At 40.2% G+C, this 72,089-nt stretch overlaps 1 protein-coding gene across 1 annotated transcript; it reads right to left on the bottom strand.

The window, feature by feature from the left end:
- Positions 1-41,382: 41,382 nt before the first annotated feature.
- LOC111869381 (odorant receptor coreceptor) lies at positions 41,383-68,911 on the bottom strand. Its single transcript, XM_023860875.2, has 8 exons — positions 68,769-68,911; positions 65,392-66,000; positions 63,327-63,537; positions 60,836-61,022; positions 44,626-44,725; positions 43,854-43,958; positions 43,133-43,288; positions 41,383-42,117 (listed from the first exon to the last, which is right to left on the bottom strand). The coding sequence occupies exons 2-8, from the start codon at positions 65,998-66,000 to the stop codon at positions 42,067-42,069; spliced, it is 1,419 nt and encodes a 472-aa protein (XP_023716643.1). The 5' UTR covers positions 68,769-68,911; the 3' UTR covers positions 41,383-42,066.
- Between the last annotated feature and the right edge of the window lie 3,178 nt (positions 68,912-72,089).

Here is a 72,089-nt window from a genome sequence, read left to right as displayed (position 1 = left end):
AGCCAAGCTTTAATTCCAAATTTTCATAGTTCAGAATCACCTTACGTTAAACGTCTCCGGCTTTCGGCTACAGGTGCTGAATATATGATCTTCCAGCAATTCCTGCAGTTCCCCGAATTTGTGGTATTCACTAAACAATCTTCGGAGAGTTTCGTGGAAGCTGCACATTCAGTGCTTAATGTAACTGCAGCAGGTCCTAAAGAATATAAAACTAAAATCTTCATAATAGCTTTAAGGTGCAATTGTTATGACACCTGCTTCTTATTTTGAGAGCGTCTCGCTCGAACCTCGACCAGAAAGTTGTTCATATTATTTACTTATTGCACTCAGAGGAATTTAGACATAGCACTGCACTTCTCTTGGACTTCACGCAACTGACTGCAGTTCCCTTAGTCGCTGAGTTTGATATTCATGTGGGCTTTCGTATATATAAATTACAATTTCAGTCAGGGACATTCACTGCGTTTATCATTACAAAGACTTTTTGCGCCGGATTAAGAAACCTATGTAATTTAATTTAACCATAAATAATATTCTGCCCCACAGAATCGTGAATTCAAGGCCTGGAAGGGATGTAATTTTCAGCTCTGGAAAGCAAAACTAAAGTAAAGTTATCCATGTGCATCACGTCATGGTGATGTATGGGGAAGTAGAGGTATAGCTCCACCATTCTTAAGCTCAGTATCAGATCGAGGAAAATGATCAGTTTCACTCCCAGCCGCTTTACCCCATGAAGAAAGAATCCTCGGTACCCACTGGACCGGAGGCTGCGTGGGACCCAAAGACGGTATGGACCTTGTGGACAAGAGAAAAGGTCTTGCTCCTGCCAGAAATCCAAACCTGATTCCCTCAGCTGTCCAGCCTGTAGCTCTGTTCGCCGTGCTCGTACGGCATCTTCTCTGACGCCTGAGTAACACGTATAGTCTAATAATTCAGGCTTGCGTAAACCGGCTGAAAAGACCCGGAGATGCTAGACTGAGTTTTGCTGCATGTTTTAGCGCTTTCTGCCTCCTGAAACAGAGTCTACCACGTAAGTTTTCCATAGCTCATTACGTCACTGGCATATTTGCTTATTTGCCGCGGTACTGTATTTGTCGTCTTAGTATCATGATTTGCTTACACGTGTTCGTCAAGACTCGTGTGCCGGGAATGAAAGAAAAAAAACCTGATGCTTAATATGTAGAGCTAGGTATGATATCGTTGAAATAAATTTACTAATACATAAGGTGTGAGAAACTGTGATAGTTCAGTTTATGTAGCAACGAGCTACGGGCTGGACGGCCGAAGTTCGATTCCCGGCAGAGGCAAGACATTTCTGTAATCCACAGCATCCAGACAGCCTCTGGGGCCCACCCAGCCTCCTTTCCAACGGGTACGAGGGATTCTTTCCCCTGGGGTAAAATGGCCGACCACTTACCTCTGTCTAAAACCTTGCGTTTATGAAGTGTTGCATTTACTGACCATGCAAATTGGAATGGTGTTTTGAGCCTGCTACACTTCCGTTTCTGTGTGTGTGAGAGAGAAAGATACAGCGCTTACACACCCACACATTCACAAATAAAAGCACACAAACATATATATACATGGGGTGAACACAAATTATCTTTCAGAAATTTATTGTGAAGCAATCAGGCAAGATACAGCTTTAAAAAATTTAGACATCACACTACAACTATCAGAGTTTATTTTACCGACTACAGATTTCGATATTACGCTATTGGTAACTGTATACGTATCCCATTTGTATTCCAGTTCCATCCATAATTTTGCAGCAAGGGGATCTATACACAAACAATCTGTCCCTCTGAGCTGCTTGCAAGAGGCATAAATGGCTGGCATAGAGGGTGTCCCCTCCCCAGAACTGTCTCAAAGCGTAGATGCACTCATGTCATACATTTCGCTGTTCCAGAAGTGTCGCCATTTTCTTGACTGTAGCGCTCCTGACAGCAAATTATTGCAACTGAATGTTCACGCTTCGATTAAAAACTTGGTCTCTTGTAATCCGATGTCCGAAATTTCGGGTACATTATCTTTTCTGGTTGTTTCGTAATAAATTTCTGAAATTTAAATATCATTTGTCTTCAATCTGCATATATACATATGCACATACTTTTCTGTATATATATGTGCAAATGCATGCAAATATATTTGCGCATGTTTCGAACTAAAGCCATATCAAAATAACTGGATAGAAGCAAAGAAACCCGAATACAAATCCAATACATGAAAGAGATAGATGGCGCTGTAGGTATTTCTTACGTTCTGACAATTCTGGTGTAGATTTATTACATTCTTCTGACCTTTATTTTTCTAGAATTTCATATATTTTGCATACGTTTTTAATTTTTAATTTCACCAAGTATTCCACAATATTTACATTTTAAATAAAGTTGAATATACAGTACCTATGAATGATTCAGACTTGCAATGTTTCTGTCTCCGGTTCAGAGAGAAACTATGGCACGGTCAAATTATCATCTGCATCGCAAAATAGATGGTGGTGTATGTCACAGAAGTAAGTCTAAGTCGCGAAAGGCTTAGGAGAAGTAGTTCAAATTCAGAGGAATTTCATATTACATTAACATTTCGCGATAGACGAGTAGTGATGAAGAATTCCGTATTTTGGTGGCTGCAACCACCTGCTCAAGCTGGTTCTTCGCTCGCGGATTTTTCTACTCTGAAGATTGAGGCAAAAAGTTCCTCCGAAACGTCGGTTCATACAAGATCTACACGGCGCCACATCCCAGAAGACGGCATTCTTCATATTCACCGCGGTGAAAACCTCAAATCTTACACGAGTAATTATATTCGTCACACTATTATTATTTCTAGACATTTCGCGAAATGCGAGTAATTATAGAATAGAGTCAACAGAATAAAGGATTATATGAAAATATTTCTCCCTTTACCTGGGTTCGAGTGAAGACGCATAGAAACAAAAAAGAAGCGTTTGAACGAACTCAAAATGCCACCTTTGCTTCGAACGCTTCCATTATGTAAAGTGTATAATTGAAACAACGTTCATAAAAGAACTATAAATCTTACGGAATTTTAATTTCCAAGCAGTGCAATTTAACTGCTTCACGCTATGCTGCAATGTAGTTAAGTTTCTTCTGTATGGTGAATATGTCAGTACACAAGCATCCAGCCTGTCCTTGTCTATGTTACGCTTAGCACAAGCTGTAGGTCCCACTGTCCTTATTACCCCGTGTATGGTAGGACCGCACTGACATGACATGCTTATTGTTGATAGCTTCAAAGGCTACCTTTACTATGATTGTCAAAGGTTAGATTAAACCATGATGGGGATTCCCCGCCGGGTTGTTACAAGAGGCATTGTTGCTGGGAGAAGCTTTGATTTAGATAGTGGAATTTTAAAGCAAATGTACATACCGTCACTTTGTATCGAACTGAGCTTCTGTTTGCGTTTTCAAACGTTATGATGGGAGGATTACGGGCGAGTCTCGGGAACATAGCGACAGAGCTCTTCGGTTTCATAAGGTTCGGCATATCAGATGTTCGTGATCTTCACATGTTCAGTTTATACCAGATATTTTCGCTTCAGTTATGTAACTCTTCGATCAACTTTTCCATGTCAGTCTACTCTGCAGCCCTTGCAACATTAAATCGAAATGTCGCTCTAAATTGTTCATCCTTCTCCTTCAGTGAAAATAAGAAACCAATTATTGTTGTTGTAAGATTTGAGGTTTTCACGGCTCTCACGGTCTCTTCGTCTGCGGATTTCTTATATTTTTCCTTCTACCCTGAAGATGGAGGCGATATGTTGCTCCAAAACGTCGGTTAACATCACATATACACGGTGCCAAATCCCAGAAGACTGCTTTATTCAATTATTGTTGTTGTTTGCAAAGTAAGTTCTTGTTAGCATTCTTATTTTCACATAGCTTGTGCAGCAGATAAAATTATTATTTCATTAAATTATTATTCCTGGACACATCCACAATAATATCATCCGCTAGAATGACCCCCAAGGTAACAGCAAAGTAGTTGAGTCGAAATATACGTAAGGATATCCCAAATATTTTCCACGTAGCTGGTGAATAATAATAGGAACAAAAGCAAAACAAACTCCGTGGCCTGTAGTCCACAAGCGAACTATACCGACCGAGCGACCGCCGCTTGTGCCAACTTTTGCGGATAGAGGTGATACGTGGTCAGCGCAACGGTTCCCCACAGCCGTTAATCTCGGTTTTCTAGACCAGAGCCGCTAGTTCCTTGAAATAGCTCCTCAATTATCCTCACGAGGCTGAGTGGACCCAGTTCCATACCCACTACTTCTCAGAAAAAATGATAGCGCGGGGAATCGAACCCGGGACTTTTGAATCTGTAGCCAGGAACTCTGACCACTATACCATAGAGGCGGTCTAGTGAATAATAATAAAAAATCATAAATCATAACTCAGTACTGTAGTCTTTCTCTTCTGAAATCATTAGTCCCTCGGCTGGTCAAGAAATTGCTCACCTTACGTGAGACTCCTACTGTTTACGACCGAATTAACAAAAGCCCGCCACTGAATATGTCCCAACCCAGATATATCCTATCCACACTCTTATATCGTATTTCTTTATCAGCCATATTGGCATTGCTTTCCCATTTACTCTTATGTCTCCTGCAGTGTGGCTTTGATAACATGCATAATTAGTTGTAGTGGGGTGAGAGTGAGTCTCGAAGCAGCGTGCCTTCAGTTGGGCCTATTGTATTAGCCCTGGATGATGGTTGAATATAGACCATTGGTGGAATGGCTGAGGAAACCAATCACTCGTCCAAGGAGTCCTACCGTCCGTCAAAATGATCAATGAAACTAAGAAATCAGCCCTATGCTAATGGGAGGGAAGAGGAAAAAAAATGTAATTCCCAGTTAACAGAACATTAAACAGTAAAGCCAATAATATCAAGATTCGACAGTGGTTCTAATTCTGGGCCGGATCAGTCTGGTTCACATCCTCACAACCTGTATCTCTGAGAGACTTGAATTTTGAGTGTTTTGTCTGTAAATCTTGTTATTATAATCCGGTGCTTGGTCTGAATGAGAGAGTGGATCATGCCGGAATTCCTCAGCCGATAGGAATATGGCAATGGTGAAGTTTTGTAGAAATTAAACGGGATATAAAATATGATCTCAGGCTTCGATTGCTGTGAGACTACGCGTATCTAATTTTTCGCGTCCACTGTGGTCAGCTCCTATATTCATTAATCGTGATATTTCTGCTGCAGCACAGTAAGTCTACAGTAGATCGTCCATCCGTGTACAGTAGATACGTGAACGTGTAGAAATAAATATCACTGAAAATCCTTACTTAAAGATAACTTATAGATCCTTTGAAAACGTAGCACAATGAAGATATTTGGGAACCACAGTTACAAATCAAAATTTGATTCAGGAGGAAATTAAGAGGAGAAGTAATAGGGCTAACGCTTGCTAACTGGAAGACAAAAATTTTTTGTCTTCTCGTCTGCTGTCTAAAAAAGTAAAAATTAAAATATACAAAATCATAATTTTTCCTGTGGTTTTATATGGATGTGAAACTTGGTCTCTGATTTTAAGGGAGGAATATAAAATGAGAGTGTTTGAGAAAAGAGTGGTGAGGGGAATATTTAGACCAAAGAGAGAGGAAGTGATTGGAGGTAGGAGAAAACTACAAAATTAGGAGCTTCACAACTTGTACGGTACTTTCCGCCAAGTATAATTAGAATGATCAAGTCTAGGATGATGAGATGGGCATGGAGTGTAGCACGCATTGGACGAAGAGGAATAAATAAAGGAATTTGTTGGGAAATCTACCAGGAATAGGAAGACCTAGACGTATGTGGGAGGTTAATATTAGAATAGATCTTAGAAAGATAGGATGGGATTGTGTAGATTGGATTGATCTGGTTCAGGATAGCCACCAGTGGAGGGCTCTCGTGAACACGGTGAACCTTCAAATTCCGCAGAATGTTGTGACATTTTTGAGTAGCTGAGCGAGTGGAAGTTTCTCAAGAAGAACTCAGCTGCCTGGAGTTAAATTAGAGTTATGTCCTCGAACAGACCGTGCAGCGTTCGCATACAAATACTGGACCGCCTCGTGGCGGAGCTGCTATTGTATTACCTCGACCCGCGCGTCCAGTGCGAGCTTTCGGAAACAGCTCTCTCTCTCTCTCTCCCTCTCTCTCTCCCGCTATGTAGTTCGCTCTTGTAATTCATTTGAGCGTAATTTGTTAGATATTTTATTTTACGCGATTTTAGTTTCCGCTTCTCGCTATAAAAATTCAGTTAAATCGCTTTTGAAATAGATGTTTATTTAAAATTAGTTTAATTAAATTTCAACAAAAGAACAAAATTGAGTTAATTTAGTTTCTGAGATATACAGTATATGGAATGAATTAATTACACTTCCATGACTAGAGAAGCAATGAACCTGAGTAACTGCGTTATTTCAGCGACTGGCCAGAGGCTGGACTATCGTGGTTCGATTCTCAGGAGAGACAAGGGTCATTCGTAGTTTACTTAAGAAATCTGAATACGTAAATTCCTTATTTTTTATGCACTAATTTTATGCGATATATTTAATAGGTTCAGAAAGAATGTCTACTCTTTTATCGAGCTGTGCTTTCATTAATCTACGTTCATGTAGCGTCCCCTGATTACGCTACGGGAAACTCAACAAGTTTCTCAATAGTAAGGACAAAGAGCTATGCAAGTTGGCAACTAAATTTTTAACACCATACACAGTTTCAAAGAGCTTTTTCTAACGTACTAATGACTTTATCAAAAGAACAGTTAAGAGACATGGCGTGTACATGGTAAAGTTGTACGTGTGCTTAACTAATCAAGCACTATGCCATGAAGACGTATTGGGGACCGGATGCATAGATCCACATATTTTTTACCTCGACACTAGATGGAGATGAGTTGTCATTTTCACGCCCCGGGGAGCGATATTCGTTGGATATGAGGTTGGGTGGAGAGGAGAAAAATCTTGCCGCTACCGGGACTCGAAATGGGTATAATGTTTATGGTAAAATATAGCCACTTCATCAATAATGGTAACAGTTCCGCGATGCCATTGGTGTAATTCCGCGATAGGTGAATTAATATCACAATAAATATTTTATTACTACCTGAGCTAGGGTTAAGCATTATCTGTGCCTTGTCAGATGGAGCGAATTTGACCGAAATCTGTCCGGTCATGATGCTGTTTCGTGCCATTAAAACATCTAGATTTTATAGAGGACAGATATCGGGCGCCCAGTAATGAGACCATGCAGTCCTCCGGGAAACTTTTTACTGCAGCTCTTATGTTCTAAATGCACTCTCCAAATTGTTTTATAAACGTACAACATCTGGACCTGGCATATTAATGGGAATTATTTTTTATCGATATATGGAATTTGTTCTGGAAAGAGAGGAGACGGGGCCGAGCCGCGTTCCCTTAACAGTGGCTGTCTGAGGTGCGCCAAGAGGCATTTCCTGAGAGATCCGAGGTTCTCAAGGCGATGACTGTGAACACTGCCGTCTTTAGGGATGTGACATCGTGCAGCCTGGTAGATGTTTTAAAGGTAATTACTGCTTCTTATCTTTAGAGTAGAAGAGAGGGGAAATGGGAACAGTACGTTATTTCCAAACGTTAATATACATCTACCAGACTTCACGGTGTTATCTCAGAGTGTAGCAATTTTCCAACACACCTCCGTTTGCTATCGACTTTTCATGTTCAATTTTAATTCTTTAGAAGTGAAAGGCGCGTTATTAAGGATCACGTTGCGATAAGAGATACAGTGGAAAACAGCTGAAGATGGGAACTAAATTGATCATTACTCGTCTTCAAGTTACCTCTTGGAGTACAGTATCTCCAAAGAAGCTGACTGTACCTCAACTGGTCAATAAGTTCCTTGCCTTTTGTAGAATCCAAATTTCAGCTACTATGTTCATGAGAGTCCGCAATTAGAGTCAAGTCCACAATTCCACATTCTGTTTCCTTAAAATCCATTTTAATATTATCCTCCCGATGTACTAACATTTGGTATGTTTTTGTCAACTGCACCCTGGTAGCTACTACATCCCAGTGTCACTTACAGTAATTATTTTACTGCGTCCCATACTCCGAAAATCGACGATTCGATCTATCGACTCAGCCGCAATATGTCAAAATGCAGAAACGGGTGTCGTTCCACGGTCAATTTACGATTGCCGATGCGCGTGCGCATTGGCGATATTTACGAGCCAGTTACGTTGGCCAGCAATTCTGGTAGTGTGATAGCGCAATCCAATCAGTGTTCGCTGATTTTAATCACATTTTACAACCCTTTGAATAAAATTAGTGAAATTATGGGCCCTACCGTGAAGGCTAAGCAAGTGCTAAAATTGAGTTCGTTAACAGACGAATCGGTAATCGACGGCTTTTCATGGAACCAATTAATTTTGATATTAACGGACGTGGGGATTCGTAGCTCTTACCACGCGACACCATCTTTCCGCTAAAGCTGGCACTAACTTCGCCGACAAACGGCGGTCGCTCGGTCGGTATAGTTCGCTTGTGGACTAAAACCACGGAGTTTTACTAAAGGGGGATGGCTGCCTGTAGAGCTTAAGGTTAATGTTGAAAATGATAATCATGATTGCGATGTTGTTGATGAAGTCACTATACAAGAATTCGTGTCCCTCTAAAGATTAGTATATCTGTACACTGTCGATCATTTCTACGTTCGACGAAAAGTTGTTGAATATTTCGTGAAAATGAACCAAGTAACAATATATAAAATATACCAAGCAGAGTTACAACAGATTTTTAGAAATTACTCTCTCGTTTTGGCAGCGGCATAGCTCAGGCGGCTAGCTGCTAGCTTCCTACGGCGACGGCCAGGTTTCGAGCCCGGTTCTTGTCATCTATGATTTGTAGTAGACAAAGTGGCGCTGGAGCAGATTTTCTCCGAGTACTTCATTTTACCCTGCCAATCTTCATTCCACCAATTGCTTCACAATAACCCTCACCTATCATGTGGGGCTGATACAATAGGCCAGTAGTGGCCGCAGTATCTAGTGGATTCAGTCTGACCCCAATAAGAAAGAATATTCTTTCATTTGCATTTATTGTGTCGTTCCTCGTCCACTGTGCATACAAAATATAAGAACATTTCATAGATTCTCTTCTCAAAATCTCTATAAAAATTGTATTTTAAATATTTCGGTTACAATATAGATATTAAAATTTTATAAACGTGTTATTTTAATCCCTCGTTTACTTTAGAATCAGCCCTTTATCTCTTGTTGACATCCTATTTTAAGGTAAAATAACTTCTAATTTAGTTCCGTTGCTTGTGGTTATTTAGAGCAGAGCTACAACTGTTCAGATGTGATTAAATTCCTCAAGATTTCGAAAGCTGGGCTCATGTAAGAACTTAGTTTAGAATCTTCTAATTAGACCACTGTCGTTTTGGTTACCCTTTTACATGTAGATCGTCTTAGAAGTAATTAGTGAACAAATTATAACTATTCCAAAGTCATTTTCAAACCTGTCTTTATTAATTTCATCGCAGATTCTCCTTTACGCATATAACTAATTAAAATAATTCCCGTAAATACATTAACTTTCTTATATTAAATATCCACTTACTTACTTACTTACTCACTTACGTCTAGAAGACAATGCCATTCAAAACTGAGTGTATAACATTCAGGACTTCTACATAATTAGTAGTTATATGTTCAGGGTATTCCTCTTAAAGAAAACTTACTTACTTACTCATGGAGCTGAGCCCTTCTGGAGGAGCCGCAAATTCTGCAGCTACTCAAGAATTTCTCAGCATTTTGTGGAACCCGAAGGTTCATTACCGTGTTCACAAGAGCCCTCCACTGGTCCCTATCCTAAGCCAGATCAATCCAATCCATACCATCCCATCCTATCTCTCTAAGATCCATTTTAATATTGTTCACCCACCTATGGCTTGGTCTTCCTAGTGGTCTCTTTCCTTCTGACTTTCCCACCAATATCCTACATTCATTCCTATTCTTCCGCATTCGTGCTACATGCCCTGCCCACCTCACCCTCCTTCACTTGATCATTCTAATTATACTTGGAGAAGAGAACAATTTATGAAGCTCCTCTTTATGCAGTTTTCACCAACCTCCTGTCACTTCATCTCTCTTCGGTCCAAATATTCTCCTCAGCACCCTGTTCTCAAACACCCTCAGTATATGTTCCTCCCTTAATATCAGAGACCAAGTTTCACACCCATACAGAACCACAGGCAAAATTATAGTTTTGTGTGTATTAATTTTTATGTTTTTGGACAGCAGACGAGAAGGCAAAAGTTCTGGACTGAATGGTAGCAAGCATTAAATATCCACAGAAAACTAATAACATTTGCTCTCTCCTTCGGTTTGAATTACTTGCTTTATTAAACTTAAGGTATCATTATTAATATTCCTCTTTTCTATTCCCTCTGCATTATAATCATCAACAAAGGCTGAATAATGTCTGCGCGTTATGGTGAGGCTGAATTAAACAAAGAAACCCACTAATAAGTTACAAAGTGATGTTCAGAGGCCCTGAATATGAGGATTTCTTGTTGAGTTAATCCATGGAATATACCACTTCCTATGAAACTGAGTTGAAGCCATGGATACTCTGTACTTCATTCCCAGTTTCCGTTGGTATTGCCCTCCGTGTTTCTCGGAACAGACTGCAGTGCAACGTCCCTCTTGGTCATTACAGAGAAACCATTCGTTTCAAGGATTCAAATGGCTCCTACAAGAAAGTGGTACTTCTGTTTCTGGGACTGTGTCAGTATCTCATACATATGCAGATCGCCATTTTATCTTGCAGGCTGGGGCGATGTGGAATATAATATGTGGACTACAGTGAAAGAAGTTAGGGAGGTTGAATGAAGTTAGCAGGTCTCAGAAAGTAGGACCGCAGCTCGTGAGTTCAGAACTGTGAAAATGCTTGCGTTCTGCGCAGTGCTGGTTCTCTTATTCGGCTTCTCCGTATGCCCCACGCACATCAGAAATCACATCCACAAAATCAGAATAAAATAATCTAAGGTCTGTAAACACAAGATCCGGGTGTATGTATCGTAGCAATGTATTCAGAAACATTTAGTGAACTATTCTGTGACTATCATTGCCCTAAGTCTGTCCATCCATCCGTACAAACGAAAGAACTCCACTTTGGCAGATCTATTTTTTTGTGTGTGGAATTTAATATTAAAATTTGAAAACTCAGTTTTAATTTGTCAGATGTTGGACCAGTCGCTAATTATTCGTATTACCAAAAAAACTGTTAAGTGAAATTTGTAGGCCGTTGCAGGGATATACATCTGAGAATTTCAATTGAAGTGTTCATTATGAAGTCGATCAAATTTTGAATACATCTTGAATACTGAAGGCCTCCTTTGTGATCCAGTGGTTAGAGTTCCTGACTATAGACCCAGAGGTCCTGGGTTCGATTTCCGGTGCTACCAGATTTTCTGAGAAGTAGTGGGTATGGATCGGGGTTCACTCAGCTGTTGGGTGGGCCTCCTGGTTCCACAAAAGGCAGTAAATTCCTTCTCAAGTTGGTTTATTATAAGTTTCTGAAGGAACTGGCAGATAGAAGCTAGTTAATGGTCGCATTTTTAAAAATCTTAAATGAAAAGCAGAACACTGAATATATGTACTCTAATTTCTCCCGTATAATGTTTCAAACTGCGTTTAAGAGATGTGACTCGACATCCATAAAGTGACGCCATATTTCGAGGAGAATTATTCGATACAAACGTGGATTCGACCTACCTATATATCTCATAATTTATTTGTAGCATAAATTGTTATTCATTTATTCAAAAGCACTAAAAATTCTAGACTACGTCCACTGCTCGAGATCTGCGAGAAGGAAGGTAAATAAAAAAAGAACCCGAACAAGTTGTTCTAGACATAAGCCCCAGCTTGTAATAAGTAGGTACCCGTTTCGAATCTCTTCCGAGACTTCGTCTGTCTTGACCGATCTTTGCGTCTAATTCTTGGATAGTACCTCTAACCGATAACGATTTACCTACCCAACAATTGTCAATTATATCATCATCCAACTCTATAGAGTGTCGATAATAAAAATGTTGTGAAATAACAAACCCCCACCCTTAAAGAAAAAAGAAAGAAGAAATACGGAACTGAATGTATGAATAACCGTGACGATTGTGTAATGCGAATAAAATAAACGTGCAGTTTTTAAAATCGAGTTTAAGTAGATAATTTAGAGTATTAAACAAAAACAGACTGATAAAAATGTTATACTGATATAAACAACTCCATACCGGTACGGAACAATACATGGACTGGCGTCACTATTGCGCCCATGTATGCACTGAGACACCATGGGGAGTTAATCCGGAAAGAGAGCCTCCCCACTGCCCCTGCCTGCGAAACAAATCGCATCGGCGATTGAGCACACCGAGGCGAGCGTTCTAATAAATCAACAAGGACGACAAGTGTATAGATGTAAGCGTGATTCAAATTACAGATCAACACTAAAGAAGATTTGTGACCGAAACACAAGTACTTCGCAGAATCACAACTTAACAGAGGTAACCGGGTTTGAATCCAAGTCAGGTTATGATATGATGTTTTTGAGTATTTCTTGTGTGTTAGAAATCTTTATTGTTTCATTTATTTTTTGGCTGACAGGTTATTTAACGATGTTGCTCAGTTATAAAGTTATCTTACTTACTCACTCATGGAGCTGAGCCCTTCTGGAGGGACCGCTAATTCTGCAGTTACTCAAGAATTTCCAAGCATTTTATGGAACCCAATGGTTCATTACCGTGTTCACAAGAGCCCTCCAATGGTCCCTATCCTGAGCCAGATCTATCCAATTCATACCATCCCATCCTGTCTCTCTAAGATCCATCCTAATATTTTCCAACCACCTACGCCTTGGTCTTCCCAGTGGTCTCTCTCCTTCTGGCTTTCCCACCAATATCCTATACGCATTCCTTGCCTTCCCCCATTCGTGCTACATGCCCTGCCCATCTCATCCTCCTTGACTTGATCATTCTAATTATACTTGGAGAAGAGTATAAGTTATGAAGCTCCTCATTATGCAGTTTCCTCCAGCCTCCTCTCACAAGAAATCCCTGATAAAATACCAATAAATTCATAACAAACTTACGCGTGCCGCTTCCGGTATTTCGGCGTTCCTTTACCGAAAATTTCAGATCTCATCATAGAACTCGTACTTCAAATTTGATTTTCCTGCGGTGTTATAAGTTCTCTTTTGTTTCTATGACTTGTTCCTTTATTATTATTTTTGCTCCTTACATGATTAAAATTTATCTTTTGAGATAATGACTATACAAAATTGGGGATATCTTGTAGTAGTAACAGTAGTAGAACTTTTAGTAATAACAGTAAGGGTTCTATCAACAAAAATATTTCCTGCCAACACTTTAGTATATAATCTTACTTTCATACGGTCAAAGTTTTCAGTATATGTAATTATGGGGGTACTGTTTCTTTCAACGAACACGGGAGTATCTGTTGAGTGTTCATTACAGCCGAACGACGGATTAGCTTCCTCATGTTTAAAATATCCTAACTGATTTACAATTCAGAAGAGAAGCTGCAGTAAGTATAAATATTCCGAAGAGGGGAGATTTCCGAGTCTGTAACTTGGATTTGCTGAAATAGCAACACGACTCTAAGTCTTGCATGTCAGATACTGGAGCACTTCATTGACCAAGTCTTCCAAATTTGAAAGTTAAATGCAAAAATAGAGTATCTCCAAAGATTGACAAAATTATAATTCCTTACTAATTGGTTCGACAAGGCACGCTGGAAAAAAATTACAAAAAATAATGTCAATCAGACTCTTTATTTGCATTTGTGAACATGGATGTATCACTCTCACACTACATCAAGTTTTCCCCTCTTTACTTTTTCGCACTAGTTTATAAACATGAATTTATATTGCAAGATTTGAGGTTTTAACGGCGGTGACTATGATGAAAGCAGTCTTATGGGCTGTGGCGCCGTGTAGATATAGTATTAACCTTCGTTTCGGAGGAACGTATCGCCTCTATCTTCAGGGTAGAAGACAAGAAGAAATCCGCGAGCGAACCAGCGTGAACAGGTGCAACAGACTGACTCAGTGGACCAGTGATTGAGAATAGCCCTTTCTAACGGGCCCAACTGAGTAGGTTTATCCTGTCCCATCCACCTGAGGACGGAGACAGATCCAGTCTCCGAAACGTTGTGGTTTTTGTCTTCAATATACCAGACGATGGATACAGTCCAAAATAAGCCTAATAGTTATGTACAGGCAGAATAATGCTTAGAAATTTGTTATCAGACTGCACGGTATCACATCCCAGAAGGCGGCATTCCCGTCGCCTTGTACAGTATTCGTAACATAGCTTCATATTTGATGTACGTGTATCTGTACAAGTGATATTATTCCTGACTGCATTTCCAATGAGGTAATCATTTATTCGAGCAATTATCATACATAATTCAGTTATGAATTTTCATTCTACATCTTGGGTCTCCGTTACACTACAGCAATCAAGCATGTCGTACTTCTGCGGGGAAATGTAGGGTACTTGGGATTCAAGTGAATAAACGATTATTTATTCTGAGCTAATTTCAGCTACCTGATTTTCATAAGTTGCGGATCTCATTAGCTAATTAATTCGCCGGCGCTATAGAACAAGGTTTCATCTCTGTCGCCATAATTTCCCATTATTAATTGCAACGCTAAACCAGTTTAGTTCATATAATCCATATGAATAATAGTCTGTCACTTTGGGTTTGTTGCCAGTGTAAAGTGAATACTGTTTTATTACGGTTATAGCTGCCTCAAAGGAACCAGATCCTGAGGATATGAAACAAAGGAATAGATTTATGTTCATTTCCAGTTCAAAGTCCATTGAAGCCATTTTGCTTTGGACATAAGAAACGTTTTTGAAACAACTAACATAAACAAATCTGAACATGAAATTAATGTATAACTATAGGAAATATCACTTTCCGTTTTAAATTCAGGTAATGTTCATGAAAATTGAGAATTCTATTTTCATCATATCCGCTAGAAAGTAGGCGTAATTGTGCCTAAACTAACTGACCAATTTCGATCAAACTACGTACATACGAGGAACCTATGCAAAATTGAACGGACCTGTTTTAATTTTGTTTCAGTTTGTATCATTTTAAAGACATGTAAACCTTTTCCATGGCAGAATCGTCATAATTACGTAAGAATGGTGTAGACATAAACATGGTTATCATCCACCAAGAGAGAAACCTGCGATAGGGAGAAGCGATCGCATCCATTAACACTTCAAGTCGTGTCCTTTTGTTATTGGTTGCGCATTTCGGTTCATCGATACTCGCCTGTAGTATGCACAGACTGCTGTACTGCTCGCGTCTTGTATTCTAACATTAACTTGAAATATGAACACGTTTTGTGAACCTATAAATTATTTCTCGTACATCACACTTGAACCCTCGTGCCTTTTCATGCGTTTAGATGCATACATTTTCTTAGACTGCTGCATGAGGCAACTTCTCTACTGACGTTATAGCATATAATTATGTGTATATAATTGGGATCTATGTAACTTGCTTTTAAATATTTCTGTAATACACATCTCGTATGTATCCCCAAAGCGCTGTCTTGTTGTTTATTTTACGAGGCTGTGAGTAACCAGATTGCAAGGCGTAGCAGTGATTAATTGGACAGGATGTAGAAGGAAGCTTTCTTGGCCTAATCGAGATAGTGTCCTGCAATTTACCTGGAGATTCTGAGGATAATTTCGAAAAATATCATTTGGGTTAACGGCAGTAGAGCTTTGATGTTTTGCCATTCATCTCGGTTGCACCATCTCCTTGCCTCACGAAGGCACATATTGGTTATATTATAAAATTGTAGCAGTTCTTTCATTTGTCAAAATACATCTAATGTGTCAGAAGTAACTATATTACGCGTAGCAGACCCTCGATATCCAGCGGGTCTAGGGGGACAGCTACAGTACCGCGTTGTAAGTGAAAATGGCATTTATCTCATTTTGGAATTCATGTCTTAATTGTACAGTATTTGGTAAATTGTGGTTGATTTGGGGCATGCATTTCCATCGTCTCAGCGGGATTTCCGATCACATGTGTTCGAACGGGTGTTCATTACAATTTTTCTATTTGAATAAAATAATCCTGATGATATAGAGACTGGAAACACAGAGCCTATTCCTGACGAGCTATGGCCTCTACCATCTGCATTTGTAAACTGCAAGATTATTGTTATTATTATCATCATTAATATGGCTCTACCGCCCTATACTGGGCTTTGGCCTTTTTTTAAGTTTCTTGATCCTATACACAGTCGGTAGGACTCCTTGGACGAGAGATCAGCCCGTCACAAGGCCGCTACCTACACACGAACAACACAAACCGAATAAATTCACGCAGACATCCATGCTTTGAATGGGATTCGAACCCACGATCCCAGCGTTCGAACGACCGAAGACAGTTCATGCCTTAGAACGGGCGGCCACTGTAACCAGGAAATTGCAGGATAGCTCAAAATAAATTCATATGCTGTAGGTAAGATATTTCGTAGATATACGTACGACATAAATTATACGTAATCATACTGGAGAGACGTGACCCAAGCCGCGGCATATCCGAATCCGCGGTACGAGGAGGGCCTGCTCTGTTTAAAACATGTTTTGTACTAATTTGTTGTCTAGAACATAATATCAGATGTATTAAATTGGAATTAAATAATTCAATATAAAAACTCAAGCCAACTGCATTTGTGTCCACTAATATTACACTAACATGGCGTATTATGAACTCTAAATACTCAGCCGGTGTACGAAGGTCAGAATGAGTGGCAGGCTACCGCCGTTTCTTTTGCGTGTGCGGAAGTACGTTGAGTAAAGTGTCATACTTTCATGACAAATTGGAATATACAAAGTAATGTGAGGACTGATGTTCAGTTTACAATTTCTGATCCTTAAACGTATGGCATGAGGATGAGATGGGCAGGACATGTAGAACGAATGGGGGAGAAGAGGAATGCATATACGATATTGGTGGGAAAGCCAGAAGGGAAGAGACCACTGGGAATATCAAGGCGTAGGAGGGCGGACAATATTAAAATGGATCTTAGAGAGAAAGGATGGGATGGCATGATTGGATTGATCTGGCTCAGGATAGGGACCATTGGAGGGCTCTTGTGAACATGATAAAGAACTTTCGGATTCCATAAAATTCTAGGTAATTCTTTAGTAGCTGCAGAATTGGCGCCTCCTCAAGAAGGGCTCATCTCCATAAGTAAATAAACGTATGGCATGAGAATACGGAAAGATGCTGCGAAAAGCTTTGCTCAGTACAAGTCTCAGTTCTATTCTGAAACACATGAAAATTCGTGCTACAATTCTAGTCTGTCTATAAATGACTGTGGATTTTCAAATCTTTTTATATTTATCCCACACTCTTCTGCGACGAGACGGTGGTTCATTTAGCGGAACTCCACATAAAGTCACTCTGAGTATGAAATGCACTGTCTTGAGTTAGCTGGCCTTGTCGCCACCTCATCAGGTGGAGTAACCACCTGTGGCTTCTGACGTTATAACGCGTCTAAAATTATAGCCATGAATTTAAGTAAATGTGGCGTCTAACTGATGGTCGTCTTGGTTTGTCAACCGTGAGACGGCAGCTTAGAATAAACAGGTAATCATATTCCTAAAAACATTGTTCAACTTACGATTTTCAACGTTCGAATTTCAAGAGGGAAGCTGAAATAGCTTTACAGATATTAATTTAATTCGTATCTGTGTTTAAGTTATCATCATCTACGCTTATTATAAATTATTTAAAATTTTATTATCAGACGCGTTGCAGCTTATCAGCCTCCTTCAATGCCACTTGCGTTATCCGCTTACAAACCGCCACTGGTATAATGTGAAATATTCAAAACCCCTCCCCTACTGATGCTTATCTCAAGTTTCTTTCGAGAAAGGAAATTATGATATTTTTATTAGCGTATTATTCACTTATGGATACATTTGTTGTTCAGTTTGTATAAGTAGTGCTGTCCCGGGTGCCTTCATTTTGGCGTAATCCTCAAACAGTTCGTATTACCCTAAATTTTTCGTTAGTGATGCTATGTGTCCAGGTAGTGTTTTGTGTTTTTTCGTTCTGTTTATTACGTTTCATTTGGTAGATATGTTTTCTGTGTAGTTGATGAGCCGAAATACGTTTTCTGGTAACATTTAAAAGAATTTGTTGTGACAAGTGCGTACGGTTTTTTAATAGAAGAGACCTTTAAGAGAAAGAGAGTAGTTATAATCCGCATTTTCGAAATTACATTTCGTATTTCATTAAAATTTTTCGTATTTACTAATTACATGTATCCACTGCCATCTCCTCTTTATCGGTCTTCACTTGTTTTTCATTTCTGTGCAGTTTAACACGATATGCAAGAAGTCTAAACTGATTATTGGGAAGAATTTAGGGTTATCAAACAAATCAAAACTTCACATCACTAATATCACCAAAAACACTATAGATACCTGGAGAATAAATTCGGATAATGCCTTCTACCATCCCGTTCAAACCCACCAGTTTTCAAGCCTCTTATTTAAAAAGGCGAAGATTAAAACACAGCAAACATTTGTAACTCTCCCTGCTGTCATGTGTGATTATGAAAGTTGTACTCTCGTCACAAGTAAAAAACATACCGCTTAAAATTGTCTGAGAAAAGGGCGTTAGAGACAATAATTTGAATCACTCTTCTTCAAAAAAGGATGAGCTTCTGAGGAACATAGCTCCCATGGATGAAACGGAAAAATACACATTTTAATCGGAGATGACAATTTGAAACAAGAGGTGTACAAGGGACGATAACTTTAAGATAGATCTTACATACGAGTAAATAAACTATGAGACTTCATAGTGGATTCATCTAATTCGGAGCCCAGTGGCGGCTCTTGTAAAGGAGATAATGACATTTCTTAACTACAGAAGACGAGAAATTTCTTGAGTATTTGAGGCTCTGTTAGCCACTTGAGAAGAACTACACTGGATTGAATCAATGCAATAATAATATCGAATGGTTAGATTGGATCATTTCGGTATTGGTCGGAAGACAGGAAAGAGGAATTTTAAAACACGGTTATGACATGAACTTTTAAGAGCAGCATTATTAAATTTCAAAATTTTACTAGTGGAATTAATAATTACGCCGGTCACGGTAGCCGAGCGGTCTAAGGCGTGCACTGTTTTCGCTCGCTCGGAAGCCGGGATCGTGGGTTCGAATCCCACTCAGGGCATGGATGTTTGTGTGCGTTTTTCTGTGTTTGTGTACAGGTAGAGGCCTTGCGACGAGCTGATCACCCGCCCAAGGAGTCCTACCATATGTCTAAGATCTAGAAAAACCGAAGTGAACGGAGAAGTTCATGGAGGTAGGCCTAGGCCCACTGGGACTGTAGTGCCAAAGGGAAAAAACAATAATTACAATTAACCTCTTCCCGTGGGTTTGAATTTTTCAACTCATTATAATCTAGTCCACATACGCAACTTGTTTCTGCGTACAACTTGTACATCTACTTTTCAGTGCTATTATTTGCCTCAGTTGCAAAAGATAAATTCATCTTCAGACTAGAAAACAAACTTGTTAGTTAGCAGTAACTCTGGGGGCCGCACAAGAGATTACTGGTGCCTGCAACTGGGAATCGCTGGCTTGCTCGACGGCATATGCTGAGTAAAGAAGGCCCACTCAAATACGCGTACAGAGCATAGCCATTTGACAACCCGAACGCCTCCACATTTTCACTTAAGTATTACCTTGCAATGGTTTTGCATGGTAAGTTCTTTTCTCTTGTATGTGTCGTTTATATTTCATTGGCAGTACAACTGCATGCATGGATTCGCTCCACAATTTCGCACGTGTTCAGATATTAAAGTTTTCAATTCGAACAGAATTAATTAAAACTTCGGTTTTTATATACATTTTAATATAGACATGGAATTAATTAATTATAACAGTGATAAATGACCGGATATTCGAGTGCTAATCTCGACAGGCTAGTCGGATGTAGTAAGCAGAAGCAGAAGTTTCCACACTCAAATCACTTTTGATCGTTCTTGTTTGTTGTTAAAAAGGATGAATCTTCTTTATCTTATTCCTTCATCATAATAGGAAATATAGATATGCCATACGTTCGGCACAGACTTCTTCATTCATTCGTCTGTAATCTGGCAAGACGACAGGTCCGCAGTCTCTTCCAAAACAGTTCCTCCACTTGATGCGATCTAGAGCTTTCTCCTTCAAATGAAAATATCCTCTTCTGTCCCCAAGGTCATCCAGCATCTTCTTACGTCTTCTTCCTCGTCTTCTGGTCACTTCTATCCCCCCCTCTATCTTTGCTTCAATAACTTCTTTTAGAAGGCAGTTACCGCGTAAGATATGACGAATCCAATTAGCCTTCCGTTTTCTTATTTCGTGTAGGATATTCCTCTGCTCACTGACTCTAAATAACACTTCTTCATTTCTCACATAATCGGTCCAACTGATCTTCTCCATCCTTCTCGAACACCACATTTCGAAGCTTTCCAGATGTTTCTGATCTACTGCCCTAAGTGTTCAAGTTTCAGCCCCATACAGAGCGATGCTTTGTGGTATAAAATAAAATAAAGGAAATCCACATACAATATGAGGCTAAAATATAATATTTATAGGGCGAATCTTAACTAATACCCTAAATATAACATAGTATTTTATACCTACGTGCAAGCAGAAAGGTTCATTAAAATGCACGGCAGTAAATATTTCGTTAACGATATTTTGCAACATTGCATCTATCAACTATGAGATGAAGCAACACCGCAAAACAGATAGCGCAGTCATTAATCTACAGATTAGTACGTGATGATTACTGTTGATTTTCTGGTGTTGAGGTGTTCCGTGTTGTGTAACCTCCGAGATCACCCGACCTAACTCCTGCCGACTTTTGCTTGTGAGACCATCAGAGGAACATTGTCTACGTCCAGCAGGAAGAGCGGTGGAATGCCTCTGAAGTGGCAAGGAAGGCAGTAGGTAGCGTGCTTTAGGTCTTTCAGCGGCCCAGGAATTCTTGACGCAACAGGCTTCAGTTATACATTGACTATAATGGTTTCGACATCTTTTGTAAGCCGCTCATAACTAACCAGATGTCCTTCTGTTCGTGGCTAATAAAGCCTTTATCCCTAACTTCGTCAATCGTCTTTCTTTCCCCGTGCTTTCTCTTGCCACATCTCGATATCGAAATGGTTGCGACCATATTTCCGTGACAGTTTCTCTTTGTCTGCAGGTGTATAACAAATGCTTATATATTTTTTTTTATTTACACAGTATTAGCAATCAGAATTACGTTTGATTCTATAAGCTAATTTGCTGTAGTATTCTTCGTGACGTGGAGAGGGCTTATGCATAGATAAGTCCTCGTTAACCCTCTCTCAGGTCGCCTGGCCAATTCCTTTTTAGTCTTCATCCATTTTGCGGTTCCAGTAACGGTTGCATTAGTACGTTCTCATGTCCTTCTGTTTTGTTGAGGTATCTTGTGCTTTTCCAAATAATTGAGAGTCACCTGGTATTTGCAGTATAAAAGTGTTAACTACATACTGCAGTAGCCAGCGTTAGTTGTAAACGCTTTAGGCTAAAATAACTATTTTATCATTCACAAGTTGTTATAGCATTACTGCAAATAGAAGCTCAGTGTGTGCAGTATTCAACTATTCTTAAAGTTATTCCCCCAGAAACTACCAGGAAAATAACTTGACTTATGTGAGCAGGTTAGGGTATCATATTACGAACAATTTCATATTTATACAAGTCATTTATTGTTATTAGGCAAATGTGCAGGATGTAAAAATGGACTGGGCATGTGTCAAGTAGGAATCCTCATACAAATACCCGCTTGGACGTTCGAGAAGGGCATAAAAAATGGAACACTGAGGTGAAGCTTTGTGAGATACGTTGTGAGAAGACACAATTTCGGCACTTGCCTGTAAGAAATGATGAAATTATGTTCTGTCTGATGTCCGGTGTCTAAGCCTATATCAGAAAATTCCCGAATAAAGTTACACCTTTATCCTCTGAGCTAACCTGCCTAATGGAAATGGAAGTGCCGGTGACGAACACAAAGAAAACTGTCAAACGTAGTACCGTGATTATTTATTAACCCTGTGAGGCATGAATTTCTTTTAAGTATTAAAAATTTGAGTTCCTTCCTCACAGGAATCAACTGCATCTCCATTAGAAAGATTAATTGGTTAATACCGTTTAAGAAAATAATCGCAGCTTATTCTACGAATCGTGGGAAACATAAATACTGAACAAAATATGGAGTTTTCCTTTAATGTGAGAGAAGTTGGAACATGTGATAGCATCTGTGCGTTAAAGGGTTAAATATATCTTCTGCTTGACAGATACGAGTAAATAATATTATAGTATGATAGTATATATATATGTATATATTATACAATAAAATGAGATAAAAGACTGATTACGAGCGAAGGGATGGTGATCATACATCATGCCTTACGATTTCCACAAAGATGGCAGCACCATGATGTATCAGCAGTGCCATCTCTAAAGGAGAACGCGAAATACAACAAGAACGTTATTGATTAGACCTTCATTGAGCGCCAAATGGATATACACGTATAATTTTTGGTTGCTAATATGAAGAAAAGAGATTTTTCTTATCACCTAATATCATTTTTAAATTAATAATAGACATGTTGCTCGGAGGAGCTCATATCTCAAGTATTAACCTTTAGTAAAATCTGTAAATGTGCAAGTGAACTGTCGCAGAATTAGTTTTGCGGTCTACTTTGCGACGCTGTTAGCAGCACACAGCTTCAAATGGTAGCATGGCTATTGCGTAATGTATACAAACGGATGTTGGGGGAGGCGGTCGTGGCCTAATCGAGGTTCTATCCAATCATTTGTCTGGAATGATTAAGGAATACCACGAAAACCTTAATCAGGGTAGTCAATTTTCCGCCCAAAATTCCATCCAAGCGCCTCCCGAATACAAGTTCTGAGCGTTCCCGCCACACCAAACTACTCGGTGAGAACACACACTAATTTCTACCTAAAATAACGGTAGGTTTTCAAACAAACTCCATTGAAATAAGTCATTCTTCAGAAGCCCAAATTTTCTCGGCCACACAAGAAATGTTCAGAATTTTGTAGAACACGAAGGTTGATAACCTTCCTCACAAGAGTCCGGCACTGATACCTATCCTGAGCCGGATAAATCTAGACCACACCATTCCTTCCTGTTTCCGTAAGATCGGTGTTAATATTATCCACCCTGTGAGTCTATGCCTTCCTAAGAGCACCTTTCGTTCAGGATTTCCTACGAAACCCCTTCACGCCCTTCCCTCCCTCCATTCTAAGCATGTTACCCGCCCTGTCCATCTCACCCTCCTTGATTTTATTATTACAGTAATATTTAGAGTACAGCATGAGTTATAAGACTCCTCACTGTGCAGTTTTCTCAGTCTCCAGTTATTTCATCCCTCTTAGATCGAGATATTCTCCTCAGCACCCTGTTATGAAATGCCCTTAGTCTGTATTCTTCTCTTACTGTGAGAGACCAAGTTCCACACTCATATGAAACTCTGGAAAATTCTAGTTTTGTATTCTAATCTTTATGTTTTATGTAGAAGACGAAAAGGCAAAAGGCTCTGAACTGAATGATAGCAAGCATTACCCGAATTTAATGTGCCCTTAATTCCCTCATTTAAAAAAAAGACTGCAGAAAGTCCGAAGCGTTTCATATAGAAGCATACAATATGAACTAACTGGATTTTATATGTCGTTATTGTTGGAATGTAAGTGAAGAAAACAGTGGACCAGTTTCTTTTTCCAGTAAATAAGAAATTATGTATAATTTTGTGTGGAAGATAAGAAAACTTAACTTGTGTGTGTAATAATTTTTGACAGCAGGCGTCTTTTTCATTGCCTATACAACATGACCAGTTAAAATATTTTTTTTCACGAATGTCATTGCAAGGAATTTATTCTAAAAACAGACATCGACTGTATAAGTATGTTCATTTAATTAAATAAAATCGACACAATGCGAAGCTTTGTGCAGACTAGTAACTACAAGTTGTGTTTCAAAAACTACATGCAAATGATTATAGTTTCTCTTGATTAACTCCATGGAGCAAAAGTGCTCTTTGAGAAGCAAATAGTTGCTGGGCTTCTCAAGAAAACTCCCCACTTTTGAGGTTATTATTACGGTGTTCACAAAAGTCCGCAACTAGAATCTGTCCTCAGGTAATTAAATCCCGTCCACGCCCACATTCCCTGTCTATTTTAGATTCGCAAATATATCCTTTCTTCGCCTGGGTAAACTCCGATTTAACAACCATTTACATCTGACTTCGTTACACGTACAACAATAAATTACGCTACCAATAATTGTTCCTTTATCAAATCTGCGTGGTTTGGCAATAAAGTTCCCGGACTGGTGCTGTAGCATTCACGTAGGACAGTGGGGAGCCGAGCTACTTCACCTGAATATAGTTCTACCTCTTACCAACACATGACGGTGGTCAGCACGGCCAGTCGCTGAGAGTTCATGAATGGGAGCTCAGTGAGTGAATTGTGTCTTTAGGTGTTGTCATGAAGCAACGTGTGAATATAAAACTTTGTGTTAAACTGGATAAAACGCCAATAGAAACCTATGAAATGTCGCAAACCGCCTATGATGATAAATCCCTAAGTCTTGGCAGTGCAACTGAATGGTTTAAACCATTTAAAGGTGGCCGTGAGGACCTTCAGGATGATCCAAGAAGCGGGTCTCCTCTAGCCTCTTGAAATGCAGACACAATTGTAATATCTGTGAAATGGTAACACGAGATTAACGAATTGAACATCAGTAAGGAGAAGATCTGTCGATCTTCCATGGAGATCTACGAGAGTGGAAAATCTGTGCAAATTTCGTCCTACACAGACTCACGGAGGAGCAGAAGTAACGGAGACTCATATCATGCCAAGATTTCATCCAAACGTGTCAAGGCAATCTTAATTTTCTTGATTGCGTTGTAACTGGGGATGAGTCTTGGGTATTTTAATATGACCCAGAGACGAAGTTTCATAGCATGCAATGGGCCTCAAAGTTACTACCAAGGACCAAAATGATTCGTTTGCTCAAAACCATGCTGACAAGCAGGGTGAGATCCATAAAGAATTTATGCCTGAATGGCAGGCAGTCAACAGCGAATTCTATGCTGAGGTTATCGGAAGATTGCTAAAGCGCATTTCCGGGATGAGGCTGCAGTTTTGAGCAGAGGGCAGTTCGTTCTTGTTACACGACAATGCCCCTTCCCATTTCGCACTGGTAAAGAAGATATTTCTGAACAAACACGATGTCATGGAGAGAAGCCATCCACCCAGATCTCCTGATCTCGCATCGGTGGAATTTTTCTTTTTGTTACAGTGAAAATTTCCCTCAAAAGAAAGAGGTTTCACAGTGCTGACTCTAAGAAAATCGTGACTGCCGAACTGAACGCTGATCTTTGGAGGCCTTTCACGACCGCTTTCAAAAACTTTTCAAACAATTCAACTAATAAATTCAAGTAGTCGGAGATTACTTGGAATAGAAATATAACAATTTTCATTTTCTAGTATTTTGTATTTCTTTCGTCACACCATTCCGGGAACTCTTAATGCCAGACCTCACCGACCGTCGTATTTAATGGTTAGCAATTCGGATCTTCATTCTGGATATTTTACCATTACTAGGTCTTTTGTGGTTTCGTACAGTCCTTCCAGGTAAATAATAGCGCCTCAAAACAGGTCACGACATCTTTGTTCCCCAATTTCATCTCAAGTTTTTATTATTTCTTATCCGACACTGTAACTTTCAGACGTCTGAGCCAGCACTGTGCTCCCTGCAGTTCGTTAGCTTATATCAACGGTCCTCAGAAAAATCTCCCGGAAGGAACACTGAAACATTAGACACATATTGTATACCCACGTAACAAAACTTTTTAAATTGTAAAAAATCCCGTAAATAAGTTTGTTATTAGCTTAGATTTGAAAGTAGATCATGAGAAAAATGTGAGTACCTTAATTTACAGCAGCTCACCACATGAGAACATGCTCACTGAGAGCTCTCCCACAGCGAACCGGAGGCGGTTTTCTTCCATATATTTGTTATGATACTTAATTTTATTTCAAGAGATTAAGGCGAAGAGTATCAGCCGTGTATCACAGACCCACAGCACCGCGCTAAAATATTCAGTGGATTCACAGGAGATAGTAGGATTCATCATAAGACCGGGAGGAAAGTTTTCTACGAAAGAAAACTTACATATTCTTCATGCATTAAAATATCTGAAGGCTGCCCGAGAAATTACTGGTGGCCACAATAGAGAATCACTGTCTTACTTTGTGACCGTTACTGAGCAATGAACAGCGCCTCCTTCCAAATACGCCTACTCCATAAAACAGAATCCTTCTTCATAGGCTTATAGCCGCTGAGATATTCGAGTAATTCCCCGCCTTTCATGTCACCCGAAATGTAATTGCTATTTTCACAAGAATCGGTTCCTATCCCATATCGAATGAATTCAGTGTTACTCTCCCAGTCTCTTATTTAAGATGCATTTTAATATTATCCTCTTCTACTCCTTGGCTCCCAAATAATTTCTTCCCTTCAGGCATTCCAACCGAAAGTCTACATGTAGTTATTCTTCATCTAAATTGATTTATTATCGTATTAGTAATTTTTCGTTACTTCCATGTATTATCTTTAGGTCCTTAATTATATTTATGTAACATCGAGCGAAACCCACCCGAGGACCGCAAGGGATTGCCGCTCAGGGAGCTGTACGTACATCCCTGCTTCGGTAAATAAGGAAAAGCAATGCATATCTATCCGCCGCGTTTATGGAATACGTGATGCTGTAACTGCTAAAAGTTTAATTTTCGCAATCAGCTTGCGTGTGATCAGTCTTCTTCGTAACCGCTTAACTTAGTTATTTCCGTACGATAAGTGGAATTACTCCCTAATGCCCACGTTTCTTAGAATAACGGCCTTGGAAAGAGCAAGAGACTGTAATCCACACAAAAGCCCTGTCTGTAGTTTCCAGAGACCTGGGTTAATAAATCAATAGTATGAAATGCTCGGGGTTAAGGTTCGGTGAATCCCTGGGTGCTGTGAGAAACATTTTCAGGTACACTTTAAAGCAGAAGCGTCTGCCGCACTTTTCTGCTGCAAAGATTCTGGGTGCTTGCTTGATTATTGGGAAGATTATGAAAAGAGAGATATTTCGTATCGACTGGTTATGCATCACAGTGGAGTCACCAGATATTTAAGGGTGAGCAAATGAATGAGAACGGGATGTTTCAGGCATGCAGCACGCGTAAGATAAGACAAAAATTTTGTTGGAAAAAATTAAAGGACGAAACCACTTAGGAGACATAAGTGTATATAGTAAGTAAAAAGTAAAGCTATCCCTGTAACAGACCGTGAAGGCCCATAGGGTTGTGAGACGTCGAGGGTCCCACATTATCTAGACAATGGGCTCATAGATGGCGGTAAGGTTGTCAGCCTTACGCGCCAGCCGCGCTTTACTCCCCAGGAAAATTATTTAATTAATTTCTGGTATTCATTTCTGTTAGAGGCTGAGTCGAACCCAAGGCCATAGTGCGGCTGAAAGGATTAGGTAAATTGAAAAAAAAATCCAATGACATCATCGGGACTTGAGCCCGCGACCTTCCGGCTTGTAGCATAGTGCCTCAACCAACTACGTTACCGCGTGCCCCCAAGTTTATATAAGAGAATGATATATTAAAATAAAATTTAAATTAATAGTAGACGCTCTATGAGGTTGTGTATTGGATTTAAAAGACTTATCCTATGGTTATATTAGGGGGGGGGTTGTTTTGAACGCAGTAATGAACTTTCGAATTCCATAATAGACGGATAATTTCTTCAGGGTTATTGGGCTTTCACTTCTTCCATCGTCTGGTATTCTGAAGAACACTGGTTCAATGACTCTCCAACGGACCCAACAGAGTAGGTGTCTCCCAGCCCCCCTCACCTTAAGAAGGAAACAGATCCAGTTTCCGGAATCTTGTGTTCTTTATTGTTTTTTAGAATACCAAACGATGGACAAAGTCCAAAAGACCAACAATGCCGAGCGTCATACACCATCGTCAGAACCCTTTAGAATCCATACGACAAATTCTTGACCAGTTGAGCTACAAGTAGTTCCTCAAGAATTGATCCGTGCCATAGACTTAGTTGTCGTAACAGTGCGCACATCCAGATAATTTTTTTTTAAGTTTCTTGCGAATGTTTGGGTTTATGGGATGTTGAAAGTAGTGGAACTTGTGCACACAGTCTGATCGATAAATTGTAAATTATTGATTTGTAGTTCCTTTCAGCTTCACAATAAAAAAAAAAACTCCGCGATTTTAGTCCTCAAGCGAACGATACCGACCGAGCGACCGCCGCTTGTCGGCGATGTTTAGTGCCAACTTTTGCGGACAGAGGGTATCGCGTGGTCAGCGTAACGAATCCCCACGGCCGTTAATTTCGGTTTTCTAGACCGGAGCCGCTATTTCCTTGAAATAGCACCTCAATTATCATCACGAGGCTGAGTACACCCTTTTCCAGACCCACTACTTCTCAGAAAAAAATCTGGTAGCGCCTGGAATCGAACCCGCACGTCTGGATCTGTAGCCAGGAATGCTGATCACTAGACCACAAAGGCGGTCAGCTTCACTATAAATACAGGAAAATATTTGAACGAAGGTAACTGCTACAAGTTCTTCCTTGAACTAATCAAAAAGCGACCTCCGTAGTCTAGAGGTAACGTTCCAACCTCATGACTCGTAGTACGCGGGTTCAAATACCCGGCGGAGGTCGTCGAATTTTTAAGGGCGGAAAAATTCAGGAACAAGTCCTCCGGGAGGGACTTTAAGCCTTGGGTCCCGTGTCGTAGCTTTACGGCACGTAAAAGAACCTCATATCTCCAAAGGAGGTCATTGAGCCAAATTAACGGACGTTTCCCGCCCAACAGCAGTCTCTAATACCTCTGGTAGATGGGGGAAGCATTATAGATACCGCTTAGCTAGTAGAAGCCGATCTCGCTGACTGGGCGGGACTGATGCTAAGCACCAGGACGGGTAGGATATAGAGACTGGTAGAATATCATAGAGGGAAGCACAATGGACCAAGACAGGTCTAAGTGCATGGGGAAACCCACCCTCTCCAATAACTAACTAACTAAGTCAGCAAAATAACGAGCTTTCCACTCCAAAGCCATGAACTCGTGATTACAGTGCGAACGTATGATAAGAAATGTAATCGTAACACTATAGTCAGTCGAAATGTTAGCTGTTCTTTCTCTTGATACAAATTTCCGAGCGATTCTGTAACCGTACAGAAAGCTACAGGTGCAGCGTCTGGCAACAGCATCGCTGGGAAAACTGTACGACTTTTTGTGCGGACTCAATTTTCAGTAACATAACAAAATAAGAGAGAGAGCGAGAGAGTGAGAGAGATTAAAGTGTGAACGATGCTGCGCTCTACGTTGCCGTGGCAACAAATCAATTCGTGTCAGCTCCCTTCAGGCTGCAGAGAGCAAAGTATACAGAAATAGTACACCATACCTGTAAATACTTTAATCGTGCGTGTAGCTGTCATACTTTCAAGATGGCTTCCTTGCGTTCCTCTTGATTGCACATACCAGAATCTAGTAATATCCACAGTGACGGCTGTAAGAACCTCAGATTCAATATGTGTGATATTTACGATATCCAATAACAATATATGGTAGCAACATGATCACGGTTTTTTTTTCTGTGCTAGGATATTAATTCGACGGCCTCTGTGGTCTAGTGGTCATAGTTCCTGGCTAGAGATCCAGAGATTCCGGGTTCGATTCCAGGCGCTACCAGATTTTATGAGAAGTTGTGGGTCTGGAACGGGGTCCACTCAGCCTCGTGAGGACAATTGAGGAGCTACTTGAATGGAAAAGTAGCGGTTTCGGTCTAGAGAACCGAAATTAACGGCCGTGGGGATTCGTTGCGCTGACCACGCAACACCTTCTATCCGCAAAAGTTGGTACTAACTTCGCCGACAAGCGGCGATCGTTCGATCGGTATAGTTCGCTTGCGGACTAAAAGCCATTCACTTAGGCTATTAACTCAAAGCTCGTTTCCTGTAGTGATGTTTAATAATTTATGTGTATTTAACAGATTTCTAAAAAATTTAGCCACAGTTTGCGAACAATACAAACAGTTTAATAGTCTGACTAGTTGATAGCAAAACTGCTTTCTGGTTTACTGTCAGCAGACGTACGGTCTGTAAAATGTTAACATTTACTTTTACTATTTGGCTTTCACACCGATCATAGTTTCGAGCTATTCAAAATGACCTTGAGCAAAAATAAATTGGCCTATGTCAACACTAACGTAGTGTACTATCTAACAGTTGATTGCAAGGCGGTAAAAATTCATAATAGATTTCAGTCCATAACTTACAGATTAAATAAAGAAGAAATTAATTTCATTGTGCTAATCTATAATTAATAAAACTTGTTTGAGATATTTCATTTAAAACTGTCCCTTATTAGTGTTTGATTATGAATATATCTGAGTATACAGACAATACACGATGTGATGCGCTACGGTGGAGTAAAATACATTACAATACAGCGCAATTTGGGACATGTATAATAGCTGATATAATAATTTTTAAAAATGTACTCTTTTTGTGGGGCACACGGTAGCGTAGNTAAAAAATGCAACATTTTAACTCGGTTTTTGGTAGATTTTTACGTGACTAACATAAGGCTACTGTGGAAGTGCCCATTTCGGTTACAACGACATTCGTTTATAACGACACTATTTTTAGGTCCCTTTGATGACGTTATAACCAAGTTCTACTGTACATTACAATACAGCGCAATTTGGGACATATATAATAGCTGATATAATAATTTTTAAAAATGTACTCTTTTTGTGGGGCACACGGTAGCGTAGTTGGTCGAGGCACTATGCTACAAGACGGAAATTCGCGGGTTCGAGTCCCGATGTGGTAGATTTTTTTCAATTTACCTAATCTTTCGAGCCGCACTATGGCCCTGGTGTTGACTCAGCCTCTGACAGAAATGAACACCAGGAATCTTCCTGGGTGGTAAAGGGCGACCTGCGGGTAGGGCTGACGACCTTACCGCCATCTGTGAGCTGATTATCTGGAGAAAATGTGGGAGCCTCGACGGCTCACACCCCTATGGGCCTTCACGGCCTGTTACAGGGAATAGTTTTCCTTCTTTAATATATTTTAGCAATATCGGCACGTTTCCCAGCGAATTGCTTGCGCCGTAATGAACATTCAAGGCCCACATTTGAGAACTTTACGGAACGTTCTAGGTTTACCCGCAACGCACCGATTTGATTGTTGTATTTATGGAGGTAGCTTTTAGAGGTTGTAACTTCTAAACTTTGATAACAGTCAGGAATATATATATCAAGAGATTTTTGGCATTATGAGCACAATTCGAATCAAAACAACTGACTGATTTGTTAATGATCAATAAGAATTGACAGGACTATGAGCGACCGAGGTTCGATTGCCAGTATTGTCGTTTACTTAACTTTAAAATGCATTTTTTCCTCGATGTCCCCTTGACCGGCTGAGCACCAAATTAGAGAGTTCAAGGGATGCTCTCTTCAGAATAGAAGAGGCCGTCACACGATACCAACTCTATTCTAACACGGAAGGTCAATTAAATTGTAGCATTTGTCTGTTGGATTTATATTCTTATTGAAAGGCTCCTTTGATGAAAGACGGCGAAGCACCTACTGAAATAGCGACACTAATTTCTGTTGCGTTAAATTATTCTGAATTCGATGTAAATACAAGGGGGGCTGAGGTACGGGGTCAGTCTCAACCGCCCTTCCGTACTTCTCTGGGGGTCACCTGATAATGCCTGGGGTCGATTCTTGGTTCTCTGCAATCGTGGGTGCCACTGCCTCACTGACACACTTCGTGTCCATGTAGGCTCTGGGTAACTAACTTCATAGAGCAAATTCTTTTGAAGCTAACAGTTGGTCAGCTAGTCAAGAAATTTCCAGCATTTTATGGAACTTGAAAGTTCATTGTCTTGTTCACAAGATTCCATCTCTGGTCCCTATCTTAAACCACATGAATTTAGTCCACGCTTTCTACCATACTTCCTTAAGATCCATTTTAATACTATCCTTCCTCTCACGCCGTGATTTTTTTCTTCAGATTTTATTGTTTGTGGTTTATTTTCCACTCTGTCACGCTGTCAGAATTCAGACTCTGGAGCGTCTATAGGTAGGATGTTTGATTACCGATAAATTGGAAGGAAGCGAGCTACTAACCCGATATTCTTCTGGAGGGACTGAGGAAACACACAGAAATTCAGGTAGCAGAGTCAGTATTTCGACCGAGAGTCGAACCGAACACCTCCTGAATAGTTAAAGTACTAGTTCGCGCCAACCTACTCAGTTTCCTACCTACATCTTACATGCCTTTCTTTTCTTTCCAATGTATGCTACATATCCCGCCCATCTCATCCTCCTGGACTTGATCTTATCAATATTATTGACAATAATTATAAATTATTAAGCTCCTCATTACACATCTTTTCCAAACATTGCCCTCACTACCGTGTTTTCAGATATCCTCAATATATGCGCTTTCCTGAATAAGAAACACCAACTTCCACACTCATACAAAACCACAGGCAAAACTATGCTGTTACGTGTGTCCCTTGTCACTTTGGCATGGCACATCCTCAGGTTGTGGATAGAGGGAACATTATCTGCCAACCTGCGTTGTACCCCAGTTTTCAGTTATGCGTGTAGGCAACAGAAGATGGTAGAGCTTGCTCCTTCTTTATCAGATCTGTCCCTTCAGAGTCCTTGTTGAGTAGCGGAAGGGAACGACAAGGCGGTCGTTAGTTTAGAGGCACCGATTCCAATGCAGTTAACGATTTGAACTGAAGATGATGGATCGCCCCTTCTATCGGCATCCGTGAATTGTAAGGCAGAAGTTGCCTAATGATGTTACATTGAGGAAGGATGCTGTTGATCCTTGCCTGTGGATTACTTTAGCGAAGTACTGGGTTCTAGAATGTCTGAAGTTAATAAACTGTTAATCACAGTGTGAGCACCCATATTTACTTTATATACACAGATTTCAGGAACCATGATATAGCCCATTTTATTTTTAATTTCCTTTGTACATTATTGGGATTGCAATGTTCCTGTTGAAAACCGTGGGTCATGTTGAATTATATTTTAACCTCTGTTGCGAGAATTCAACACCAAAGTGGGAAATTTAGATAACAGCGTTTACTAATTTTTAATGTTGCCTGTTTGTCATGTTTAATACAAAAAGCGTTTGAAAATGACAAGTACTTGCGTCATTTTGCATTGTATGCTTACAATTGTGGGAGTTAAATTGTAATTCCTAATGTATTTTCCGTGACTTTCAAGGAGGATAATATTCAGATCTATCCTGAGAGAAGTAGGGTTTGAGGTTGTGAAAATGTTTCATTTGATTCGGTGTAGAGATCGAAAGGGAGCTTTTGTGAACGTGGTAATGAACTTCTGGGTTCTGTAACAGGCAAGATATTTATTAATTAGACGACTGTCTTGGTTTTCAAGCAAGACTTTGCCTTGTGAAGTTGGTTATTTAAGGAAGAGACCACTGGGAAAACCAAGGCTTAGGTGGGTGGATAACATTAAAATGGATCTTAGACAGATAGGATGGGATGGTATAGATTGGATGGATCTGGCTCAGGATATGGACCAGTGGAGGGCTCTTGTGAACACGGCAATGAACTGTCGGGTTCCATAAAATGCTGGGAAATTCTTGAGTAGCCGCAGATTTGGCTTCTCCTCAAGAAGGGCTCAGCTCCATAATTAAGTAAGTAAGTTAGTTAGTTATTTAAGGAATTTCCTGTGGTAGAGCGAAAGATCTTTAATGAGTGATGTGGTATCTGGTTAGAATTTCGTCCGGTACAGTAATTATGCTGTTAGAGAACTTTCCTGGTCATGCTCGGCCCTGCTAGGCGAACTGAGGAGAATGATAGGCCTTAACCACGTCTTCTCTCTCTCTCCCTCCCCCTTGGCACTACAGCCCCAGTGGGCCTAGGCCTACATCCATGAACTTAACCACGTCTTCACCCTGACAAATTTAGTTTCGCTATATCACTAACCTATCTTCATTTCCGTTACGTCGATGAATGACTTGCGATTAAACCCTCCAGCAGAACAGGTTACACAACTAAAATCAAATTGACATAGGTCTAACGCTTGTATTTCCTGTTAAGTTTTGTTTACTTAACTATTCCAGTCTTACTGAAATATTTAGCTTGTATTTAAGAAGCTGATATTTAATGTTTTGGATTGAGGTCACGCAGAAGGCTGATGAATAATTTGAGAATAATATTTAAACTGATAAAGGCCATGAAATTTTTATGATTTTTAACCGGTTCAGTATCGAAATCGGTGTAGATTTTTGTGATAGGGGCTTTGACGAGGGGCACGGAATGGGGAATAGGATTCCAAAACTAATAGTGAAGTATCCATTCTGTGTCAGTGAACCTCTTTTCATGCAGAGGGTTGAAATGTAAACTCAGTAAAGAGATAGATTAGAATGTAGCACAATGGCATTTCAAATCATAAATATTATTTCCCAATACACTGCAGGTTTCTCTTGAGAGACTAGATATAAGGAAAGTCTGAGAGCCGCTGCCACACTGGCAACTACGAATCGGATGTTGTACATCACTCTTCGTTTGAAACACCCACCGCGAGGACTTCACGTTACATCATGCGAATCAAAAACCATCGCAGCATACTTACGGTGATCCAACTGTCGGCGGGCAACTGCCTCCTTCCGGACACTGTTTACATCCGCCTTACTCACCACCCCCACCACTACTTCCGGTACGTCATTACACAGCGACTACCCTCAACAATATCCTGCGATCTTCTCTTGTCTGAGGCTACACTACCGCTCCTAGTGGCGGCACGGCGAAAATCCCCAATTTGAGGAGGAGGCTGGCCGGGGAGCAGCAGCTCGATTCGCAGAGTATCGATCCCCTCCCCTCGTAATGAACGCTCCAGTCGGAAGCTGTTGGCCCAGATCTGAACATCCAAGTCACCTGTCTCTCAACAAACAAACTGACCTACTGATTTGTATTTTCGTTTAAAATTTCACTTCATATAATGTCAACTGAGGAGTACCATAGCAGACGGGGAGTAAGTGATTGGTAATACCGTTACATATAACTTACCATATATTGATGGAAAACAAGAAAATTTTCACTGGGCACGACGGGTCACCGGTCGGATTCTGAACAGCCCACTCGCCGAATCTGACTCACTCACGTTTCAGTCGTTCAGAACGCTCGGGTGGTGGGGGGGATGTAGTATGGATATTGGTTATTTTTTATTTTACTGTGAAAGTGTGACCACTGAAGTTATGCAACGTGGACAGACATGATGTAAGTTGACTGAAAATTGCTAACAGAGGGATATGTGGAGGGAAACGGTCGTGCCACATATTAAGATACTGTCACGTATAAGGGGTTGCGTGACTGATAATTGTGGGTTCTAGATTTGACGGTTGGATTTATTGGATTTCTCTATTACAATTACAGTTGACTGTAACAGTTCACACATTTAATTCCTTCTTGATAACGAATCTCTCGCTGTATTTCTTCTGGATCTCCTACTGGTCTCTAGTCTCTTGTCTACCACTATTATTATTATTATTATTATTATTAGAGGGGGTGGGTTTCCCCATGCACTTAGACCAGTTATTGGTCCATTGTGCGTCCCCCTTTAATTTCTACTGTCCCAATACCCTACCGGTACTGGTGCGTGCTATCAGCCCCGTTGAGCCAACGAGATCGGCCCTCGGTACCTGATATTTCCCCCATCTACCAGAGGCATTGGAAACTACTTGGGCGGGAAACTTGTTACCTAATTTAGCTCAGCGGTCTCCTAGAGACATGATGACCTTTTACGTGCCGTAAATCTACGACACGGGACCCACGGGTTAAAGTCCCTCTCGGAGGACTGAATTTTTCCGCCCTTAAAAATTAGACGACCTCCGCCGGGTTTGAACCCGCGTACCTTGAGTCATGAGGTGGGAACGTTACCCCTAGACTACGGAGGCCGCTTCTACCACTACTTAGTACGACTTAATGAATCTCTGCGAATCAATTTCGTGCCCTTTCATGACCCGGTGCGGACAGCAGACAAAACACCATGTCTTACAGATCCTCTGTTATTCTGCGTATCCACTGCCACGATAATTCATTGCTGCGGGAACAATGTTTGTCTAGGCGTTGCCCGGCAACAGACCTATATTCGTTGACAGGGTAATGCTCGGATCGTGTTTAGCCAATCATTACCTAACAATAATAGTCCTTTCTGACTTCACTATTCCGGCTTTCAGGCGCCATGTCACACTCTAGAGAAAATCCGTGAATAATTCAGTCAAGAAAAATAATTGGTACCTAGCCGGAGTTCGAACCAGGTACATACGGAAAGTGAGTCAGATGCTGCATCGTTCCTCCAAATTGCTCTGTGAGGAATACATTATGTGGGAGGAGCTTAGAGTAGAGTCAGTCATCCGTTGTGACTTACTGCCTAAGCACTTATGAGTGCATGTATGGACGTGCAGGCCTGTGAGGTTTGAGGTTCTGACGGAGATCACAGTGAAGTTTGCCGTATTCTGGAGCGTGACATCGTGTATTTTGGTAGATAGTCACATAATTTTAGTGACTGCAGATGGCATTTGGATTGATGACCGGATTTATTTGACTCTTTGTTACAGCGTGTGACAACACTTTACTTTTTTACACAAAAACACAGTAGTGTCCACACTCACGTCTTCACTGCCGTTGCTTGGTAGCGGCTTCAACGGCGGACGGTCCCCTACCTCAGCTACCAGCTTCTCACAGCAACAGCTCACAACGACTGGACTGCAGCAGTCCTCTAACTCACTCACTTCCCAACGAACTCACCAACCAACTCAACTCACTCCTCACTGATTCGTCCTGCTTATAACATCTCAGCACGAACCGCACAAGAGAAAACATTTTTCTTCTTTTGCTGTTTACCGGCCGCTGCCTAGTAATGACCATTGTATAGTTGTTTATTTTGTTGTCGTTGCCTAGCAACGGTTCTACGTATCAAAATATTTACCGAAATCTTGATGATGAGCCGAACACGTTCTTCCGAAACGCTAGTGAATACCTACCACAGTACATGTTTTCACACAAGAGGAGAGAGAAATTTTCGTATGGTTGTAATTCAGAATTCTTGTCAAAATTCGAAGAGAGGGTCTCCAGAATCAGAAACATGGATAATTTCCATTGTATCTGCCTACTCACACATTAGGATTTTCTACTGTTGGGAAGTGGTCTGCTAAAGGACGAGGAAAAAATCACGTGAAATTATCATAGAATACTTCTGAGTGTATCAAATTATTGAAAGTTACCCTGAGCAGAGCAATAATTACACGGTGCGTATTCGTATTTGAGAGGTTCCTCAGCTAGTCAGTGAGGTGTTCGCTTATTACAGAACCCGATGATTCGTCACGAAAATCACAAGATCTCTTTTCTGTCCTCAGCCAGATTAATGCAATCTACATTATCATATTACAAGTAGTATGAGTACTGACAGTAGATGAATGAAATACATGTTACTGTAAGAGAGAAACATGCCAAAATACATTTTACATTAATTCTCATCATTAGGCCAAAATACTTCGGACGGTCGCCATATTAACCTAAATGAGTTGCAATATTTTTCAAAGCTCTGTCGCTGTACAATCTTGCATCGAAAGGTAACAATACTTTTCCGACTTTGCAAGTACGTACGAACAAGTTAATGAACTGAATGGCAGGAACGTAAATGTTGGCTTCCGTGGCAAGCAACTCACGCCAAACCGACCACTTAACAGTAACTGGGCCACTGATGTCAGTAATTGAGTCAGGAAACTGGCAGGCGACATACACATCAAGCTCTTCGTCGGGGAAATCTTTGCAGTTGGAACGTCAGCTAGAAGTTCCTTCGCATTATATGTTCCATATTGCAAAGCTATAAAAAACACAAAAGTATAATTTTATAATATAGCAATCCATTCGTACATATCTTAAGTTTACAGATCCACGCTAAAGATAAGCTCAAAGTTTGTCAGCCCCATCATACTTGTAACAGTTGACATGGTTATGACGCAATTAACCTCTCAACCAGAATTTAAATATCTAACCTGAATTGGCTATTTGTTACTGCCAGCAAGCGGAAAGCTAAATAGCTTACAGATTTCGAGCTGCCTACACATTCACGTTTCATATTCTACAAAAATATTGCCTCACCAAAAGTTATGCATTTTTCAAAGATCCATTAATTTGAAGAAAGCAGTCTTCTGGGACTTGGCACCGTGTATATGTGGTGTTAACCGACGTTTTGGAGGAACGTATCGCCTCCATCTTCAGGGTAGAAGAAAAAATATAAGAAATCTGCAAGCGGAGAGACCGTGAGGACCGGTAAAAACTGCTTGCAGATTTCTTATATTTTTTCTTCTACCCTGAAGATGGAGGCGATACGTTCCTCCGAAACGTCGGTTAACACCACATATACACGGTGCCAAATCCCAGAAGACTGCTTTCTTCATAGTCACCGCCGTGAAATCCTCAACTCTTACATCCATTAATCTGCCACACCAAATTTCAGAACGTTGCATTGGTTGGCGCTAGTGTTGGTCCCGCCTCAGTAGTTCTCACGAGAGAACAGTTGGCATCAATAATTACAGAAAGTTAAAAGTATAAAGATAATTTGCTTCTAGTGCCATGGTATTCATATCAGGTTTTATGAAATGTCGCCAGTTGTTTCGAAGGTTATTGACAGAGGACAGGCAGGTGAATTCATAAATGTAATATGCAGTATCAAAAATTTTATAAAATAAGAAGTGTAAGCTGATAATATCAATATATTCAGACGATAAAACTATAAAAGGATCAGAAAATAATTCTGGAAACAGGCAGCCAGGTGAAACTTTGTCTCTCCCACGAGAAGGGCTTAGTTATCTCCATACGACTAAAGAAAAGAGAGAGTTCTTTAACGTATGTTTTAATTGTTCTGCTCAAAATTGACTTACGTTATACCTAGTCGGTCATAGCGTCCATTTATATCGTGGTCATCAGAAGATTTACAGGAGGAAAGAAGAGGCTTATGAACAATACATATATAACATTGTAAGTAGAGTAAACTTTATTCAGTGTATAACATTACATAAAGTGTTTTACCGTCAGTAACTTTTTCACTATCATTAGAAGTCCCAGTACCTTCATTATCAGGCATCTTGAATGCCAGTACAAGAATTCTGTTGCCATGGTTACACCACAGCTCGGTTCTAAATTAAAACTACGTGTCTCTAATCTAGATCAAAATGCCTTTACGCTATATCTGCAACTGAACAGGCTTATATATAGATATATATGTCTATATCTACTTATATATTTATTGATTATTTACACTTATGTAAGAAATCCAATACCCAAAACGATAATTGGTGTATTCATTGATGTTGTAACTTCACGACAATTTTATGGTTTCACTAGCTGTGAATGCAGAACCAGCTTTGCTTCAGCGCTTAGCAACTGAAATTCTGTTATCGAAGTAGTAACATCTATGGATATGAAAATGGATATTTTATATTGAATCCTGCTTTGCACCTAGTAACTGAACTAATGCGTTTCTTTTACCCCTAATATTAAATTAGACACATAACACATGCTAGGATATATAGGTTTAAATTTTCAAAATATTTACAGTTTTATTTACACGTGCACCTTCTTAACACAAGCCTAACTAGCACGATTTTCAACATTGCAGATCCACATTATATGTGGGTTGTAAACTATCTACACCAGTGGTTCTCAATGTTTATGAACCTTACAAGAATTATTTCCACCCAACGAAAGACATCTCGATAGGAAATACCTGCAGTTTTTGCTCTGAAGTTCTTTAGTGTTTGATAATGTCTATGAAAATAAATTTCCTTTTCATCTCAGAAGCTGAAGTTTGTGCGCTTTTCGTTAATGTGAACTTTAAATCTTATGTAAATATATGCCATTAAAAGATTAAAAACATTTATTTTCTTAAATGAATTCATTAATGACGGGGTTAAATGCCCATATCCTTTGAATTTCTTTACACCGAAACGTCGACTTCTAACCCCAAAACAATTCATTATTTATTTTTTCATGCTGTATGACACGAAATTTAACTCTCATAGCAGATATACTTTTCCCTGTGGTTAATTAATTACCACGTCCTAAAGACGTCTGGATGTGTGGAGGTATATCCTCACGCATGGGGCCGAGTGATCAACTTCACGCCCGGCCGGTTTACCCCAGGAAAGTAGCCCCCAGCACACATTTGAGGCCCTTATTTAGTCTGTCCACGACCTGTAAAAACGGGGCATTCGAAATGGTCTGACGGTTTGTTTAGTGTCCGTTATTCCCTCTGTTCGTTGTCGTCAGACATTTTGTCGAATTTAAGATTATCGAGGTAGTGGATGTTAAGATTTCGGTCTTCTAGGATTTGACGCCGTTTAGTATCGTACCTCTGTATACCAGATCGTACGGCATTAAGTTCCAGCAGACCATAATCCTTAGACTATTCGTTACAATGTGAACACCAAATAATATTCAGATCATTGTGAAAATAAGTTGTAAGTTTGATCAATTATTTTAAAAACAGTTTATGATATGATAGTATACTCTCCTCCAGTTTTCATACACGCCTCCCCTCCCCTCACTTAAATCATGTGCCTCATAAATAAATTGTCTGCCATAACCAAGTGCGGTCAATATTACTTTTGTACACGAAATGTTACTGCTCTCATCTGTGAAATTGTAGTTTCGAAATTAATCTTATATCACAGATAGGTAAGACAAAATGATCAATAAATATTATTATTGAAACATATTTAAATGTATTCAGACTTTATGATGAATATTATTATGACATTAGACTCATGAATTTATATTTAATGATATTTCTTACAACTAGTAAGTACAAATGCGTTAGCTTTTATTATTTTATTATTTTTAATATTTTTCTTCCTGCTAGTACCATATATGTGAAGGAAGAATGGCCATTTATTGTGTTTACAACAACATGGTAATTTGATCCGACAAAACAGGAATTTGTGTATCCAAATAAACATTATAAAACTTAAGAACATTTTAACCTGACATATTTGAGCTACGTTGACTTAGTCATTCCGAAAAAAAAAACACTGATTTCAACGCTGTTTTTAGTTACTTCTCCTTATAATTCTTCCATACGGAAATTATTTCAACTTTTCTACTGATTTTCTGCTTCTTTATATGTAGTTGAATTCAATAGCTACCTTGTATATTTCAGTCTCTGAGGCAATAAATATTTGTTCTCAGTGACATGATGACCGTGTGTCAGCATAACGACTTGAGTAGTTTATGTAATCCCGCAGTTAATTTAATTGTTGTTCAAAAGTTCACTGTTATGCACATTTTGTTCGTGTACTGCATACTTTTGTATGAAAGGAATGGTATCGGAAACACTGATGTTTCATGAAATTTAAACTTCCATTCATTATAACAGACTCCCAGTCCTCATGAAGGCCTTCATCACGTCGGATAACAAATTTAATTTCTGGTTTTAATACGAAATTAAGTATGTATGTTGAAATGATAAAAGGCGCCATTAAGTAGGACATAAACTCAATTTTCATACAGATTTAAAGAATGTTCGAATAATTAATTCGTTGCTGTCGTCTGCTGTGTTTACGCTATGGTGTCAGGGACTTCTCGAAATAAGTGAGTCGTCATACACGAAAATAGCCATTGCAGAAACAGTTCCCGCTATTTATAAATACAAGTATGACATCTTGTTGGTTATCTTAGTATAATTCGCAGGCTTTGAAAGTTATATTAGTAATTGTCACCTCCAGAGCACCTACGCATCCGTCTAGTTGAGTTGGACCAACACCATGAAGTAGGTGACTACAGCTCCAAGTACCTGAAACAGCAACATTTGTAATGAACATCTCGAAAGTGACTGAATCAACCTACTTCTCAAATATTGCCCCACAGAAAAACCTAGCCTACTATGAAAACTATAGTAATGCACGCGATAATTTAACAACAAAGCTTACAGCTAGGCACCCTCATCCTGAAATCTCGAAATTACGAAGAGACAATCAACAGCATAAGTTATTTTCAGGCACTCAATATCTACATTTAAAATATAAAATTATATAAAAAACTTACATCTAGTCAGATAAACGGTACAGTCTGATATCTGGCATCTGAAGTGTTAGCCACCTTGAGTCTACCGCTACGAATCTTGCAGTCAGGTGCTTAACACCAGTATATACATAAAGCTGACACTTAGATGCCCAAGACGTGAAATATAAAGCTTAAAATCAAGTCCTCAGGTCAAAATATAAAGCGTTAATTCAGGCATGCAACCCAGAGAATCAGATACAAATCTTACAGCCAGGCATTCAACTCATAAAACATAAACCTTACAATCAGTCCCACAGCACGTAAAATATAGAGCTCACAGTTAAGTTCCCAAAGCGGCCTCACGTCACGACTCGTGGTACGCGGGTTCAAACCCGGCGGAGGTCGTGGAATTTTTAAGGGCGGAAAAATTCAGGGAACAAGNATGCACCAGTACCGGTAGGGTATAGAGACTGGTAGAACATCAAAGGGGGACGTACAATAGACTACTAGTCGCGGTGCATGGGGAAACCCACCCCCTCCAATAATAATAATAATAAATAATAATAATAAGTTCCCAAGCTATGAAGAAGTGAATATGACAAACTTGCTATCTCACTACGCTAATAACTGAGCTGTGAAAATTTAAATTCAGTTCATGTCACTTACTAAATTAAAATATTTAGAAACCTGATAACTATGATGCTTAACACTAAATAAAATGCAACGCATTCAAAAGGCTATCATATTTTCTACAAACACGCTAAATCATTGATTTATCTGCGAACTGTATAAATATTGAAACTTGCCGAAGCAAACAGATCTAGTGACACAGTGAAGAACTTGGCTCCAGAGATGCTCATAGCTTTCTGGCACTGTTGACAAACGATCTGGATGAAAGTCTTTGCTTCCTCCGACCCGTCATACCATTGACAGCTGTAGGCAGCCTCCATCACTGACGAGCTCTGGAACATACGAGTAGAACGGCTAATCTGAGTTTCTAAGATTAAGTGCATTACGTAACCAAAATTTCTACACAATAATTATTTCTTAAGTAATATCTCTTAATGGTCTTGAAGGGTTCTATCTTCTGGTATATGTAGTCCGTCAAAAGTCAACGGACGTTTCGGAGGAATATGTCGCATCAATTTTTAGTGTCAAAGAGTAAGCAGAGCTTGCTACCTGCTTCATACTGGTTTCTTGTTTGCCTTGTGCGAAAATAAAGAACAGACTACAGCTGTCCACTCTTTTGTTCCTTTGTCTCATATCAAAAATCCCATCAAAATTAACTGTGCAAATTTACTGTGATTTAGGGTTTCATTTTGCTCAACATAATTCAGCCCAAATTATTGGCCCAGCTGTAATTGCTAAAATTTAAGAGCTGCAGTTTCTGGTCTTTTTTGACGTTCATGTACCTGTCACCGGTCATCTTATATGAGTATTTACTTTTTGTGAGCAGATGTAGAAGTTCATAAAGTGACCCTAACAGGCAATAGAGACATTTAATTAGGTCATAAAGAGGCGCATTACCTCCTCGATGAGGCGGTTTCCGAAGAAGCAGAAGAGAAACACTTGTCCCAGTGTGTAGACCAGATAACCTATCACTGAGCACGCGTACACATCCACGGCCTCGATCTGTGAGGAGAACACAGCGTAACGTGTACACATATTTGTAAGAATAACATCAAGGAGTGTCTAAAGTAGACAACATCTCTACCTCTGTCAAACATTTTAAGAATAACGTTGTAACTTACTTTATATTTTAAGTACCCAGTACAATATATATTTTTTAACTTATCAGTTATTTCTTAAGGTCCTAATTTGTGAGAATGATTCTCAGACATTACGTTGCAACGTATTCGTATTTATTTAAGCTCCATTTTAATATTATCTTCCATATACACCTAGGAATCCCAGATGGTATTTTCTTACTAAGCTTTCAAATAAAGTTGTGTATATGTTTCTTTTCAGTGCGTTGTACGTACATGCATCACCCATCTAATTATTTTTGTTTTTCTTCCTAATTTTCCTAAACACTAATATTAGAATAGTAACTAACTCCATGGAGCCGAGCCCTTCTTGAGAAGCCGCCAGTTGCGCAGCTACTTAAGAATTTCCTACAATTTTATGGAACATGAAGGTTCATTGCCGTGTTAGCAAAAGCCCTCAACTGATCCCTATCCTGAGTCAGATTAATCCAGCCCATGCCGCCCAACCTATAATATAGGAGTAATATATTCATAATAAGTGAGAGGAACCCAAGATGCAAATGTGATAGTCTCTAGTAGGAAGATTTAGAGACCTTTGTGGCCTGGTAGGCGAGCAGTGTCAAGGTCACCGTACTGGTCAACATGTGCAGCAGCAGGGCGGAACCGTATGTGTCCCCAATATTGCCGACGAATCTGAAAACAGAAGAAAGTTGCATGTAGGGTCACACTCAGTTGTCTCTTCGCCCGTTGGCACTGAGTCACACTTTGCTTGTGATCCCGCTGCATGTGGCATGGGGTCCCTGTTGTCATTCTACATTCGTTATTACTCAAATTTGAAACGGACCTTCTTTAATATTCCGAGCAACCTGGGCAATGTTCCTCCCGAAAGAATAGATGAAAATTAGTTTTAGCTTATTATAGATTAACTAAATAATAATCATTATAATGTGCAGGAATTTAGGTCGTTCCGTCCTCAATCTTCCGCAATTCAGGATCTCAGGATAAGTAACTCTTTCTTGCTTGAGCAAGCTACAAGCCTATTGCAAAATCTCCCACTTTGGAAAACCGATATTTTTAATCGGGGTTTCCTTCCCTCAGACAGGTTGCCTACCGTGGCTAACAGGTCCTATTTGCCCGTCACGTACCCCTGGGAAGGGACACTTACCTGGTGCTACACACCAGGCCAGTGAGACCTGGAGTTGGGATGAGGCAGAGTTGCCATTCCCCGTAGTTGAGCTTTTCTGTTATAAGAGTTGCAACTTCCTGCCTCCATTAACTAAGTAGTAAAACAAATAATTATATCTGTTAGTTTGTATGGAGGTGAAAATTGGTCTATCGTCATAAGGCACGAACATAAGTCGAGTTTCAGAACAGGGTGTTGGACCTATGAGAAAGGAAGTAACAGGAGAAAATGGCGAAATGCATAATTTATATTCTTCAACAAGTATTATTAATAATGAAATCAAAGAGCGTCAGGCTGGTGAAACTGTAGCACGAATGGGAACGTTGAAAAATATATGAGCACACATAATTTTAGCTGGGATGGTAAGGAATGAAACCACTTGGGAGCTATGCGCAGAAAGGATTACGAAGATCCATTACCATGTGCACAGGAGAATTACTGAACACTATTCGTACCCTCACAATATTCTGATATCTTCCCCCGTCTATCGACGGGATGAGGGATGAACGATTAAGGAATCCGGATTCGATTCCCAGACGATGCAAGACATATTTGTCTCCTCCACAGCGTCCAGACCAGCTCTTTTCCCACCCAGCTTCCTGCACAATGCGTAACGGGTGTTCGTCACTCTGGGGGTAAAGCGGCCGGATTGTGTAGTTGACTACTGAATTCTAGCTAGTGTAGGGTTAATAATACATGGATCGGTACCACCATCCTTCAATACGACTTCATGATATGATGTTTAAAGTATTAATCCCAGGTGAAAGGAAGCACAACAGATCACTGTGGTCGCGGTGCGAGGGCCTTATACATTCATACCTTTATATTTACATCTCATCCAGGTCTAGGCGTCTGTAGTTGTCTCTTCTTATAATTGTTCTTAAAAAAATAAATTCAGCCCTCATTTCCCAGACGCATGCTGCATTCACTCTTACCGGTTTCATCAACCAAATATCAGAGAAGTTAAACTAGAAGTGAAATAAATTGACTTAGGTAATTTCCCGAATTCATTGTCACGGTACCGGGGTGAGTCGTGAACAGAAATTAATAAGCAGGTTGAAAAAAGCAACTACCGCATATCATATTCGTTTTACGTTTGTGGTCGCTTTGCTAGGAATTTTGTCCTATCGATCGCAGAACATCAAATTTTCAAAATGAAGTACCTGCTAGAACGACAAGTCCGAGGGTTGCGCTGTGAATTTATAGAATGAAAATTACAAAGCAGGTAATGCTGTGAATATCAAGCAGAATTGCAAATGAGTTCCAACTATAATCCCTGGCTGCACAGTATGAAACCATAAGTGAGGAGCGTTTTAATGTTTGCTTTGCAAAGTCACCGTAAAGGAAAGGCAGGGCCGCACCCGCTGAATGTAAACCCGGCTGTTTCAGCAACGGATGGAAGGACAGCAAGTCTACCGAACTTTATTTCTATTGCAACATATGACACTAGTTTAACTTGTTTTCTTATTCTTAAAGCAAATTTGGCCTCACATCTTTCACCTACAAAGGTGTACTTATCTTGAGGATCTTTTAATCTCTTAAGTGGTCAAGAATCTCCATCTTTTATGGAACCTGAAGGCTCAGTACCATATTCGCAGGAGCTCGAAAATGTGCCCCAACATAATCAGCTGAAATCAGTCTACTCACGCCAAATTTCCTTATGGTTTAGATTTTTACGCAGCTAGTGACATTGTGATTTCCTTAGGTCACCTTGAATCGAGAAAATTACAGTGGTAGTACAGTAGTTGTGTAATGGAGCCGGGATAGCATAGTCGGTATAGCGACTGGCTACGGGCTGGATGGCGAAGGGGTCAGAGTTCGGGTCCCGGTAAATATAAGATTTTTCCTTTCGACTTCGTCCAGACCGATTCTAAGGCCCACCCAGGCTCCTACCAAGTGGATACCGGGAACTCTTTCCCAAGGGTAAAGGGTCGGGACGTGAAACTGACTACTCACCTCCAACGATTGCCAAGATCTGTATATCCTCTCTCCGATATATCGCGTGTTCCTAAAAGAATGGTGGGGTTTCATTGCCGTATATCTCCGTTAGTTTTTGGTGATGAAAAGCAAAACGTATACGGACTCATAACGCGGCTCTCAAATTTTCATTTTGTATATCGCGCTCTTTCCTAGTTCCATTTCCGACAGTTAGAAGGCGTGAAATGTAAGATGGCGTCCCAGCAGGAGAAGGCCTATTGCGTGCTGAGATTTGAGGTGTCTAAATCCATCGTTACAGTGCACCTGAATTTTGTGTACGTTTTCAGAAGGAGGCGCCACATGAAAACAATATTCGCAGATGGTATCGGCAGTTTGTGGACAGTGGATGTCTCTGTAAAGGCAAGAGTTCTGGGCGGCCACGTGTGCCACATGCAGACGTGGAAAGAGTGAGGGAGACGTATCAGAGAAGCCCAAGAAAATCATTACTTAGAGGAAGCAGAGAATTGCTTGTGGGGGGTAAGTGAAGGACATGGTTTATGTAGCCCCATTGCCCCAATAGCTCCAGGATCTCCGAAACAGAATCAATCGTGCTGTGGAGACCATCACACCTGAAATGCTGCAGCCGGTGTGGCAGGAATTCGACTATCACATTGATGTGTGCCGGGTAAGGAAAGGTGCGCACATAGAGGCACTTTGATGGATGTACATAAAATTTGGACAGTTAAGCTTCCGATTGACACATGTTATGATTGTACACGGTAAGAAATACGAAATATATACGTATCTAAAACTCCACCATTCTTTTAGGAACATCCTGTATATCGAACACATACACATTCCATACGAAACACTTCGCCATGGAGGTACGATTCATTTATGTTATATTGGGAAGCTGTGGTTTAGCCAGGATCAATATTTCTGGTAATTACACACTTACATCGTACATTAATCAGTATGTTGTAAAATTATAAATTTATACTGTTTGTAACCTTGCTGTATAGATTGAAGCATTTTAATGGAAGTATGCATCATAGAACATCTCGTTCAAATTTTTCTTTCTCCATTAGAGTCTTTAGGAATTGCTAGAATTTACTGTTGTCATTTTAAACAGAGAGATTGGGTGACGGATGTGGGTCACGTGTCTTTTCAACAGCTGAAGAAATTTGTTGCTAGGACCATTTGAAAGTTGAGTAAATGAACCAGAAGCTAAGAAAGGAGTATGTTCGGTTTGTTACGCAGCCGTTATGGCTTCTGCCCTTGTTTTGACATTTATTGCATCGTAAAATTGTATTATTGCTTCCTGCGTTTTCTGACCGGAAGTAGAGCTGGATGTTAATGCACTGACGTCTGCTGAGTGTCTTTGTAGTCTGCTGAACTTTGTAAAAAATAAAACAGAAATTCTGTTAGGACAGAAATTCTCAAGGATTTGGTGACCACGGACAACTCACTGTGTGGAGTTTCTTTAGCGCCCCACTCAAATATTTAACGATTATTCTAAGAGCTTTAAATGGAATGGAAATTAAATTTTGTTGACAATTTAACTTCCATTAATTTCAAATTGAAAATTGCTAAAGATTTTGATATTTAACTCACATGTTTATTTGTGAAAAAATAAGAGACCTCTACCTTGAAGATTGAGGCGGATTAGTGACGACGCGCGGACCGCGATCTGGGAGAGAACCCTGTTAGACGGCGATATGAAGGAAGTTTGTGTAGAAATGAATTCAGCAAAACCTAAATAAGTATTCAGCAGGGAATTAAGAACAGATCAATGTGAGTGAATATTTGCTTCCATTGAGTTCAGCATTTGTATCTACTCGTACCTGCACCTTACATAAAAATCCTACACTTTAAACAAGAGAGTATTATGTTACCTGTATTTTTTAAGGATGCGCAACTTGTTCTCTAATATTTTAGTATTGAGAAATTAAGTACTGAGGAAAATATAGGGGCCTAAAAGGTGAATATGCCGGTCACGGTAGCCGAGCGGCCTAAGGCACTGTCTTCGCTCGCTTGGAGCGAAGAATCCCACTCAGGGCATGGATGTTTGTGTGCGTTTTTCTGTGTTTGTGTACAGGTAGAGGCCTTGCGACGAGCTGATCACTCGCCCAAGGAGTCCTACCGAATGTGTAAGGTCTAGAAAAACCGAAGTGAACGGAGAAGTTCATGGAGGTAGGCCTAGGCCCACTGGGGCTGTAGTGCCAAGGAAAAAAAAAAGATGAACGTAACAAGAGGAGCTTCGTAATTATTGATGTCAGCGTCGACAGCCACTTGCGTCTGAATATAACTCAAGGTTAACCTTCGCTTGCATAACCCACAGCAAAAATAAGGTAAAACTGTATAGGCCTGTGTATCACACTGCGAAGCTATAAAAAAAATGGGCAAAAAAGAAGGGGGGGGGATTAGGAACCTACTGCAGTACTTCGGGCTGTGTACAGGCCTGTAAACTGAGGTCCTAAAAAGAAACGAGATTTAAGGTAACGCGTATTTCATTAAATCAGCACAGACTGTCCGTTAACTTAAACGGAATTGAGAACTCCAATACCACTAAAGAAAGCCACAACGCACACACGTAACAGCTATCCTTTCCAAGAATGTCGCGCAACTCATCGTGAAGAGGAAACGGTCTTTATCATGGCATTCTAAAAACAAAAAACCAAACTCCGTGGCTTGTAGTCTACAAAGTGGACTACACCGACCGAGCGACAACCGTTTGTCGGCGAAGTTAGAGCTAAATTTTGCGGATAGAGGGTATCACGTGATCAGCGCAACGGGTCCTCATGGCCGTTAACTTCGGTTTTCTAGACCGGAGCTGCTATTTCGTTGAAAGAGCTCCTCAGTTATCCTCATGAGGTTGCGTGGACCCCGTTCCAGACCCACGACTTCTCAGAAAATCTGGTAGCACCGGGAATCCAACCCGGGGTTTCTTGATCTATAGCCAGGAACTCTGACCACTAGACCACAGAGGAGGTCGGCATTGTACAAGAATATGTAAAACAGAAAGGTGTATTATTTATTGATTTATTTGGAGTTTAGCAAACGACGCTACAAGAAAGACTGGATATAACGAATAATGAAATGGAAAGATTTCGAAAGATGCGGCCTTGGCATATTTTAAGGTGCTATCCCGCAATTTACCGGTAAATAGTACACCGGAAGATGTACAACGAATGTCTGTCACATTGTAACGGTACACGCATGTGAGAAAAGCGAATTGGAACCGTGTAAGCAGGCCTTAAGTTTCTTGAAAGATCAGAATAGAAATTGCCATGTTGGCATGATAGTTTGATAACTCGAAATTTGTTGTCCTGTATATAGGTCAACCCTCCTTGCCACGACGATAACTGGGCCAAGAGAGAGACAAACGAACATCACTGCCAAGATCTCGATCAGATGTCATATTTATTTCTATGCGAAGCGCCTCCCTTGGCACTTGCATTGACGGCGCCGTAACCATGCAACCCCATGTGACCCAGTATCCAGAAATAGATAAGCGATTTCCCTGTCTCATGGAGGTTGACACTTGCTGCAGAAGTTCGATGATGACCAGATAATCTGGAGTGTATTCTGCAAGAAACTCATGGATTCCATGAAGAGCAGGTAACATTGCCGCCAGATGAAGAGAAGTGCTCCGAATTTGGCATGAAGTATTACCATATAAATGCTATCGTGCTGTAGGTAAAAGCCTGGTTTTCATATACGTAGGCATGACCACAAGATCTCTCCGTGTAAACTGCCGTGCCGGTAAGCGGAAAGCATTTGCGCAATATTCCTGCAGAACATGAGGGCGCGAGGGTGGTTATGTCACCTCTCATTACAAGGACGTGTCGTCGAAGGTCATAGGTGGGCGCGTGATGTACGGAGATGGAATAGACGGGTGTCTAACTAGTCTGTATCTAATCTTCTTAGAATCATCACATTAAGAAGGATGAAATTAGCGAGACATAACACGCAGTGAATGAGATTAAAAATGCACTCATTTTATTCGCGAAACCTGAAAGGGAAAGACCATGAAGACATAGGCATAGATGGAAGAATAATATTAAAATGATTCTTAAAGAACTGAGTGTGATAATGTGGACTATGTCTGTCTGGTTTAGGATTATATCCAGTGGCTGTCTCTTTTGAACATGGTAATGAGCCTTAGGTTTCTTAAAAGGCGAGAGATTTCTTGCATAGCAGATGATTGTCAGCTTCCCTGGAAGGGAATTGCTGCATGCAGTTAATGAGTTAAGTTTAACTTCTATGCGTGGATTTGATTTGTTTGATACTCTGACACCTGCGAGTGAAAATTGAAGTTGAATCGATGTTAAAAAAAAATCACTCGTTTTAGCGCCAACAAATTATACTCGTAGTGTAAAATCCATATTTTTGTCTCTGGATTTCCAGTTCTAGATAACAAACCTTTCAGGAATAGATCAGAGTAGCATAAATGAAATCATCTGAAGAGACTGTACTTTGCTTCATATTTTATTGCGGCCAGGGCAAAGTCGATCGCATCGGTGTCGTCCACTGCTCAAAAATACATCGCCCTAATCATGGAGACTGGGAAAAGCAGCAGGTGCTGACATCTGCTACTCGGAACCGTGACTTCCACAGGACACAATATTTCAGCAGTAGAAAACAAACAAAATGACGCTCAAGCGGCACTCGCTCTGATAACTAACACTTATTTCTTTCATTATTAAGAACAGGATAATATGTCGTGGCCCACTTTAAAGTGTTATTAAGCCTTAGAAAGACTGTGACATTTCGCTAACACTATCAGTCCTGATATTACACTCATGATGAAGAGGTTTAAACAACTTCTTTATTAAAACCTCACAACACAACTATATCAATGTCAGTGCCTAGTTTGGCTCTGCTACATGTTTCGGCTATTAAAAGCCATCATCAGGCAAATACATGGCTAACATATATGCACCACTGAACTGCACTATTAATAAAATTGGATACAGTAATATTAATATATTAAAATACTTGACGTAAAAATAAAATAAATTAGATATATAAAGAAGAAAATTTATAATATAAGACAAGAATAAAATAAAATAAAATAAATTAAATTCTTGTTTTATACTATAACGTTTGTTTTTATATATCTAATTTATTGTATTTTTACGTCAAGTATTTTGATATATTAATATTACTGTATCCAATTTTATTAATAGTGCAGTTCAGTGGTGCATATATGTTAGCCATGTATTTGCCTGATGGTGGCTATTAATAGCCGAAACATGTAGCAGAGCCAAACTAGGCACTGACATTGATATAGTTCTGTTTTGACGGTTTTAATAAAGAAGTTATGTATTATAACACAATAGGATGCATGAAATGAAAATTATAAAAGTTTAAACAAGGTGTTTCCAGAAGCACTAGGTTGGAATTTCGGTTAAGGAACAGTTATCCTCACTTCTCGGATAATTCACATGAGTGGAAGATTTACCTTAGTACGGGCCCGGCCATGTCCTTCCTCATCCTTTAGAATTATCATCTTATTGTTCTTCTTCTGATGTTGGATACAATTATTTCCGTTTCCGTCTCATACTGCTGCGTTAATGCATCACAAGACCGTCCTTTAATTCCTCTTGCTTCTGAGCTACCTGATATATGATACATGCTCCCGCAATTCTGGTCTCCCTGACACATGCTATATACCCCTGCACTTCTCATCTCCCTGACACATGCTATATACCCCTGCGCTTCTCATCTCCCTGACACATGCTATATACCCCTGCGCTTCTCATCTCCCTGACACATGCTATATACCCCTGCGCTTCTCATCTCCCTGACACATGCTATATACCCCTGCGCTTCTCATCTCCCTGACACATGCTATATACCCCTGCGCTTCTCATCTCCCTGACACATGCTATATACCCCTGCGCTTCTCATCTCCCTGACACATGCTATATACCCCTGCGCTTCTCATCTCCCTGACACATGCTATATACCCCTGCGCTTCTCATCTCCCTGACACATGCTATATACCCCTGCGCTTCTCATCTCCCTGACACATGCTATATACCCCTGCGCTTCTCATCTCCCTGACACATGCTATATACCCCTGCGCTTCTCATCTCCCTGACACATGCTATATACCCCTGCGCTTCTCATCTCCCTGACACATGCTATATACCCCTGCGCTTCTCATCTCCCTGACACATGCTATATACCCCTGCGCTTCTCATCTCCCTGACACATGCTATATACCCCTGCGCTTCTCATCTCCCTGACACATGCTATATACCCCTGCGCTTCTCATCTCCCTGACACATGCTATATACCCCTGCGCTTCTCATCTCCCTGACACATGCTATATACCCCTGCGCTTCTCATCTCCCTGACACATGCTATATACCCCTGCGCTTCTCATCTCCCTGACACATGCTATATACCCCTGCGCTTCTCATCTCCCTGACACATGCTATATACCCCTGCGCTTCTCATCTCCCTGACACATGCTATATACCCCTGCGCTTCTCATCTCCCTGACACATGCTATATACCCCTGCGCTTCTCATCTCCCTGACACATGCTATATACCCCTGCGCTTCTCATCTCCCTGACACATGCTATATACCCCTGCGCTTCTCATCTCCCTGACACATGCTATATACCCCTGCGCTTCTCATCTCCCTGACACATGCTATATACCCCTGCGCTTCTCATCTCCCTGACACATGCTATATACCCCTGCGCTTCTCATCTCCCTGACACATGCTATATACCCCTGCGCTTCTCATCTCCCTGACACATGCTATATACCCCTGCGCTTCTCATCTCCCTGACACATGCTATATACCCCTGCGCTTCTCATCTCCCTGACACATGCTATATACTCCTGCACTTCTCATCTCCTTGATAAGTGCTATATATATCTGCACTTCTCATCTTCATAAGTGTTATAATCCCTGCACTTCTCATCTCCTTGATAAGTGCTATATATCCCTGTACTTGTCATCTCCTTCATAAGTATTATATATCCCTGCACTTCTCATCTCCTTGATAAGTGCTATATGCCCATGCACTTCTCATTTCCCTGATGAGTCCATATTACCATTGATTTTATTATCCAGATATATTTTTGGAGAGTACAACTTCTTAAATTCATCATTATGAACATTAGGGTAGGCGAATAGCTAAGGAAGTCATAATAAAATGAATTACGAGTACTAAATAAATATTTCACAAAGGAGGACTCAGGAAAGTGACTGAGAATAATTCACAACTAGTGTAATGCCCATTGAAGGTTTAATAGTAATCTTTAAAGATGAAGATTTCAACAGTTTTTTACCTTCGCTAATTCACAGAACTGTCTGGAAATCGATTTTCGACCTACAGTGACTACAATTTGTAAAACTTTTTTCCGTTCTCTAGAAACCATTTATCGATCCTTACACTAAAGCAACTATGAGACATTCGATGAATGACTTTTCTCTTCACTCCGTTAAATACCATTAATGGCAACTTGATATTATTTGGTGTGATCGAATACGTCGTTGGCTATCAAAGGCCTCATGAATAATTTCCATAACCGCGACAACGAAGTTGCAGAACAATTGAACAGCGGTGGACAATACCATAAAACATTCATAACCTCTTCGGGGTCAGTTAGAAAGTTTTGTGTTATGTCATTCGTCATTGAGAATTGGTAAATTTCTCGATCAATCAGCTCACATCTCGAATACAATAGAGCTGGTATAGTTTCTGGCTGGGCCACGTCATAGCTCAGGCCGTTAGTCTCCGGCTTCCCGCCGCTGCAGCCCGGGTTCGAGTCCAAGTCTGTTCATGTGGCCGCACCATACCTCAAGCGATCGCTGGCTTCCCACGGATGCGGCCCGGGTTCGAGCCCGGGTCTGGACAAGTGGGATTTGTGGTGGACAAAGTGGCCCTGGGGCAGGTTTTCTCCGAGTACTTCGGTTTCCCCTGCCAATCTTCATTCCATCAAATTCTCCATCATCATAATCACCCGGGGCATGTACAATAGGCCAATTTAAAACATTTAAATTTTTCTGGCTAGCCTTTTCATGAGGATAGTGGAGGCCAAAATAGAGCCGGAATAGCGTAGTCTACCACTGCATTCAGTCAAAATTCAAATCAACTTTCTCAAGTATTGATCACAATTAATAGCACGAAATTCCATTTAACTGTGACGAAAGCCACCACTGGTGTCGTAATTCTTAAAACAATGTTATTTACATTGTGCATTAACATGTTTACATTGCTGTCAATTGATGGTCACGATATGAATAAATACTCTTCAGAAACTAATTGTAGTTTAACAGAAAGAAAAAGCAAGGATTTTAAAATTTGTCAACCAAGACGACATCTTGTGTGTACGTGTGGTACCGTTGGTCCTTATGACAATTAACAGAGGCATTCAGCAGTAATTCAAAGATAATATTCCGAACCGTTATTTCGTTGGAGAGCGCTCTCTTCTGGGAAGTAATGTTGTTTAATGTAGTCTAAGTTTACAGACGTTTCGAAGGAACGCACTGTCTCTACCGTCATGATAGGATAGCAAACCAAACAAGGAGACAGTACCTACATTGGTCCCTATCTGAGCAGTTGAACAAAGCCTGTATCGTCACATCTATTCGCTATGTAACTCCTTCGGGTTTTCCGGATAAAATTTTGCATGTAATTCTAATTGCTCCTAATGCTTATTCATCTTCCTTAATTTGATAACGCTAATTATACTTGATGAAGAATATAAATTATGAGGTTTATAAGGTCCTCGCTGTGTAGTTTTCTCCATCCTTTTGCTATTACTCCTTTTCTGGGCCCATATATTCTTCCTGCATGTTCTCATGTATCCTCAAGCCATGTTTCTTCTTTCAAAGTGAGAGACAAACTTGCAAACCCATACAAAAATTCTTAAGAGAAACGTTAATATTATTGCATCGAATTAAAATGTTGAGTCTGATGCTAAAGATTTAATAGAGCCATTTTCATGCCTAAAGCATTTTACTGAAAGGAAACTTACATAAAATGAAATTTCAATTACAGAGTAGTTTGGCTGTCAGTAACGCTTCTGACTTATACTCTGGAGGTGCGTGGTTAGCGTTTCTGCTGGGCCACTGGTTCTCCTGACTGAGGTTTTCGTGTGGTTTTCTGGCACTCTTCCCAGGCAGTTACCAGGATAGTATCTTGAATTATCCCACTATCCATATCCATCCTTATCCTTTCTAATTTATTATTTAGCATAATCAGATTATTGTACTCTAAATATTCAAAGGGTATACAGTATCTTTAAACAAATTACAAACATTAAAATTGGATTATCATTTATAATTTGCAGTTTATTTTTACTGTCGACGGAGAAGAGGTTGGGAAACAACTGCTGATCTCGTTGGGGGGGGGGAGATGAGTAGATAAAAGACTGAAGGTCTGGGACCATAAAAGCCCAGAATAGGGTAGCCTATGCTCTGACCGACACTCGAACCAGGTACTTTCTATAAACAAGCTGAACTGACGTTGATATGCCACACAGTTCCTTCCTCGCATGTTGCGTGACTCCTTGAGCTGCGGCACACCGCATCACATACAAAATGAATCATGAGACACAAGGACTTCAAACGTCAATATTTTAATATTAGTACAGTAGTATTGTTCTGTGGCAGACTGCTGTTTCATGGTGCCTGAAGAAGAAACGATGTTTGCTTGTGTAAATATATATATTGAACAGTAAATAAATTGCATTCGAAACAAATTCGAGATATTCTGGCGAATGCCACCTAACAACTGTCGAAGTTCAAGTACTTCACGATGAAATTAACAAATAAAAATAATTCGTGGTGACATTAAGAGAAAAACTCGGTTTGGACATTTTAACATTCGCTTGAAATGTTGTGACATGATGACAGTATAACTTGACGAGAGAAAACATCCGCTGCTAGGCAGCAGCAAACTAAACGCGTTTCCGCGGCAGAGAACATGTGAAGTCAAAATAGAGAAATGTTGGAGTGTTGTTTTTTATGCGGTCCGTTTCAAGACCATATAAGAAGAACCAAAGTGGGTTTTGAGTTGAGGATTAGTCGCCGTCATGATTTAGTTGTGAGATGGTCGTAGGTCGGCAATGACATGAGCTGAAGTTGTCACTATTGGGATCCGTTACTAGGTAACGACCAATAAAGCCTATAATATACTGAGACTCGGCGTGTAGATTGGCAATAGTGTTATAATTACTTGTAGTTACAATTTATAAGTTTTCAGTAAATTCAATTACAAATCCAAACCCCATGTCTAGTCACTAACACGCGACAGTATCATACTTTCCCATCATTAATAACATTCAGAAAACATATAAATTAAGTCTCTAAAGGGTCTAATATAGTATGGTTGTAACTCTACAGTATGTGAATGTGAAATTTTCTTTCTCGCTCTAAAGGATACGTTGTTAAAAAAAAGAGTTTTTTTTTGTGTGAGAAGCTTTGTACCTAAGAAAGAGAAAATAAGAGTACCCAGACATGATCCTGAGCCAACTCCGTTTTCACAAACTGTTTCTCCCAATACCGGTCTTAATGTTATTCTTTCATCCTCTTCTTCTTCGAAGTGGCTTTTTCATTTTGCCCACCACATTCCACTGCGCATTCACAGTCATGCGTATTTCTTAGATTTATTTATTTATTTATTTATTTGTCTATGCTAGATGTCTAGTATAAATCACAGGTTTTCTCTTTGTGTAAGATCCTAAATTGCTCCCACAGGCTTATTCAGCCTCCCTAAATACTGAACTTGCTTTCAAATTTAGGCAATTTATGTCTGTCGTAACGTAATCCGACGAACATACGTAGACTGAGGGTGTGTGAGAACAGGGTGTTGAGGGGAATATTTGGACCGAAGAGGGACGAAGTGATGGGAGGTTGGAGAAAACTACATAATGAGGAGCTTCATAACCTGTAATCTTCAGCGAGTGTAATTATTAAGAAGAATTGGATGGGTAGGAAATGTATCACACATGGGGAGAAGAGAAATATGGGGAAAGCCAGAAGGAAAGAGACCATTACGAAGAGGTAGACGAAGATAAAAGGATAATATTGAAATGAATCTTAGAGGGATAGGATGGGATGGATTGATGTGGATCTGGATAGTGACCAGTGGAGGGCTCTTGGGAACACGGTAATGAACATTCGGGTTTCATAAAATGTTGGCAGATTTTTTGAGTATCTGAGAGACTGGCGGTTTCTCATGGACTCAGCTTCATGGAGTCAGTTTTTTATTGCTAGTGGAGTGGGACTAAGTCCCTTGTACTGCGGCCACTTCTGGCCTATTGTACCCGCCCCAGATGATAGGTGAGGGTGATTGTGGAGCAATTGGTTGACTGAAGATTGGCAGAGGAAACCGAAGTACTCGGAGAAAACCTGCCCCAGCGCCACTTTGTCCACCATAAATCCCACTTGACCAGACTCGGGATCGAACCCGGGCCTCCGCGGTGGGAAGCTAGCGACTAACAGCTTGAGCTGTGGCGCGGCCCTTGGAGTCAGTTAATTGTAACATAGTCCAGGACAGCTCAGTCACTAAAGCAACTGGTTGCGGGCTGGACAACTGGGGTTCGCTTCCAGGCAAGGACATCGAATTTTCTTGTCGACTCGGTGTCGAGACCTGCCGTGGGACCCATCCATCTTCCTGTCCAGTGAGTATCGAAGGCCCTTTCCCGGGGGGTAAAGTCGCCGGAGCGTGAATCTGATACGTCCATCAGTTACCAACTTTAAGAATATGTGGAGCTTTACCATCATTATTCCACAACGATGCTTAACCAGAGGGGCAACATTAATTTTAACTTTCCCTCGAAGGGAAGAAGTAGACGAGATGAGAACAGTTTTTAAACAAAATAAATATTGATTATCCCCAGAATGTATCCATCTTCTAATACGATGTGTTTCCCCTTCTTTGCTCATTCTAATAAGAAAGTAGGACCGTGGCACTTGTGACTATAGTCAAGGTTCGTGAAATTTACTAAGGTTGCAAGTTATAAACATTATAATTATGTGCCAATTATTTTTGTATATGATGAGAATTACCGGTATAGTAGTGTCAGGAATATTTTAGATCATGTTCAATAGCTCTCAGATACTGTGAAACAGGCCCACTCTTCCAAAAGTACAAAACAACAACAACAAAAATAACCAACAAAACAACAAAAAATTAAAACAAACCCGGATAATAAAAAGAACGCAAAATAGGCTCTCTGGCCATAATCATCAAAACACAAACCAAAAATCTTAACAGAATCAGCCCATAAGAAAGATAGTCACAACCAAACATATAACTAAGACTACCCCACCCCATAAAATAAGAAAAAAGTAATCCATGCAATATATAATTTATATTATCTCTCTTTTTGTCCTGTCTTCTCTACACAAAGACAAGGTTTTAAAGGAAAGTTATCGTCATAAATAATTCCCGAAATTTCGTACAAAGCTACTGGCTTTAGACATTTTGTAAGTTAAGTGTGTGTGGTTCTTATCCCTACCTCGCTTTATTCTTCTTTTTACCTTTTTCCCAATTTCTTCCCTTTAATTCAAACATTTGTCCAGCTCAAATTTCAGCCATCCCGGCCGTCCTTCATTATTCAGACTTCTCAGAAATCAGGAAAAACTTTCAGTGTTTCAGGTTTTCTAACATTAATTTAGAGTTGTATATATATATTTTTTTTTCCTATTATTTACGGCTTTAAATTTGCAGATTTTCTGGACAAAATTAACCGCTTGCTTGCTTTGGATTTCTGTTTGATTTAAATTTAGATTTGCAATCCGATCTCAGTAGCTCCACACCCTCGGCGGAAACTATGATTGTCACAAATAGCAAACGTCAGTTTGAGCGGTCAGCACTTCTACTTCGCATTCAAGAGGTCTCTGGTTAGGTTCCCAACCCGGAAAGCAGTGTTATAATTGAAGTACTTCGTGGATATCCCAGTTTTCTGTATCAACCTGTGCTTATTACATAGGCTTCCTCTCTTACACTTTCAAATTCATTAGTCATAATTACCCCACAATTTGACACTATTTAACCACTGTCGTTATCCACAAGGAAAACCAAGGAACAAGCAAAGTAGACGTGTTTTTCACTAAACACTGCTCTCATAATGATGATAATTACTTTTTTAATTTATAATCTTATGTGTCTTGTTGGATCAGTACTCCAGTAGATTGGCTTCAAATTTGAAATATTTCTTGATGGATAAGCATACGCAGTGGAATAATGGCAGGGAACTCAGATATAAGCGTGTCACATTATCTAAAATAGCATGTTTCTTTTATATTTTGTTGTATTGTGATTTATAAAGTATGGATAACCGAAGATGTCTTGTGTTCCAATAAACTATTGTTTCTGTTCATATAGTACGCATTCACTTTTAGTTATATAGGTGATAAATTAACGATTTTTTTCATTAATGCGTGTGAGAAATGAATAGCCCTTTCCCGGTATGAGAAATTAACTTTCCCCTACAATAAAAGCTCCTTAGAGAGAAAACACTAGGAGTTGTGCATTTGTTTCTTAGGCTCTTCTCTCGCCCGTCACATAGCCAGTTGCCGTCTGTGTACTGTCTTCTTTGCGGGCTGTAACCAGAATCTTTCCCACATTTCCTACCGTTCGTCAAAATCACAATAATAAATATATTTTCTGCATATTCTGTTATTATTATTGCATCACTGAATAAAACGATCATGACTCACCTGACCACGTGCTTGTGACGCTCCACCCAGTACTTGATGGCGGACCGCACTAATATTTCCTGCTTCTTCGTCAGTCCGTTTGGACCCACAGAGCCGCTGTTGACATTGGCCAGTGTGCCTGTATTCAGTCGGAAGTTGGAGAAGTCGTGCTGATTGCTGTATATGGCGCGAATTCCCTCACTGTCGCCTGAAAACCAATTGGAATAAGATGTTGCGCCAGGTGGCGCGCTAGTTCTTTACTAACTTAGCGACTATTAGCTTCTCTGTAAATAATCCTCCATAAAGTTACTTATGTTACGTCACACAACTCAGGAATCGTCATGGTGATGTCTGAAATTTGTAAATGGCCCAAACTAGCTATGTACTGCATACACAAATTTCGATTCCCAGCAAGGTCAGTTTTTCTATTCGTCCTCATAATCAGGTCGGCTCTGGTGCCCACTTAGCCTGACATCCATTCAAAACCGAGAATGAACTGATCATCCACCTCCAACTAGTGCCCAAGTTATGAATGCGTGGAGCTTTACTTCCTCGCCCCTCTGATTGGAGTCATGACGTAGCTTAGGCGACAAGTATATTTTGTACCCTTAAATATTGTTAATATGATTTACTCAAGATAGATGGCATGCGCGATGGGACTGGTGTATGCAAGGGAGAAAGAATAAATTCATAAAGAATTTAGGTTTAAGTTCAAAGAGAGAAGAGATCGCTTGGAAACCGAGACATAGGCGAGGAAATAATATTCAAATACACAAACTTTCCTGCCAGAACACTGGTTAATAGTAAATGCAAATACAAGTTTCAGCCATTTAAGTAATGAGTTATGTATTGTGGTGTGTATACTGAAAGGCAGAATTGTGAAACTAGCAGGGAACCGTTGCTGGGGAACGACTCTGCAAACACGCCCATTGTTAGGCAACAGCTTCGTAACATGCAGCCATGGAGTAACCGGGAACGTCTATGCGGTCCGTGCCGATAGCTACTTGATGAAAATTATAAGAACCTTTAGGAGAGATGTTTTCCATGAGGTCCGTGTCGATACTGCATAAGGGGTCCATTGTGCGTAGAGGACTTGTTGCCTAAGCAATCACACCCGTGTGGAGGCGGGGTCGAATACCTCCACCGTGACCCTGCGAGTCGTAGGAGGCGACGAAAATGAAAGTCTCAAATCTGAGACAGTAAAATATGGTCGCGAGTCTCAAGGGACTCGGACCCGAGAAAGACTGCGCTGGCAAGAACCAGCAGCATATACAAAAGACAGACCCGTCCTCTCGTCAGAGAGGACGCCCCACAAAGAAAACAAGACCATAACTGTCAAACAGTAACAAATATCTGTTAATTAACTCCAGATGGGGCTCGACACCAAGACTTACTGACTGACTGACCATCAGTCGCAATGTGACTGACTTTTAGAGGACTTGTATATAGTACAAAAGAAAGAATTTTCAATAACATGTAATATGTGCGATATGGACACGCGGCCAAGCATATTCATAAGAGACAAACCCATCCTCTCGTCAGAGAGGCTGTAGCATAAGGATTATGACGGCAAAGATTCAGCTGAAATAATTTCTGGCCGTGAGCCTCAAGAGGCTTGGCGCCAAGACGAAGTGTTTGACGGTAAATCGCCAGTTGTAAAGTAACTGTGACTCTGAGGGCCGCGCCATAGCTCAAGCGGTTAATCGCTGGTTTCCCACCGCGGCGGCCCGGATTCCATCCCGGGGTCTGGTCATGTGGGATTTGTGGTGGGCAAAGTGGCGCTGGGGCGGGTTTTCTCTGAGTACTTCGGTTTCCCCTGCCGATCTTCATTCCACCAAATTCTCCATCATCATAATCACCCGGGACAGGTACAATAGGCCAATCAGTGGCCGCCGTGCCGAATGGACTCAGCAGGACTCCACCCCCCACTAGAGAATTAAAAAAACTGTGACTCTGTGACTCAGTTCGGCAGTTTGAAGCCAGTTAGTTCAGCTCTTGGGGTGTAGCTCAGGACAGGAGGACAGGACACACGAGTTGTGTGTTTAAATGTTCAGCAAATCCGCTTACCAATTCTAACCCCCTCTATAGTCACCCCATCTCGTGACAATATTATTAATAAGGTTAACATTGTTACACCTTGGGTGTGTTAATTTCTTTCACACTAGAATTTAAAAAAGGTTTATTAACTTGTCATGCTAAGTAAAAGTTAAAGGTATCCCTGTAACAAGCCGTGGAGGCCCATAGGATTGTGAAATATCGAGGCTCTCACTTTTTCTAGACAATCGACTCATAGATGACGATCTTAAATTAATGACTGAAACTATTCCGTAAAGACATGTGTATCGGATGAAAAATATATTGAGGAGTTATTTCCAATGATGCACTAAAAACAGACAAAAATGGCATATTTGTTCATGAGTTTGCATTTTTTTAAAAAGACTTTCAAGATAATCTGTCTTCGTGAAACCCGTTTTGAGAACAACTGAAAAATAACTACAGGCACTCTAATCACCTGAAGGTATAGGATTGTTGGCCGTGGCACTGACTGCACGGAACAGCTCTGCAGAGTGAGGCACGAGGGTATCCAGCGATGCACTGAGCTCCATGAGTGGTTTCATAATTTCTTTCAGGTGAATGAGCTGCTCACATGTGTAGATGAGCCAACAGCAGAACATCGTGTCCATCATCATGGCATGTAACAGGGCCAGAAACAACCAAATGATCTGCAATTAAAGAAAATATTACGTTTTACAATTCCACGAAATTCTGCTACAATCAGGAACAGCAACAAATTTCTGCGATCAAATGATCTGTCGTGTGCAGCGTGTCCAGATAAATGGTTACAACACGTCCAGCTACAATAAAGATAAAGGTTAGGGCAAGGAGCAGACAGATGAGCTGTAATAAAGACATTAATTGCAGCATACCCCGTAAACCTAAGTTAGGACAAGGAACAACCAGATGAGCTGAAATAAGGACATGAAATGTAGCATACCAAGCAAACTTCAGTTAGGACAAGGAACAACCAGATGAGCTGCAATAAGGACATGAAATGTAGCATACCAAGCAAACTTCAGTTAGCACAAGGAACAACCAGATGAGCTGCAATAAGGACATGAAATGTAGCGTACAAAGTAAACTTCAGTTAGGACAAGGAACAACCAGATGAGCTGCATACGTTAAATATATTGACGCATAAAACTTGAGCCAGAGCCACGAGAATCATATATTCTGCAGTCAGCGCTTATTTCGCACATGTACTTTGTCCACACAAATCTTGGAAGCCCAAATCGGATAATTACACCAGAAATATGTAAAAAAAGAAGTTTAGCCCAATTTAACACGTCAGGTCACAATGAAAATATCCAGATTAACATGAAATTACAATAATATGACTTGGACCATGCGAAAGTTTAATCCTGCTTGTATCACATCCATACATAATACCTTCGGGTGCTGTCAAAGGAACTCCTTGTATCACGTGTATACCACAGAAACATTTATCTTGGGGTGTAATCATAATTAGACTACTGAGTTGTATCATTTATCGTATACTATTATGAAATAATTTGCAGTAACCTACTAACATACAGAACTTCTTATACGTACTATGCTGACAATGACTGACATCCAAAGAAACATGACAATTATTACATAAATGTAATAAACTGTTTAAAATTCTGCATGCAGTCAGAAATATTGATCTGCCTCTTGTATTGACTACATTGAGAAACTTCAAAACTTTGTCAGAAATGCCAAGACAGTAACACAAAATATCAGTGTCGTTGTGTTTATGGAGACAGCCGACTCAGAAACAAGAGTAGTGATACGATTTTAGTCATATACTAAAGACAGCTGTATTTACACGTTGGGATTCATGGTTACATTTAACAAACAGTTGTCCTACAGACACTTTAACCCTGAAAGAACTAGATTTAATTCCTATATTGTCAATTAGTCATTCTGTTGTGACAGCTGTTCCTTTGTCTTGAGTTAATAACAAAAAGTGTCATAGCTATGCTTATAAAAACCGTGGAGGCCTATAGGGTTGTGAGACGTCGAGGCTCCCATATTTTCTAGACAATCGACTGACAGATGGTGGTGAAGTTACCAGCCCTGCGCTCTGGCCGCCCTTTACCCCCCAGGAAAATTCCTGATGCTTATTTCTGTTAAAGGCTGTGTCGACTCCAGGACCATAGTATGGCTGGAAAGATTAGGTCACTTGAAAAAATCCAATGACCTCATAGGTAATCGAACCCGCGACCTTAACAACACAGAAGAAATTCAAATGTAGTATGAATTTCCTCAAAATCTTCCTTCGCTGTATACTTAAAGTAAAATGTGAACAGATGTCATGCACTCATGTATAACAGTTTCATTAAAGATCGAAATTTCCAGCACTTGGCACCTGTAGGGTTGATAAGATAAAACATACACGTAGTTCTGATAAAACTGTAGGTCTTATGGCACGAAAGACAGGTACAGTTAAGCTGTTAGGGAGCACAATAGCAGGGATGTTTTCTGGTGCAAACTATAAAGTAACTTCCAACTTGGGCAAGTTGCCGCTTTATTCTCACCTGAATGATAAAGGACACGATATAGCCTCCGCCTGACAAAGCATTCCAGGGGTACCAGGATCGCAGCATGAGACGTGGCACCTCCTCCAGAATGGTCTCATTCGCGTTCTCTGGGTCTGCTGTTTCGTGCACGCTGTCCCCGATGAAGGTGATGATGGTCCAGGCAAACCCGCTGATTACGGTTGCACTGGTCACATATATCACCAGGCGCCTCATGCTGGCGACAGCTGTCGCGTGGTGGCGAGAGTGGTTTTCCGAAAAGAGCGGGTGGCTGTTAGCGTTATTCCAAGTTGCCAGAGTCCGGTAGAACTTGCCGCGACGCAACGCGAAGTAGAAGTACTTTGTCAGGGAGTGGACGAAGAAGAGCACGGTGATCGTGTTGGCTGTCAGGTCATTGACATCGTCTGCTTGCTTCATGAGGTTGATGGCGATCAGGGCGAATTGTATAACCATGAGGCCAGATATGGACCCAGCATATCCCGCTCTGATGGACGTCCAGCCGAAGCTCATGTCTTCATGGTAGTCCAGCAAGAAGAAGCCGATCATTTGCATGATTCTGATCAGCGGCCATAGGTCCGCGACCAGACCGTGTAGCCTGAACTTGTACATCTGAAATCGCAGAGAGGTTCCTTCTTTACAAAACAACCTTGCAACTCTTCTGAAATGTTATGTTAATTGTCTTTTTTCCACTGGCTCTAGAGCCTCCTTTGGCTCTGACCTCTGATTTTCAGTTTCGTAATCATTTTACAAACGGTAGGACTCCTTGGACGAGTGATCAGCTCGTCGCAAGGCCTCTACCTAAACATAGGAAACCACAAACACATATACATATCAAACATCCACGCTTTGTGTGGGATTCGAACCCACGATCCCGGTTTCCGAGCGAGCGACGACAGTAAATGCCTTAGACCGCTCGGCTACCGCGACAGGCGTTGTTTCCTTGCCCATCTAAAATTGTCGTAAGTCGCCAGCTTGTAATAATGTCTGGAGAATGTTATACGTCCAACACACTAATATCGGAGAATGAAGTGTTAAACCAGAATGGTGCTGTAGTGATGGTGCAAGAAAAAGATTTCAGTGGAACACTATAGTAAATAATAATAATATAAGGAATTAGCACACAATCGTGCATTGACTCTACTTCGCTGTAGCGAACCAAAAACTTCTATGCCTCCTGAAAATGTCAAGCAAAGGACGTATCTTTATCGAATTGAAAACATCACAGTATCAGATTCGATGTTTAATGAATTCATCACTAAACAATGATTTTTATGGTGCCATGATCTTGAAAACACTGTCGTGATTGATTACTTTATGGAACACTGAATTGGGAATTACAGGTAGATTCTTGTACAAAGAGACCAAAAATCAAGTAATTCCGAGTGAGAATTTACATTTTCACAAATGCTTAAACATCCTTCCGTATGAGCGCCTCACATTGTTCACTTTCTTAACTCCCTAGTCTAGTCCTCTCGGCTTTCTCCGTGTAGGCCTCTATGTCCCGAGAAATAAGCTCTTACCTAACCATACGCAAGTAAAATTATGCCAGAATAAACCGTAAATAATCTGAAATTAATTTCATTGCACTCTTGAATTGCAAATTATTTTTTCTTTAAGTCGGTTTCAGTCAATTATGTACGGCCATTCCTACGTTTGGAAAATAGACGTGCGTTTTGCCCGTCGGCACCGTTCATTTAAAGTTAGGAGCAAACCCACGGAAACAGTTACATGGCTCGTTTAATTTGTCCAGCCCCGATGCCTCAGATGTACCCAGTGTATCCCGTGTCCATAATGTGTAATAAGTCTACACCCAAGAAATGAATACAATATTTTTCTTACAGCAAATTATTTATGACTTCTATAGTTTTTTGGTAACGGGTTTTAACAATGGTGGTGTCTCCGTGGTCTAGTGGTCAGAGTTCCTGGCTACAGATCCAGGAGTTCCGGGTTCGATTCCCAGGGATACCAGATTATCTGAGAAGTAGTGGGTCTGGAACGGGGTTCACTCAACATCGTGAGGATAACTGAGGAGCTATTTCAAGGAAATAGCGGCTCCGGTCTAGAAAACCGAGATTAACTGCCGTTGGGATCCTTTGCGCTGACCACGCGACACCCTCTATCCGCAAAAGTTGGCAGTAACTTCAACGACAAGCGGTGGTCGCTCGGTCAGTATAGTTCGCTTGCAGACAAAATGCCAAGGGGTTTTTTGTTACATCGATACTATTCATATTTATTAAGTAATAACTAATATTATGTTTAAAGTAACTTTCTTGCCAGATTTCGGTAGTATGAAGTTACTATTCGAAATGTTAACATCGGTTACGACTTAGTGTAACGTTATATTACATCGCAAATATGTGTATATCTAACTTTCTATAATATATTTACATACAAACTTGTCATACGTACTCTACTGCCAATATATTGCGAATGTTAGCAGATTATAACGAATTATCAATATGTCAGTGTAGCCATAGCCATGTCACAAATGCTACATTTACATTCGGCCCCTGATCTTCATGGTATGCGCCATTACAAGTGTGCAACATGATATAAGAAATATTATAAAACTTCATATTAATAATTATTAAAATTTTTAGTGTCTGTCCACGCCTTTTGTGCGGTTTCGAAATAACAACTCTCGGGAAAATATGCGTTCATCAAAATTACATTTCATTTTATTTGCGTTTCATTTCCTCTGTTTGAGAAAATTTTATTTTTTATGTTAGCTGTTTGCTACTGAAATGAGCATTGGGCCATAAAAATATTTTTAAATATCGCTATATTCGGTGACTTTTTTGAAATGTGAAGACAGGAAACTATACAAACTATTCATCTTGATGAACCGAAGTACTTCCCGTCATTTCTGTAAGATCAAACGTGTTAGATAAATTTTGAATTTATAAGAATCGTGTAACATAAATAACCTAAAGCATTTGCGCGTTCAGAGGCTGCCTATATCCATATATGGTAGGTATATCGGAATGTCCATTAATTTCTTGTCAAATTTGCGATTTATTCGGCATAAAAATCAGTATGAGTTTTTGTAAAGGGACTTAGCAGGGTTTCATGAGTTTATAAGGTTAGCAATGATACTGATATTTCATTCTCGTGCAATTTTGTTTCAGAATTATTTGCAAAATGGTTATTGTGATATCGGTTATGCACAAATACTTCATAAAAACACATCTGAGACGATAATTAATAGAAAGAATAATTAACTTCCTTTTTCAGGGTAAAGACACCAGAAGATCTCATCCTTTCAATCTTACCGCTGACGACAAAATTTCGACTCTTTTTGCTTCAGCACTGTTATATAATGAAATATCACTGTCAGTATTTCACAAGACACCATTTCTCTTAATATCTGCACTAACCTTTTTATAATTGGGTACCTCACTTCACACAGCTTCAAAATATAGAAAGAAACGTAAATATAACAGATGGTGATTAATTTTTTAATTAAAACCAAACAAAAGACACTCAGAAGACACGACGGTTGAGGCTACATGTCAGCAGCTTTTGCTCTTCATTGCATTACTCTATAACTTGTAATTCGGGGCAGAGGGTGTAGGTGGCTACGTGCACCAATGTCAAGCAGGTCACATGACCCGTCTTGATGACCTATCGCCAAAGCCCTTTTCCACCAGGTGTTCCTGTCCACACGACACAGATCTCGAGTTCCAACTTGTCATTACCAACTTCTTGGTGCAGTTGTACCTACAGAAGACACTCACTACTCAAAAATATTGCTACTTTTTAACGTTTCTGACATAGAGTTCAAGATTCGACAAACTGTATTTGCATCAACACATTATCTCAGAAGAAAAGTAAATCCCAGAATTGTTCAATTAGGTCTATTTGAGGAACTAAGATGTTTCCAATTGGCTCTATTCATTTTAAAGTCAGCAGAATTCGGCGGTGGCACCTTCGACTCAGAAGCATAATATATTTATTGATTTTAAAGTTTTGCGTCCTAAAATTCTAGCCTCTTCTTTCTAAATTAATACCACTTAGAGTAGAGGAGCAGCGGAAAAGTATCTGACATTTTTATTTCAAACTCCAAGTAAATATCTACCTATCAGTGGCCGCCGTGTCGAATTGTCCCAGTTGAACTCCATCCCCACTAAGCGAATTAAAACAAAAATATCTGCCTAATTAACTTACTGCCGTAACTTCTAGTACAGGAGCGCGATGGCGTAACAAGAATTTTACGAATCTATCTGATTGGACAGGATTCTAAGCGAGCTTAACTCAGTATATCCTCACAGTCCGGCCCCGTAATATGCGCTCTAAGTGGGGGGTCTAAGCCCTGTCTTCGCAATGTAAATTTTATGAAATTTAAATGCATTTTTAAGCAGTCATAAGCCGTATAGCTGAATTTATCACACTTACATTGGGACTCTCTATATTTCTCGACTTCCTTTCACAATTAGTTATTTTTAAATATATTTTAACGTCTTCTTCTAAACGATCATTTGGAACTGTGCTAGAGAAGATATAAAAACTGTGTTTCAAATTACTCATATAATAAAAGTCAGCACATGCAGAAAACTCTCAACTACATGTATAGCTTACTGTTGCTTAAAAATGCATCTAAATTTGATAAAACTAATACGGCGAAGATGTGGCAACTTCCCCTTGATATTACTGTTCCATCGCAGTCTCTGTCTTCCAGGTGGCCGTCTTCCAGGAATTACAGGCCTACTCATCACAACACTAGAGTTTATTTTGATAGGGTTCACTTTTATTTTCATACTTAGATTGTAATTTACATCTTATTTCAATCTGCAGCAATCTTTCTCCAGTTCGCGCCACGCATCCCGTGACCAGTTCTCTGCAAACAGTGGTACAAATAATCATATCCAGGGCGTTCTTTGCGAAACTAGAGCTGCGAATGACCTAAGAGCTCTATCTGCTGTCGAATATTTTATGCTCCTGATTTGAGTGTTGCCAAAGAATACGTCAGGTCCGAAGCCTTTGCCACGTGCAATGGGCGGAACACGCATCGCGCAGTAAGAAAACGGCGAACACATACAAAATGTCACTGACAAACCTTACATAAAGAAACGCTCAGAACCCGGCACGCCTGAATGACACTATACATACTGATCTTTGAGAATTACCATGAGAAACTGTGAACTTGTTTCAGATGCCATAGAATGGCAACAGCTTGATAATAATGTGTGGTTAATTTCAACTTAAAAATATTTAAATTAACTAAATTATTCAGTGAGTTAANCTTGGTCGTTGAGGAGAGTATTTGGACCGAAGACATATGAAGTGACAGGAGCTTGGAGAAAACTGCATAATAAGGAGCTTCATAACTTGTACTCTTCTCCAAGTATAATTAGAATGATCAAGTCAAGGAGGATGAGGTGGGCAGGTCATGTAGCACGAATGGGGGAGACGAGGAATGCGTATAGGATATTGGTGGGAAAGCCAGAAGGAAAGAGACCACACGGAAGACCAAGGCGTAGATGGGTGGACAATATTAGAATGGATCTTAGAGAGATAGGATGGGATGGTATAGATTGGATAGATCTGGCTCAGGATAGGGATCAGTGTAGAGCTCTTGTGAACACGGTCATGAACCTTCGGGTTCCATAAAATGCTGGGAAATTCTTGAGTAGCTACAGAATTTGCGGCTCCTCCAGAAGAGCTCAGCTCCATGAGTAAGTAAGTAAGTAATTCAGTGAGTAAATACATTAAAGTGGCTTTTGAGAATTAAACACTATATTAAGTACAACAGATTCGGTTATATAACCCTTAAAGTAAAATGGTAACTATATGCACACATAGTAGTCAGAAACTTAACATTTGTCCACATAGTGTATCTGCATGCTTCGTATGATTCTCAGGATAATCAGCGATTATTTTCTTAAACGGAAGTAACCGTTTGGTCTCTGTAATGGATAGGCCGTGTTTTTGTAATGTGGGAAATGGGGTGTTAAATAATATTTAGATGAACGCCAGGCTTCACACTGCTAAATTTATTTTCGTGGTAGCAGCTTCGTGTTTTGGGGCACGCGGTGGCGTAGTTGGTTGAGGCACTATGCTAAAATCCGGAAGGTCGCGGGATCGAATCCCGATGAGGTGGATTTTTCCAATCTACCTAATCCTTCCAGCCGCATTATGGACCTGGGGTCCACCCAGGCTCTAACAAAAATGAGTACCAGGAATATTCCTGAGGGTAAAGGGAAGCCGGCGTGTAAGGCTGACAACCTCACAGCCATCTGTGAGCCGATTGTCTAGAAAATGTTGGAGCCTCAACATCTCACAACCCTATGGGCCTCCACGGCCTGGTACAGGGATAGCTTTACTTTTTACTTTTGTCTTCGTGTTTTGCGGTTGATTATACATGCACATACAATTTCTGGACCGTATAACTCGAATGGATGTAGAGATACCCCCACTTCAGAAGTTTGCGCGACCACAGTGTTAATATGTTTATTGCTAAGAAATGAAAGTTATGAAAATGGCTGGTTCCGTTAAAATCTGAGACGTATTAATCTAAAAGTCATTACTGACAAAAAATAAATACGACGACGTCATACGTCGGTTTCCCTTATAAAGCAATTACGCGGTCTGATAATCTTTGCAATGGAGGCACGGGGTAGCGTAGTTAGTTGAGGCACTATACTACAAGCCGGCAGGTAGCGGGTTCGATTCCTGATGAGGTTATTTGATTTTTAAAT

This window comes from Cryptotermes secundus, unplaced genomic scaffold (assembly GCF_002891405.2).
Source record: "Cryptotermes secundus unplaced genomic scaffold, Csec_1.0 scaffold584, whole genome shotgun sequence".
Lineage (NCBI taxonomy): Eukaryota > Metazoa > Arthropoda > Insecta > Blattodea > Kalotermitidae > Cryptotermes > Cryptotermes secundus.
This window is presented reverse-complemented; position numbering and strand designations above follow the sequence as displayed.

What these genes read in the sequence shown, in the direction of transcription:
- LOC111869381 (XM_023860875.2), bottom strand. Translation starts at nt 66,000, where the DNA reads ATGTACAAGTTCAGGCTACACGGTCTGGTCGCGGACCTATGGCCGCTG. An exon ending in TCGTGTCCTTTATCATTCAG is followed by an intron (nt 63,538 to 65,391) that starts GTGAGAATAAAG and finishes CTTTAATTGCAG; the next exon opens with ATCATTTGGTTGTTTCTGGC. An exon ending in CGTCACAAGCACGTGGTCAG is followed by an intron (nt 44,726 to 60,835) that starts GTGAGTCATGAT and finishes TTCTGTTTTCAG; the next exon opens with ATTCGTCGGCAATATTGGGG.